Below are 72,089 nucleotides of genomic sequence, written 5' to 3' on the forward strand. Positions count from 1 at the left end.
AGGTTAGACCATTCTGACTCCTGCACAAACAATATAATATAAGACAGATATGGTATAGATACGTTATAGCAAGTGTAGTGGATGGAAACCAATTAGGCCACGCTACAAAATGTAGCGTTTATAGACTGTTTTCTTTATGACGGGTTGTGTGTTTCATGTGTTAATTCATTTAATAAGAAGTGGTAGAGGTGACATTTAAATCTAGGTAGTTTGGTTCAGAGGACGTAAGAGCAAGAATTTAAAAGGCCTTGGAGAAAGAACAATTAGACTAGAGGTTCAGTGAGTTCAGGAAACTTAGCTGTCTGTGATCTTAGCCCTGCTGGGCAAGATGAAAGGAGATACACGTTTAAGCCATGCGTTCATGTCTGGACTTGTTGGCGAGATCTTTGGTATGGGGCTAACTATCCTGCCCTGCCCTGATTGTAGGCTTCGGCCGTGCGCCTGTGTCCTATTCTGTTTTGTTTCTGCTTTCTTTCCCAGCCACACTGGGTTTTCACGGAATTCACAGGCTTGTGTTTCTCTGCTACTCACACTGTGAGGGGGCGGGGGGGGGGGGGGGGGGGGGGGGGAATCCACACGGGGTTCCTGCCTTTCCCCCAGGAACTGTTGCCACTTTCTTCTCTCTCTTTTCCAGGTCTGTGAAGAGGACCATGTAAGTGGCTGACGCCCGTGGGTAGCAGCTCCCAGGTGCCCTGTATGATTTTAAATCCTGTTCTTCGCCCTAACAATCCGCTAGAAGCATTCCTTATAGTTCTTTCTCAGCTGCTGACACTTCTTGCATTAGCTGAGAAGTCTCTCCTCTTCCACTGAAGAACCGCTTCCCTCAGCTGTCTGGTAGGTCTTTTTTTTTTTTTTTTTTTTTGTCCCGAACTTCCACTGGTGGGTCAAGAAAACTTTTGAAACTTTGCAAATTATCCAGCAGTTTGCTGTTATTTCTTCTGAATCGTGCATTTGTCTGTACCCATAGTCTATGAGGACCTTTCTGTTTGTTTGTTTGTTTGTTTGTTTGTTTTTGAGACAATGTCTCTTAAATATCTCTGAGTGTTTTGGAGCATTTCCAGGGCCTGCCTGCCTGTACCTGGGATTAAAGGTTTGCACCACCGCACGTGGCTTATGGTAACTCTTTTAGGAATCAAGTTGTCAGGGTTTCTGTCTCATCAGTAAAGGTGTGCTTATCTTTGGAATGAAACATGGAAGAGTATTAATGTAGGATCTACTTTTAAACTTTGTGCAATAAATAAAACATACTTATGTGGATGTTTAGAAAGAGTCCATGGTGTGTGGGTGTGGCTGCGTGTGTGAGAGCCAAAAGAAATCATGAACAGCATTGTGACGAAACACTTTATTTTGTCTGTGCTTTTGACTAGATGATTATTTTTTGAAGTTGGCAGACTGGAGCAGAGACTAAATTGTACTTTTTCTTTTGTCTCATTATCCTACTTTGAGGTTTTTTTTTTTTTTTTTTTTTGTTTGTTTGTTTGTTTTTTTTTTCATTCTGGCTTTGGAATTTTCTTCTTTCTTAAATTGTTATGGGTTTCTAAAGGCAACGTTTATTTTGTTTTGCGAAGAGACAGTATTATATGATGAAACAAAGCTTGGGAAATGGATGAACTTCATTTTTATCTGTACCTTAAGCAAGGCCTAAGAAAGCAAAGTTATGAACTGTATGTATTTTTAGGTCTTCAGGTTTTTCTCAGCTGACTTAATATTTAAGCATGGTATATTGCCTTCCTAGAAGGATGGCCCAAATGAAATTAAGGAAGATTCTCTAAAAATTCCACAGTAAACTGTGAGTATATTGAAGGAAGGCTGTGGCAGAACAAGTTTTTAAGGCAAATGAGCATTCTTGCTGAAAATGGCCATAATCCCCAGCCAGAGATATTAGCAGCAAGCATCAGTCCAGGCTTGCACAGACAGAAGGTTGAATTTGTGTCTGTGTGTCTGTGTGTGCCTGCTTTGGTCTTTGTGCAGGCTTGAGGCTGTAGCAGAGACCTTTGTGGCAGTAACTTCCAGGTAGTTATATGTGAGAACCCTTCCTCAGAACCTCCAAGTGCCTTTATGTGTTTTGTTAGGGTTTATGCAATTGCAGTAGTATTTGGAGAAGGCTCTCAAAACATAAAGTTTGAAAAAAAAAATATATATATATATACACATATATACATGTATATTCTTTACCATTTTTCTCTCTATTTCAGGGGGAAACTCTCAAGTTATTTCTTTAACATTTGGAAGTAAAACAGCTGTTTTGAAGATTATACCTTAATAAGGAATGAGGTGTATGTTTGCTACATTTCTGCTTAGCCTTTTACTTGTACTCTCGAAATAGGTAAGTGTTCTTATGTATATTTTACAGGGACACACACTTATGAGTGATTTTAATAGATGCTGCATTCATTGTAGTGGAGAAGATGTCTATATAAGGAAAAGTTGCTTTTCCGTCTGCCAAAGCTTTGCTGTAGTATCTCCCTCTGCCTCTCATTTTTTTTTTTAAATAGGTGAAATTCGTTTTGAAAGGACCTCAAAGTTGGCACAGGATACCCCAAGACCCAAGTTCTCAACACAAAGGAGATTTATTTGCACTAGAGGGACAAAGGGCAGGGAATAAAAGACCAAGGCAGGAGAGAGAGGACATAGCATAAGAGAAAAGGAGCAAGGGGTTGCAGGGGCGGGGGAGGGAAATCTGCCTGAAGGGAGGGAGTACTGCCTCTGGGTAAGGAGGAAGCAGACATGGCCTGTAGGCAAGTGGCAGTTTATAAATGTAAAAGGAGAATCCTTGTGTTAGAATGAGTTAGTTTGTTTTGATTGGAAAAGTTAATTAGCATAGCAAAAAAGTGGCTTTTGATCGCTGGTCTTCAGTGCTTTGGTAGCTGTAACTTGGTAGTCATCCTTAGGAGGGGGACGTAGCCAAATACGGGAATAGAGCTTTGTGGTTAGCTTTAGGGTTGTAACCTAACAGTTTGGCAAGGTAGCAGGAATGGGAGAGAAGGGTAGCAAAACCTGTTGGCGACCTGCTTGCCACGCTCTGGTTTGCTGGAGCCTTTCACCTTTCCTCTCACATCCAGGGTGTCACAGTAGCTAACTGACCTTTCTGTTTGGAATTTAATTAACATGACTTAATCATCAGCGTAGTAATGTTGTTAAAAGTTTGCCTTTAACATATAACTTTTCAGTGTTTTTACGTAGGGAGAATCTCTTGCTACACCCAGATTGATCCCAAAAAGAACCAGAAAGACTCAAAAGCACTGTAAATGCAAGAGGAATCTTTAATTCAGCCCCAGGCTGGACCGAGCCCAGTCCCCAAGTTCAAGGGGACACGCTGCCCTGGATGGGCATGATGGGCTTTTTATACATTTTTATACATTCTTCCCTCCGGGTGCCTCCCAGGGGATCCTACTTAACATAAGGGGGCCTAGGGGCTGGAGAGTGGTTAAGAGCCCTGTCTGCTCTCCCAAAGGACCGGGGTTCAATTCCCAGCCACCACATGGCAGCTCACAACTGTCTGTAATACCAGTTCCAATGGCAACACCCTCACACTAAAATAAAATAAATTATTTAAAAAAAAAAAAAAACATAAGGGGGCCTAACCTCCAAATGGTTTAACTTCCTTTGCTCTCTCTTTTCAGCTTTTTGCTCAGGGAAGTGTGTAATCCCATCTCTGGGGGGCAGGTCAGTTGCTATCAGATCACGCTCTTTGTTTGTCGCTGCGAGCTTGACTCTCTTTTAAGTCTGTTTCTTCAAAGAATTTTGTGGACCTCAGATAGGCTCACATCAAGATCATCCAGTGTTAGCTCAAAAGGCTGTGTGCTTCCTTCAGGGTTTAGCCAATTTTAAAAATCTTGTAGGCTTCTCATTCTTTCACTGTCTTTATTATTGCTCAGCTAATCCTGTCAATCTAGGAAGAGTACCTTGGGCATTTAGATGCTGCTGGTCCATCTCAGTTAAAGCTAGTAATTGCTTTAGGTCATCTGGAGCAGGGAATAGGAATCAGACTATGAACTCCAACTATTAAACCCACCAGTGGGATAGGCACTTTTATTAGTGCTAGCGTTGTAGTGGTGAACAGACTTAACGTTTACTCCATGGAGTTTATATACCATAAAGGAGAGAAAAAATAAAATAAATAATTAGAAGAAAATAGTGTAAGATATGAATATAGTCTTGTTTAAAAATTAAGATTGTAGACTATACAGATACTCAAAATAAATTTCCTGAGAAATCTCGTGTACCTGTGATATCCATCAAGTAATAATGATTGATAGAAAATTGAAACTTGTCTCTGTTTGCCTGTTTTGGGATTTCTAGTGGTTAAATTTGGCAAGTGACTGTTAAATAGACTATAAACTTGAGGGAGGTCCAGAGAGCAAATAAAGAAAGTCACAATTGTGGACTTCAAGTGCTAGGCCTCAGAGAAATCATTCATTCATTATGAAAACAAGAAATGCAAATGAGTAGGGTCTAACAGGGTAAACACTAGTGTTTCAGACCATCCAGGCCTATTTCTTAAGCCATTTAATTTTATCAGATAGACAAGCCATGCCTATGGGAAAATGAGCAAGTCATCATAATGACTTTTACAAAGGAAGCACAAGCTTTTAATTAGTATCTTACCCAGAAAGGATATTATAAGATTAAACTTTTCAAGTCATGTACTCCCAAGGATAATGAATGTCCTTGTAAGCCGTAGACAAGTTTGCCTTTTTTTTTTTTTTTTTTTTTTTTTAATTTTATAGCCTCACAGCACAGATGTGTCTTAGAATGCTTGCCCTGAGAGCCTTAACCATTAGCAGACACATCACACATCATTATCACATAGTACAGATGGGCAAGATGCTCCACTGTGAATCAAGAAAATGCTATCCATAGTGAGTAGACAGTTCTGGAAGTTGGCATCACACCCAGTGCACAGAAGACTTCTACGTGGTACAAAATAAAAGAAAGGGACTGAAGCCCCAGGAATTTTTATATATCTTAAGAATTTGATGCTATAAAATTAGATTAACAAGATTAATAACGTATTGCAAGAGATAAATCCTGACCACGCAGTTAATAGAAGACAAGAAGTAAAAGAAAATTAAAAGAGGATGACCGTAGTATAGCTGAAAACAAAGGGGAAAAGTGCCTCTTTTTGTACTAGTGTAAAAGTACAGAGTTCTTATGTCCATGTCCCGCATCAGTACTTAGGTCCGACGTGCTGGATGCTGACATGCATTTTGCCCGACCAGTAAAGTGTGCTATCTCTACTCTAGATGTAGTTTCATTTAAGTTAAATTTTTTTTTACAGCTGTGATGCTTTTTGCTGCCTCATTACATACATTCACACATGCAGCTCATTTATGGCTTTTTGGAAGTCTCGCTAGTTATCTAAGCAGTGTGGTGAGTGCTTTCCCTATCCATGGCAGGGGCGCTCGGGCCAGCTGTGGCTACACTGTATCTGTAGTTGATAGACGCTCTTAAAGACGGCAGCGGTCTGACTCAAGTATTCAAGAAACATTAAGCAAGTTTAGGTCCACCAGGCACTAGTTTATAGATGTGCTTAGGGTGCATTTTTAAAATGCTGTGAATATGTACTCATGATTTTCACACATATGCATATTTAACTGATTGGTGGAAGATAAATTTCCCATGATGGGCACTATTGAAGTGTCTGGATTTGTAGTCTTATTAGTAGTAGTCAGAGGTAATAAGCATCTCAAAGTTTTGATGGCATTGAAAGATTTTTAAACTATGTAATTGTGCACCTTTATTCTCTTGTCCTGTTTTGGCTCTGCTGGGGCAATGTAGTCGGATTGCATACTGTTAGTGTGAGTGTGTGGGTGAGGTGAGTTGAAGTTGCATGTGGAATTTGAAATGTTCTCATTGAATTGAAATTGCCAAAATGACAATAGAGAGATTAGCCACAAATAAAAATGTTAATAGTGTGCATGAACCATAAAAATGACTCACTAAAAGAAGGTCTAGCTTTTGTGGCCCGAATAACTTCTTTCCCTCTTCAGAATCATTTCCCGCTCCATTAAAATTGTCCATAGTAAACAAACCAAACTAACCAAACAACAACAATAAAAGTAGGAACAAAAGTTTCGTCTAAGGAGTAAGTAGAAATCCCACTTTGTGTGGAATTCCACACAGTTCCACTTCGCCTGAATGTAGTGTTGGTTTGTTGGTCTCTTCCTCTGTAGTGTGAGTCTGATCGTGGCCACAGAAGTTACTGTAAGGGGCTAAGTGGAGGTGTCTGCTTTGGCCCTTCTGGTCTCTTAAGTAGGTTTTAGAATCTCAGACAAACTCCTCTTTTTCTGCCGTTGCCTAAATGCTCTTAGTTTGGGCTTCAAAGCAGAATACATTATCACAGCATTTCTGAGCTCCTAACAGCTGAACACTTTCAAATAAAGAAATACATAAGCAAGCAAACTATCTTTGCTTTTAGAGTGACTTCATGAAGAAAACAAGTCTTTAAACCTGCAGTCACGTATCTCTTAAAGACAGAAACACGTTGTTGGCTTGGGCCTGAGTGAGCCTCATAGAGTGTGCTTAACAAACCAAGTGCTGACGGTTCAGCCATGTGACCACCGTCCTGTGTGAGGCTCCTTGTCTGAAATGTCCTTCCAGGGTATTTATTAATGAGGCTGATAAATTCAAAGACATCCAGGCCTCAAGCTACTGTTTGCAATTAACTCTATTTCTAGATATATTTGGTAGGAACTTAAGTTCGTTTTAAATTAAGCAAGTGTCCCTTTTAAGGAAAATGGATTTTTGTCTCACTTTATTCTTTGTGAGTATAATTATCTCCCTTCCTTTCCACGTCCTTCCTTTCCACCCCTGTAAACTGCTTCTTTGCTAAAGGCCTTGATAAGGCATAGTGGAGCCTATAGTTCAGTGGCCTGCGAAGGCTTTTCTTTTTCTTTCTTCCTTCCTTCTTTTTTTTTTTTTTTATATTAAAACATAAAGAATTAGCTTGAAGATGGTCACATTTATAGTTAAAATGATTGCTACTTGGTAAAAGTCTGGGGATGGTTCTGTGTAGGGAAAAAAATGAGTATCAACTCCAATTTTCTACCTTTTTGAACTTTGGAAATTATGTGTATGTGTGTGTCCTAGCTGGCGTAGGGTCTGTGCACCTGCTTCTAGGTGCCTGTGGAAATTGGAGGAGGGTGTTAGCCTCTGCAGCTGGAGTACCAGGCAGTTGTGAGTGCCATCATGGAGAGTTTGAGTATGTTAAGTGTGTAGCTAATCATGTTTGAAAGCCTGTCATTACATTGGAGGACCATGCCCACAGATAAGCCTTCTCTGTTTTGTTTTCAGGGTTTGGATAAATCTGTAAGGGGATTTTCCACAGAAGTGATGTCTTTGGTAAGGTGAAATTTAATTTCATTTAGTATACACAGTGATATGTACACCCACAGTTACTGCGTCTGCTTTATAATTTGATCTTCTTTACAGTTTGATATTAAACTAGCTTTTTACTTGACTTTTTCCTTAGTGTCAATACAATGGAAAACAATATCTTCACTTTTTAATAACAAGATGTTCTACTATAGTTTTATATTTACCTAGGAATATTTGATTTTTTTGTTGTTGTTGTTGCTGTTGTTATCTGCATCTCTGTGTAAGCTCTACAAACATAAGAAAACAGAAAAAAAAGTTTTTACCTTATGAAGTCATAGCAGTTTTTATTAGTTTAAGCCACACGCAAATTCATTTGTTCTGGTTTTTATCGGCTTGTATTGCAGTAGAGTTTTATGCACTGAATTGTGATTTAACAGATTATATCAATAAAAACCTTTATATTTGTGGTATATTTTCCTTATCTAATTTTCATTATTTTATAAAAGTTTGGTGTCTAAAGCAGCAGTAGGAAGGCTCCTGTACTTAGAGCCTAGTGCACCTGGAAAGAAAGCCATGCGTTGATAAAGTTAATATAATCATACCCATGTTTATTACCTACTTATTTGTATTTCTCTGTGTGTGTGTGCGTGCGTGCTTGAGTTTATGTGCACCACTTTTGTGCAGGTGCCCACAGAGGCTAGAAGGTGTTGGATCTCCTGGAACTGGAGTTACAGATGTTTTGTGAGCCAGTGTGGGTGCTAGAAACTAAGCCTGGGTCCTGTGCAAGTGAGAGGTCTTTAACCACTGTGCATGCCCCAGAAGTACATGTGGATGCCAACAACTAGTGCTCAGGTGTCTTTCTGTTTCAGGTTCTACCCTGTATTCTGAGGCATGCTGTCTGATCACACCCAGAGCTTGCCAACTCTAGTCCAGCTAGCCAATTTGTTCCCAAGGTCCCCTCCCTCCCTCCTCCCTCTCTCTCTCTCTCATTCCCTCCCTCCCTCTCCCCCCCCCCCCCCCCCCCCCCCCCCCCCCCCCGCTTCCAGAGCATTGTGAGTACAGGTGGGGTGCAAACGCGCTCAGCATTGACCTGGATGCTCTGTTCCTCACTCATTTATGGCCCATGCTTCAGCTGCTGAGCATCTCGCCAGCCCTGCTGGTCCTGCTAAGTGGATTTTCATGTTTTAGGAATATATTGTCTTGCTTTTTGCCCACTGCTGTAAATTAAATTCCCTTTCATGCATTGTTTGCGGATGGTGTTTGTGTTGGTTTATGAAGTGTGGTAGTGGTTGTTGTGTCATTTGTTTAGTTGGTTCTAGGGGCATCACGCTTTGCTGTCACAAAGAAACAAATTGGCTGCTTGCTTATTTGGAATTATTATGTGACTTTATATGTAATATTTATAGATAATGTTTCATTGAAGAGGACATTAATCCAACATGCAAAAGGATGACTATGCAGAAAAATCAGTTTATTAATCTATATTGAAAATAGTAACATGGGTAGTGACTAGTTTCCATGGAATGCCAAGTTAATAACTTAAAAGTGTTTGTTTGTTAGGCAGACAGCAGTTCCTATCCATGAACGGTGCTGGCTTTCACATTGATCTCAGTATCAGGGACATACTTGTTAAGGTCGAAGAACCCTGGGTTCATTTTGAGAGCTTAGGCCCAGATCTTCCTTTCTGCCTCCATCATAATTGATGAACTACAGGTCCTTGACAGTACAGAGCTCTGGTAGCTGCCCTGAGCTTCCAGAGGTGTGATTACAGTCATCTCATTAGGAACATTCTTCTAGATCTGTAACATTGATGACACACACAGTCAGTCATCTCATTAGGAACATTCTTCTAGATCTGCAACATTGATGACACACACAGTTGAAAGTATATCCTTTCTGCCTTGCTCCACCTTGTATGCCAACTTCTACATTTTAATGGGTTTTTTTGTACTTTCTTGTTAAAGAAGTGTAATTAATACTTAAGCTGTATAGATGGATGTGTTGATTTCTGTTGATGAACAGAAATATTAAAAAAAATTTTAAAAACTAGTTAGTGTCTATGGTATAACTTCTTAAAGCTGTACGTTGTCATCCATAGTCACCCGCCCCACCTCCCTGTGAAGTGCTTTTCTTTAGGATAAATCTTTTAAAAGGAAATCCTACAAACTTGCTAATTTAGAGGTGTTACGTTTTAAAATTTAAATACAGACTGGTAAATTTACTGTTTTTCTTTCCTTAGGCCCCAATAGCACCTTATACGTACACACCCCTGAATCTACTCAAGGAAGGCACTGTTGTCAATGTCTGTGGTGTCGTGAAGTTTTTCAAACCTCCATACCTAAGCAAAGGAACTGGTACGTGTCAAATCACAGGTATTTTATGGACAAGAGCTGCATTGCTCGCCCTAGGACCATCACCTTCCGTGATCCGAGCCTCAGAGCAACCTCAAGCCTGACTTTTCAACTGCCTAGCAATACTTATATGTGTTCTTTCGCTGTTTTAATTCATGACGTGAACGTAGCCTTTAGATTGCAGAGCTTTGTTCCAACACCATACGAGTAAAATTTTTAGAATGATCTTAAGTGTCAGGAAAGCATAAGGAAGTATAAAACAAAGGGAAGTACGGTACCAAAATACATACCATTGCAGTACTGTAACATTCACACATCAGTCACTCTATGTCTGGCACAAACATGGAAAACGAATAGAAAAAAAAAACCAGGTAACTGTAGCATGCATTAATAGATACGCTGTGTAGACTGTGTCAAGATGATAAAGTGTACTGGGAAGGGAAGTGAAAGAGCATTTTTATGTAGTGAAATAGTTCACCTGCTGACCGTTTCCTCAGCTCGCTCCACTTCCTGCCCTGACTTCTGGTGTCAAAATATTTATTTTGTGGGGCTGGAGATGTGGCTCAGAGTTTAAGAGCACTGACTGCTCTTCTAGAGGTCATGAGTTCAATTTCCAGCAACCACATGGTGGCTCACAACCATACATAATGTGATCTGATGCCCTCCGCTGGCCTGCAGGTGAACATGCAGGCAGAGCACTGTATACATAATAATAAATAAATAAATCTTAAAAAAATATTTATTTTGTTTCATTTTATATCTTAAGGTTAATTTTTGTGGACTAGTTTGTGAGTGGTATCATGCCTTTTTCTTTTCTTTTTGTGCAAGTGTTTATTTTTTTTACTTTCTTTTTTTAATATAGTTTATTAATGTATTCATATTACATCTCAATGGTTATTCCATCCCTTGTATCCTCCCATTCCTCCCTCCCTCCCATTTTCCCCTTACTCCCTTCCCCTATGACTGTGACTGAGGAGTCCTCCTCCCCCTGTATATGCTCATAGGGTATCATGTCTCTTCTTGGTAGCCTGCTGTCCTTCCTCTGAGTGCCACCAGGCCTCCCCCCATCCAGGGGACATGGTCAAATATGGGGCACCAGAGTTCGTGTGAAAGTCATACCCCACTCTCCACTCAGCTGTGGATAATGTCCTGTCCATTGGCTAGATCTGGGTAGGGATTTGAAGTTTACTGCATGTATTTTCCTTGGCTGGTGCCATAGTTTGAGCAGGACCCCTGGGCCCAGATCTGCCCGTCATAATGATCTACTTGTACGTTTCCAGGACCCTCTGGATCCTTCTATTTCCCCATTCTCCCTTGCTTCTCTCACCTAGAGTCCCAATAGTATGTCCTCCCCTCTGTCCCACTTTCATGGGACATGCCCCTTGGGCTAGTGTCCAGATATAAGTGAGTATATACCATTTGACTCTTTCTGCTTCTGGGTTAACTTCATACCTTTTTCTTAAAAGAGAAATATTTCCTTGGCATTCTTAAACAAGCATATTTTTATTTTATAAGTGCTTTAAAATAACCTTAATTTGTGTTAAATATTTTTGTTGTTGTTGTTGTTTCCCAGATTATTGTTCAGTTGTAACAATTGTGGACCAGACAAACGTGAAATTAACTTGCACGCTCTTCAGTAGAAGCTACGAGGCTCTTCCCATCATTTATAAAGTTGGAGACATTGTTTGCTTCCGTGGGCTGAAGGTACGAGTTGTACTTTCTACAGTTTGCGTTTACGAGACAAGAGGTCTGTGTTGTTCACTGAAAATAGCTAGAACTAGTCCTGTTTCTGCCTTGTGAGAGAGAGAGAGACTGAGCATTCCAAGAGCTAAGCAATGTAAACGGTATCAGGCGTTAGCCCCTTGAGTGAATTGCCCGCCCTTTTTCCCAGGAAATGCCTTAGAAGCCGTGACGTGGACTGCTTCCGGTTTGTCCTCTCACTTCCAAATATAGCTCATGTTACCAAGTTTTCATGTGAAATTTGTCACATCCTTCTAAATGCTTTTTAATTCTATTTTATTGAAGTTGCGGACTTAACTGTTGTGTTCTGGCTGGTTTCAGGACACCTGAAGTGTGAGCTGTGTAGTCCTAGGAAGCTGAGGAGGGGAAGATTAAAATTGAGTTCAGCTAAATAAACATGTCTGTTCAGGACAAGGCTCTAGAGAGAAGCCGCTGTACAGAATGTACCAGGAGTCTGCTTTTAGCCCACAAGTACTTGCCTAAACGCCGTGCTGTAGGGGCAGGACAAGATCATGCAAGGATCGTGAGAACATGGAATGGGAGCGATGCAGCAGTCGGGACGCTGCCAGGCCAGCGTAGCGAGACATAAATAGCCTTCTACCGCTTTAACAGTTATTGGTTTTCCTTATTATGTGGCAAAGTGTTGCCAGGTGCAACTTATGATAAAGACAGTTCAGCTTGGCTCAGTTTTAGGGTACAGATGTTGGTGGCATTGTTTCTCACATGGCTGCCTGAGCAGGAAGCAAAGAAAGCAAGACTAGAGGAAGGGGTATGGTGGCTCCCTGGTTCTAACACCTGGGCCTGCATTCCGTAGCAGCGGCAAACAGTGCCACCACAGGAGCGCGCGTGGCAGGCCTTGCTTGCACACAAGCATAACAAGTTCCTTATCCAATTTGGGTAAGACAGCACTAAACTCTGCCGTAACTCACAGAGGCCCTTATCCTGTAGGAAGGCCTCTCGTGCGTATCTGTCAAAGCCTACAGGTTCCAGAAAGAAGGCCGTTTGCAAGGGGAGTCGCAGTAAAACGAAAGAGCTTCAGGAAAACCCCGAGCTTCCTACAGGTTGAACCGAAGAAGGAACGTTTTTTTCCTCCTTTCAGGAGCTCATCTGGCGACTTGCCAAAATGAACAAAATTCTGCCCATGAGGGGGAGGTAACATAATTTCAGAACAGCTGCAATGTTTCACTGCAGAGACTAATCAAGAAGAAGGAAAAAAATACTAGACATGAACAGAAGAGCTTAGAAGGAAAGCGTTTTTAAAAGCAACTGGACTTTAGAAACAAATTTCACAGGGGTCCTGGCATGAATCTGTTGAACAATAGATCCCCAGTAGATATTGTAATTTTTTCCAGAAGATTAAGCAAAGTACTTTCAGCAAATTAAAAAAGAGGAGGAAGAGGAGGAGGAGAAAGTTAAATGAATAAAAAGAAACTAGTAGAAATAGAAATAGAATCCGAAAAGAACAAACAGAAATTCAATATGTAAAAGGAGCTGCGAATGAAAAGTCTGTCGGATCTGTTAATAAGGATTAGACAAAAAAATAAATAAATAAATAAATACAACAAAAAAAAGGATTAGACATTGAAGACAGATCCCAACAACTGAGCTGGGAAGAACACGTGTGAGATACAAAGAGAGTACAGTGGACCTTTGGGATAATCTCTGGCAATGTAGCCTGTGATTTTAGATGCAGGAGAAAAGAAATGAATAAGGATAGACGAATGGACACACACACACACACACACACACAATCTTGAGAAAATAAAGAATTGAGAAACCACATTCCATGCGGGAGAATAATAGCAATGATTTTTGATAGAAATTCATTTACCTTTATTTTTATAGCTAACTAAAATGTTCTTTAATAAACTGAAGGCTTTTTACCTTGAAACTTGTTAAGAAATAACAAACTTTCTGAGGGTGCATACATATTAACGTGGTTTTATTCTAGTAGTTTCACTGAGATAACTAACTATTTTAAGGAAGAACAATCATGTAAAATCACATTGGCAAAAAAGTGCTGTTCTGCAGTAGGCTGTGCAAAGGGCAAAGGGATGGAAAACAAGAGAGTTTCTGGTAGAAAAATAGTGCTTCAGCACCGACTGGGACATAAGGAGCCCTTTACACCCACGCAAGGAAATGAAACCATAAGAATTTCAAAGGAAGAACAGAACAGAGAGACAGTAGGAAGCTGTTGTTGAAACGCACAGAGTGAGGGATAGAAGGGAAACAGCTCTGTGTAGCTCCTATCCTTGGAACAATGTTCTTTATAGTGACTATGCCCTGACGACCAGAATGGTATAAATAAGTAAATAATTATGTGCTACTTACAAAGTGTATACTTCGAATATGGGGAGACAAATTGGAACTAAAACTATAGGGAAAAAAATTGTCAAGCAACAAGAAAATGAAATAATTGTGTTTTACTACCAGCCGTGAGCCTGCACACTCACACAGCGGAAGCTGTCCTCACAAGGCCCTGCACATAGGTGACTTAGTCTCCGCTGCATGTGTTTGCTTGACACATTCATGGGTTCTGGATTTCACTATCTCACATCAGTAACTCACATTATACTGTCCTTTAGCAAAAGTTATACTTTAATAAATTAAACACATAAATGTAAGAATGGAAATTTGGTAGAATTAGAGTAACTGTTATTGACTGTTTTAAAAAGTAAATGCTAGTGATTTAAGAGTTGCATCTTTGTGTACCCTGATACAGTGTCAGTTGGTTGTATTGTTTCAGGAGTTAACTTAATAAGGAATAGTAAAGATTCACTCTGCTTCTCAAGCCAGAAAAAACTTCACATCTCAAGTTTCTTTGGTTTCTGAGGGTTTTTTTTTTTAATCAGCTCTTTTGTTTGTTTTCTCCTTTTTTCCATCTTCTTAGATCCAAGCATATAAAAATGAGCTGCAGGCAATCAGCAACTATGGTTTTGCATCCTTGGCGTTTGATGGCGCCGTAGGGTCTCCTTTCACACTGCGTACTGCAAACAAGAACTTCACCTTCAGTGCTCAGGACCACAGTATGATAGAGGCCTTGCGGGTGTGGGCGTCTACACACATCTCAGCTGCTTCCGCTTTACTGCAGTTCTCTGACATTCAACCCATGCAGTATTACGACCTGACTTGTCAGCTCCTGGGCAAAGCAGAAGTGGATGGGGTGTCATTTCTTCTAAAGGTACGCCTTAAGTACTTGAAGCCAGGCGCTAGTGCCATCTGTCTGTCGATAAGGAGCCTAGGGCACTCAGAGTCCTGCCAGACGATCCCGTAGAGTTAAAGTACTTCATACTGTTTTTTGAGAGCTTCTGTTCATGTACCTCGACTCCTGCATTTCTCTGTGCTTTTCCTCCAAAGAACACAGGATTGTCAGATGTGTATTTTATAACTGTGTGACCTGCTGAATGCATTTCTTATTATAATCATTAAAAAAAAAAAAAAAAAAAAACCAGCAGAATTCTCTTTAGTGAAACTCCTGGGTGTTTCTGCTGCTTTATGAAGGTCAGCTATGTTGTCACCGATTTACTTGCAGGACCTCTTGTCACCAAGTTCCGCTCCTAGTCATCACTGCACGGCTCATGGGAAAGGCATGCATAACACTGCGATATTTTTTTGTTATTTTTTAAAATTAGCCAGAAAAAAAAAATGCAGTGACTTAAATGCCTATGAATGACCAACAGAAAGTAGTTACTTAATTGTATTTCTTATGCTGCTGTACTGCAGAGGATTTTTTTAAAGCAGCATCACTTTGACCGAGATCCTTAGTTTTCTCTCATCTCTAATAAACAAACAGTGGAGTGTCATGGTACTTAGACAAGACTTAGGGCTCACCGATACCACTTCCTCATGGCACATTTTAAAGGAACACTGAAAAAATAGAAATCCCTGACTAAAATGCCAAGCTGTTGAAGTTGAACATCGCAGCTTTATGTAAACATTGCCATATGAAAGTAAATGCTTAATCTAAGGTCAGTGAGTCAAGTCCGGCCAAGCTGAACTGAAAGTCACATAAGGTCATTTATGGTGATAAGTCACCCGTGTTCCGCGACCAATGCTGACCTTTTTAACACATGCCCGTTCACCAACCATTGAACATTCACAAGACCAAAGATGCTGTCTCTACACATTATCACTCGGTTAGAAAACTACTGACATTCTGAGATGAAGCCTCCATCCTTCAGCCAGGAAAAGATGAAAGTGCTTATCCTCTTTAAAGCACCCCTTTGAGTTGATAACTTTTGTCAGATAAGTCAGTTAGCTCTCGAGTTACTTCGTTTTTGTTTGTTTGTTTGTTTGTTTTTGTTTGGTTTTTTTACACCTTGGATAAAGGGTTTTTCCATATTCTTTTAAAAATTATTCTTTGAGAATTTTATACTTACGCGCAATCAAATGTGATCCTCTTACTTTCCCACATCCCCCTCCGTATCTCCCCCATTCCCACATCCCCCTCCATCTCTTCCCCATTCCCACATCCCCCTCCGTATCTCCCCCATTCCCACAAAGCACACCACTCCCAACTTCATGTCCTTAATCTTTTTGTATTGAAATAACCCCCTGAGTCCGTTTATCACTGTCCATGTATGCTTGACTATAGGGCCACTCACGGGGCACGGTCACCCCAACAGTGGTCCAGGGGCCACGCTCCCTCCCCCAGCAGCCAGCAGCTGGCAGTCGCTCATCAGTTGGGGGGAAGCCTGGGCAGCTCCCCCTTTCCCCTTTCAGGCTGCAGTGTTGACAGGTATGAACAAGATCAAGGAGCTTACTTTAACACACAGCATTGAAAAGTGAATGTCAGAAAATTAAGCTTTCTTAAGGGAAGTTTTAAAATTTGTCTCGTCTTTGCATGCCATTTAACAATTTTACTTTTTCTAAATTTCTTTTATAGAAATAATTTTAAGGGTGTGAAAAAGTACACTTGAGGCAAACCCTGTTGTATGTATTATTTGTGTGTGACAGAATGTTCTCTGACTATATAGTAAAATTGCTGACATGGACTTGTTGAAGTAAATCCTAATGATAGTCTGCTTATTAATATACCTGCATTTATATGTTCAAAATACCCACCCAATAGCAAAACTGTCCTTGGGATTATATGTGGCAGTATTACGCTTTTCGCTACTTTTGGAGAATAGAAGTATGATTTTTTTTTTCCTGATAATTGAATTTCAAATGTATCAGAAATAATTTTGTTTTTTGAGGCATAATCTCGCTACAGAGCCCTTCTTGTCCTAGAACTCACTGTGTAGACATTTAATAAATAGCATCCTCCATGATTTCTGCTATACTCTGTTAGTTGCACAGGACGCCTCCATTTAGAATTTAGAGGTAGTGCAGTGTAGAATAGCACGCTTGCAGTTTGTGCTTGAGCACCCGCCCTGACTTCCCTCTGCAACCTTGCTACTCCACACTGCCCTACTTATAAATTCTAAATGGAAGAGTCATGTGGAAATCATAGAGGATGCTATTTATTAAATGTTCATTGCCTTATAGACCAGCTAATACTCGGCCAGCTTTCCTACATGGTTGAGGACTAATGCTGGCCACCACCATGGACTTGACCTTCCTTTACCCATCAGCAATCAAAACAGTACTACAGATAGTGTAGTGTCCCCCACAGATAGGATCACGAATCAGACTGAGGCTGTCTTAGATGGATCTGGGCTTTCTCCGGTTGACAGTTAAAGTTAGTCAGGGACCATGTTTTACCAGCGGTTTAAGAATGCATTTTTAAAATTCCACATATATACATGGGAATATGGACACTTATGTAGGTGCCTGGAGAAGCCAGAAGAGTCTAATCCCCTAAGGTTGGAGTTACAGGCAGTTGTAAGATGCTCGATGTGGTAGGAACCAAAGTTATGGCTTCTGCAAGAGCAAATACGCATTGTCAGCTACTAAGCCACCTCTCTAGCCTTCAGGAATATTTATGAAATATAAGTTCAGTGCACTTTTTGTTATTCTATTTATACAGTGTAGGGACTGAAAAGATTTTTTTTCAGTTGTAATTTGTTCAGACATATTCTATTTTCTTGTTACTCAGTTTTAAACAGGCACAATCTTGTGGATTTAATGTTCTTATTCTGTATCATATCTTTGTTTTTTATAGTAGCCAGAAGTCATACATATCCACAGTTGGGTATACGTGTGTGCAGGAAGAAAGTGTGTGGGTTTGAGCACAGAATAGAAAACAAATTGTCAGTCTACAACAGGTTAATGTTCTGCTTGGCATCATATGGTGTGTGTGCATGGTTTTATTTTATTTGTTTTTGTTTTCTCATCTTCACATCTTCTACATTTTTTACATGAGGAGCAGTTTATATTTAGTCATTTCCCAATCACGGAGTGATGGACATCAATGTTTAAACAATTGAAGATACCAGTGTACATCTATTAATTTTAAAACGTGAGTCTCTTTTTGCATAAAGATTCTTAAGCTTTGCTTTACCATCCCGTGGCAGGTCTGGGATGGCACCAGGACGAAGTTTCCCTCTTGGAGAGTCTGCATACAAGACCTGGCTTTCGAAGGTGACTTAAGTCACATTCTGCGGCTACAGAATCTGGTGATAGACATTGTAGTTTACGATAATCATGTCCAAGTGGCAAAATCCCTGAAGGTGATGTTGAGTAGAAAGATGCATACTATTTTGTTTTCATGTTCCTTTTAGTTGTACTTTTTGTTCATATAAATATTTTTATGGACATTATTTAGGTTCTAGAAATTAATTTCAGATTTGCTTGTTTTTAACTCTTAAGTTATAAAACATGCCTGAGTTAAGCAAAGCTCTGAACCCATCTTATGCATACATAAATAATTTAATTGCAGTTTTTATTTGAGAATGTAATTATATTATGTCATTTATCCTCATCCTCCCTCTAAGCCCTCTCATGTGTCATGTCCCTCTGTTGCTGCTTCTCTTTCAAATTCTTGCCTTTGTTGTTGGTGGTGGTGGTTTATTGTTGCTGTTGTTGCTGGTAGTGGTAGTGTTGGTGGTGGTGTGTGTGTGTGTGTGTGTCTGTGTGTGTGTGTCTGTATGTGTGTGTGTCTGTGTGTGTGTGTCTGTGTGTGTGTGTGTGTGTGTGTGTGTGTGTGTGTTTGTGTGTGTGTGTCTGTGTGTGTGTCTATGTGTGTGTGTGTGTCTGTGTGTGTGTGTTTCATAATGTTACTTGTATGTATGTTTTCAGGGTTAACCGTTTGGCATTGGAGATCCAGTTGGTACACTCTTCCCTGGAGACCGTCCCTCTCTCAGTACCCCTCAGTTGCCTGTAGTTCTTTACCTGGGGTTAAAGCATCCTGAGATTTCCTTCTTCCTCTTTAGCACGTCTATTGCTGTCATCCTTGTTCAAGTCATGTTTAAGCAGCCTTATTTATGAGACTTAAGGGATTTAGTTTCTTTTACATTTCTAGGAAACACCGTCGTCTCACCACAAACTTCCTGTTCCTCTGGCTCTTAGAATATTTATTCCATCTTTTGAAACAACCCCTGAGCTCTAGGTGCAGCACTCGTGTTGTAGATGTATTTATCGGGACTAGGCTCTACAGTTCTGCATTTTTGGTGGCTTGTGATTTTCCGTAATGGCCTTTGTCCATTGTAAAGAAAGACATTTTCTCGGTGAGTGGTGAGAACTGCCCTTACCTATGCATGTAAGGACAGTTGTTAACAATACTGTTGGAGATTATGCTGGTTTACTCAAGTAGCAGTTGTAGTTCCTCTTCAAAGATTCACAACTTTCTGGCACTGAGTGATTGGCTGGGTTTCCAGGACCAGGCATGGTTTCCCTCTTGTTGAGCTTGCATTAAGTCCAATTAGAGAGCTGTTGGCTTCCACCAAGGTATGCATGCTGCTGCTGCACCCTCAGGGTGATTGTCCCATGCTGGTCCTTGTTCACAGGCGTCAGAGCTGCACAGGACGGTTGGTTGCTTCTCTCCAAGCTTGTGTTCAGGGAAGGAGTCTTCAGGTCAGTTCCAGCCCAAGTTGTCTTTGAAATTCTTTTAAATTAGGCTGTTCTTCCAATATTTTCTACAGATATAAAATGACATTTTAAACTTTTTGCCTATAAGCTAAAATCATACCTTTTAAATACACACTCTTACCCAGATGTAATTCGTATAACAGTGTAAAACATTTGTAGTCATTATTACACTTTGGCCTTTTATGGACCAATAACTGTACTTTTTTTTTTTTTTTTAGTGGAAATACTCTTATTTTTAATGGTTATGTATTGGTTAGACTTTTGTAACAGAATAAAGCACGCTTTTGTGCTTTTGTTGTCATGTCTCTGCTTATAGGAACTTACTGCATTGCTGACCAAGCAACTTTCTTTTTCAGTAGTACAGCACCGGGGACATTTCATAGTCACATCTACTCAGGCTTTAACTAAACAGTGTTGCCTCCAGCAGGCACTTCTGATAATAGCAACTTGTCATCATTACTCTGTGATCTGTTCAGAAAAATAAGTTGTCTCTGGCCTGTGCATCTTGTTAATATTGCCGCGTGGTGAAGGAAAGATAATAAACACCCACACATTCACATTTCACTTCTTCCTGGAGATTTGAAGATAGTTTTTTCAGATTCCTTTGATATAAAACTAGGTGTGCGACCTTTTGGTGTCCCCTTTGTCTCGTCCTCTTCCTCTTCAGAATGATATTTGTCCTTTCCCTTTCATATGAATTTTTAGAAAACTTTTTCAGATGTCCTGAAAGGCACTGAAGTTTCTGGCTATAATTTCCTTACATTTAAAAGTTAATGTGAAAAGACTATGTTTTCGGTAGCTAAGTCTCTGTTTCTTTCCTCTCTGAGTATCAGCCTTCTTTCTGGTCCTTTGAAGGTTATGAAAGTCTGCTGAACTAATAAAAAAGTAATAAACATTTGAAAAATTATGCAAAAATTAAAATTGCTTTATTTACCAGTCTACTATGTCCCTTGGGAATCCCTCTTAGAAAATACATTTTTTTCTATTTTGTCCTGCTTTGTTTTCCCAAACTTACATTTTTCACTGCATTCATGATACAGGATGCAGGTAAAGGAAGTTGGACAGCTCCTCCTGCACTCCCGTTTTCAGAAAACCCCATGGGGCCTGACGGGAAGGACCCCTTGGGAATGAAGGAGTGGTGTTGGGACAATGGATCTTTCTCCCTCCCTGCTCTCTACTGTTTGGCCCATGGGAGCTAAAGATTAAAATGGAGAGGGAGTTCAGAGTGGAAGCTGGATTGGTCTGCTTGCTCTTCTTCTTCCCCCTAGCCCCTCGCCCCCCTGCCCTCCGCCACCCCCCCAACCCCCCAACCCCCCACCCCCCCCTCACTTGATGCCACTTTTCTGCTGTATTGTGTCACCACAATGACTCAAGACTAAGGAAAAAAAAGAAAGGTGGGTTCTTATGCATTCGCTACAGTCAGGAATGCTATTTCTATGCAAGTGAATGGTGTCATTGTTTGCTTTTTGCTTATAAGTCTACACAAAAATCAGTGCAGTCTACTTTGTTTTGCTTATTTCTTTGGCTAGATGTTAATGTCTTTGTTTTATTATGTTTTGTTAAAATCGGGTTACCCAGGATGGATTTAAAGCCATGAACACAGACAGTCTTCCACGTAGTAGAGGATTATATCACAGCACTGGCTCTAAGTGTCAGTAGCTTTTAATAGCCTACTACAGTTTCTCACTTGAAATCTTTATTGAAAAGGCTTAAGTTCCTTAGTTAAAATTGTATTTTAGAACAAATTTAGCAAAATAACTGAGATTGACTATAGGATTGTTAGCTCAAAATTCTGGACTAATCCTGTATTTGAATTCACAGAATATATTTTTACAAGGCTGTAATAAAAGCACAAGTGCTTTATTAAAAACCTTTGCTTTCCATAGACCTTGTAGGATGGGGAAAGGCACATGGTGGCTCCTTCATGTAATCCCAGCAATCAGAGGCAGTAGCATGAGGACTGCTGTAGTTAACAAGAAACTTAACCTGTGGGGGAAAAAAAAATGTTATTTAGATGTAGTTACATGGTTAATTTTTCCAGAGTCTCATAGTGAAAGGATTTTATTCCTCATGTTTAATCTCTTCAAGAATTTTTTTACAGAAATTATCATCAAATATAAATGTGTTTGCCTTAGATTCCCTTAATATATCTTACTGATGGGCCTCTGGAATGAGCCTGTGTAGAGAGCACATTGGTGTGTGTACAAGCATGGCCCTGCACACAGGATCTGATACAGACAGAATCCATGAAGCTGGTGCTAGAGACAGTGCTGTCTTGCTGCCACTCTCCTCCGTCATTGAACAGTGTCCTTTGTTGTTGAGATTACTACCTCCTAGTGGTTATAAATTTTTTTTGCTGCAATTAATTTTTTTTGCCTTTTTTATTATTAATTTATTCAAATTACATCTCAGTTGTTAGCCCATCCCTTGTATCCTCCCATTCCTCCCTCCCTCCCGCTTCCCCCCTATTCCCCTCCCCTATGTCTGTGAATGAGGGGGACCTCCTCCCCCTGCATATGCTCATAGGGTATCGAGTCTCTTCTTGGTGACCTATTATCCTTCCTCTGACTGCCACCAGGTGTCCCCATCCAAGGGACATGGTCAAATATGGGGCACCAGAGTTTGTGTGAAAGTCAGTTCTCCTTCTCCACTTAATGGTGGAGAATGTCCTGTCCATCGGCTAGTCTGGGTAGGGGTTCGAAGTTTACTGCCTATATTTTCCTTGGCTGGTGCCATAGTTTGAGGAAGACCCCAGGGCCCAGACCCGCCTGTAGTTTTCCAGAACCCTCTGGATCCTTCTATTTCCTCATTCTCCCAGGCTTCTCACACCTAAAGTCTCAATAGGATGTCCTCCCCTCTGACCCACTTTCCTGGTAGGTAAAGTTTTCCATGGGGACGTACCCCTTGGACTAGTGTCTCGATATAAATGAGTATATACCATTTAACTCTTTTTGCTTCTAGGTGAACTCACTCATGATAATTTCTAGTTCAATCCATTTGTCCACAAATTCCAGAAATTCCTTGTTTTTAATAGCTGAGTAGTATTCCATAGTGTAAATGTGCCACAGTTTCTTTATCCATTCTTCTACTGAGGGACACGTAGGCTGTTTCCATGCTCTGGCTATTTTGAATAAGGCTGCTATGAACATGGTTGAGCATATGTCCCTGTTGTGTGGTAGTGCATTTTCTGGGTATAAAATTTTCAGGTATCGGAAATTGTTTTTTTAGACCCCTAGTCTGAAATCATCTTTTAAAATAATTTTTCAGATTGGAAGCTTCCTTAGAATCTACAGCCTCCATGCCAAACTTCAGCCAGTTAATTCAGAGTCCACAACCTCACTGGTAAGACTGGAGTTTCATCTGCATGGAGGAACCAGCTATGGTCGCGGGATCAGGGTCTTACCAGAAAGTAACCCTGAAGTGGATCAGCTGAAAAAGTGAGTATTTCATATCCCTACCTGGAAAATATAAATGTGATAGTCATTAGGTTAATTTACAGGGTAACATTGTTCTTGAAATGTGCGAGGCGTTTGTCTTTTTCCCATTTCTTCTCTTAGCCTTGCTGAGACTTGGACTCTAGCACCTGCTAGGTAGATCGGGTCGTTATTTACTCCCTTCCCGTGAGCAGGTGGGCTGGACCACTGCTCTGAGCCGGGTCTAGGCAGATAGGACCATAGAGTTTCCCAAGCCTTCTCTACATGCTGTTTTCTTTCTTAGGTTCCTCCTCTTCCTCCTCCTCCTCCTCTTCCTCCTCCTCCTCTTCTTCTTGTTCTTCTTCCTCCCCCTCCTCCTCCTCCTCCTCCTCCTCCTCCTCCTCCTCCTCCTCTTCTTCTTCTTCTTCTTCTTCTTCTTCTTCTTCTTCTTCTTCTTCTTCTATGTAAGCCAAATGAGAAGTGATTCTGTGTGTTAAGCAGTGAGGTGTAGTGGAGTCAACACTATGACTGAAGCTTTGTAACAGTTATTCTTCTTTTATGCTCTTTTATCATTCTCTGCACTGCACATAGTAGCAAACGGTGCCAAACAGGTTTCAACCAGTCTACAAAACTTGGATTACATATTAGGAATTGAAGAACTTGTTTAATTGTACTATGAAAAATAGTGAGTCTTCTAAAGTGATTCTGATTAAATGTATCACAAAGCATGGTAGTATGTCACAGTTTTTAAACTTTTAAAGAATATGACTTTTTTTAATAGAAAACAGCTTTAATAGTACTGTTAGAGTTCCGTTCTATTCCCTGTCTGTTTCCAGTGGGTACCGTATACATAGAAAGGTACACTATGTGAATTCTAGACAAAAAAAAAAAAAAAGAACGGACCATGTGTCTTCAAAGAGAAAACATAACATTTTATAAAGTGAAATAAACCATTGTCATATAAGATTCAATTTACTTCAATTGCTTTTAGCATTAAGTTTCTATTTTAGTAGCACCAATAGTATTGTAATTCACAGGGTGTTAGCATATAACTTCACTTTTCCAGTCCTTTTTCTTAATTAAAATTTTTTCTATACAACATATTTTGATTATATCCTTTACTCCCAGAGCCTTCCCACCTCCCCACTCTCCCAACTTCATGTTGTTTCTCTATAAAAAGGCCAAAAAAAAAAACCAGGAAAGCAAATCAAAACAGACCAAAAAAAAAGGCAAAAAAATCAGTGAGACAGAAAATAAGAACAGCAAAAACAGTTCCCCTAAAACAACAGCAAAAATAAATGATAAATGGAGCTTCTTTTGCGTCGGCCAACTGCTCCTCAGCCAGGGTCTTGCCCTAGAGTGCGTTTCACCTATCCAGTGACATTCCATTGCATAAAACTGATATTCCCTTTGTCAGCAGGTGTCAGTCCTAAATTACTTCTTGGTTCAAGGCGGGACTTTGTGTCTACTTGTTCTTCTCAGTGCTGGGATTTTGTCTGGTTCAAATGCGTGCAGGTCTTAAATGTGCTGTCACAATGTCTGTGAGGTCCTGTACGCACCAGTCCCCTGTTTCTAGAATGTGCTGTTTCCTTGGAGTTACTCACCATCTCTGGCTCTTACTGTCTTTCTGCCTCCTACATAGAATTCTGAGCCTTGAGAAGGAGGGGTTTCATTTAGGCCTGACTACTCCAGAGTCTCTCAACTCTCTGCATATTGTCAGGTAGTGGGCTTTTTATGAACTGCCATCTACTGCAAGAAGAAGGTTCCCTGCTGAGGTTGCGTGATACTCTGCTTGATGGGTATAGTGTTATGTCATTAGAAGTCATTTTATTGGTTTGTTCCTTTAGCCGAATAATCATAGTTTTCCCCATGTGGCCCATGACCTATCGAGTCTTTGGCTCTTGGCCACTTTTTCAGTGTCATGAATGAGTTATCACCTCATAGAATATGCTTTATATCTAATTTCTAAAAGTAGTTATGAGCTATATCATTTGTGCCAATAATGCACCAATTTATATTACAGGTAGGTGTCTGTTGTAGGTTGTCTTGATCCAATTTTTTTGTAGTCAGTTGTTTAGTTTTTATGAATTTGTAAGCATTCTGTTGTTTCTGTTGCTGTTGATACTCAACTTTAATCCATACTGGTCAGGCTGGACGCAGGGTATTCTTTCAATTTTTTGTATCTTGGTTTTTTGTTCTAACGTGTGGTCAGGTTTAGAGAAAGTTCTACGGGCTGCTGAAGACAAAGTGTGTTAGTATTGGGATGCAGCGTTCTGTAAATCCATTTGGTTTGTGACATTATTTAACTCCAGCGGTTCTGTTTAGTTTTTATCTAGATTGCCTGTCTATTGTGAAAAATGAGGTATTGATGTCACCCACTATTAGTGTATGAGGGTCAATGTTATTTTTGCTGAAGTGATGTTTCTTTTATGAGCTTGGTAAACTTATATTCGGTGCATAAATATTTAGAATTGCTATGTGTTCTTGGTGGATTTTTTTCCTATGGATATGGAATGTCTTTTTCTCTTCTGCTTAGTTTTACTTTGAAGTCTATCTTGTCAGATACTAAAATAGCTACATTTGCTTACTTTTTGGTCCCATTTGTTTAGAGTATTAACTTGCTGGATTTTTTTGTGCCTGGATTTTTTTTTTTAACTGATCTAGCTATTTCTATAAGAACTAAAATTTATCTCTTCTATGTCTTGAATTTTGCTGTTGAGGCTTACTTGAGAGGTTTTTGTTTGACATCTATAGTTTTTTATTTTCCAGTTTTATTTCAATTAGTGTCTTTGTGTATGTGTGTGTGTGTGTGTGTGTGTGTGTGTTTATTTTTGTTAACTCTCACTTTCATGTCTTAAATTGCTATCATCATTTCATTGCTTTCATATTCTTCATTAAGTCACTTCTTCATATCATCTTAATGGTATTTTAACATATTCATGACTGCTATTTTAAAGTCCTTGTTTGCTTTGACTAAAGAGCAGTAGTAGGTTTGCTGCCTTCTGGAGGAGACATAGCCTATTGGCTGCTTGTGTTTGTGTTTTTGCACAAGGCCTCTGGAGTTAGGATGTTTGAGGTGTTTCTTGGTGTAGATAGGTGGTCTTGTCTCAGTTGGGTAGGTATTCCATTCTTTGATGTCTTTTGCCCAGTCTAAGTCCAAGCCAAGTGTGCCAGCTGTGGGGTCCATGCATTCCAGCTAAATGTGATGGCTTTGACATCCCTCATAGATTAGAGGTGTTCTGCTGGTTGTCTGGGAGTAACAGTGGAATGGAGCTAGCCTAGAAGGCTGAAAGGGGTAATGATCTTGAAAAGATAGTCGAGTCCTGGATCTGCAAGAAGACCCTGAGTCCCAAAGGGATGTGAACTGGGAGGAAGGGCTCCCGTTGTGGTCAGGCTGCAGCAGGACTAAAGGTAAGTGTAGAGAGATCAAAAATGGAGGATAGGAAGGAAAATGTTGGTCCCATACCTGGTTCTCAACCTAGTGTGGTAGCTGGGGTTCCAGGTCAGTGGAGTCACAAAGGAATGGAGATAGGTGGACTAGAAGAGGAGGCTGAAAGGGGTTACCAGGTAGAACTACGGTGGGGGGTGGCGGCTGTGTCCAGACTGGAAGGCAGTGTCCCTAGGAGATGGACTTACTTTTACAATCTTGAGTGACATTCTAACTGAATGTTAGGCATTAAATTCTAAGGCTTTGCTTGATTGTTTTTGTAGTATTCCATTGACTGACTCTTCGACTTAGGTATTTCCGACCTCTGTTCTTAATTTTGATAGCATTGAAGTTGTCCAACAATGTGCTAAAACCTATACGCCACTGACTGGAATCTACCAAATCTTACAATGTCATGAACCCATGGGTTTAGTGGGTAGAGCTGAACTACTGTATTGACTTTGTTATGCAATTTAACTTCATGTCTTTGAATTTCAGAGCTTTAAAATCTGTAGATTTGACAGCCATTCAGCCCTCAGATGATACATATCAATCAGAAAACGAGGACAACTGTTTAACACCCTCAAGTAAGAACAATTTATAACACTGACATTTTACTTGCTCAGAATTTGCTTCTAGTTAGAGTACCGTGTTTCCCTTTCATGTTTAGATGGCATCAGTGTCTACCAAAGCTTTAAGTGGGTTTAAATACGAGTTTAATTTTGGTCTTTCCATGTGCTACTTATCAGTGTATTGTCAAGTATGTACTTTACCCTAATTTTTAGTAATGGCAAAGCCATTTCTTGAAAGCAAAAACAAAACAACATTCTCTATTCTTTATGAATTGCCTTCCTGGTTTTTGTCAACAGAGTGTGGGTTATTTCAGCTCTCTTTGCTCTGCTGGTTTGTCAGTCTTTAGTCAGTACCACAGCTTCTTAACTAGGCCTTGAAGTCATCTGGTAATAAATACACTAACATTCTCATCCTTCGCGCTCTTAACCATTATTCTAAATTCCTTTCATTCCGCTTCAAAGAAAAAAAAGACATTTCTATCACAGTTTTCTGTATAATTTCTGTTAGTCTCCTGTTGAATCTGCAAATAAGTTGGGGGGGGGAGGAGCTTTCAACATTTAGGCTTTCTTCAGTTTCTCTTAGTGGTGCTCTATGGTTTTTAATTTTGCATTGTTTCTGAATTATATTTTATAGAACTACATATTATGTGATTCCTTTACTCTTTCTGTAGGCTCCAGTTCAGACTTAGTTTCCCTATACGAGGTAGAAAGTTGCCAACAACTCTGTGCTACAGGTAAGACCTTTTCCAGTATAGTAACACCTGTCATTGCATTTCCCAGCCAATCCCTTCAGGCCAATAAGTGACAGTAGAGTCTCATGTGGACAATCAGTGTTTGTATTTAGCTTTTGTTCTTTGCCTGTTCCTACAGTGGTATAAGAAAGAACCCGTACATGTGCATTTCTCTATATAGAATATGAATATGTATTTTAAATTATGTACTATTAAAGTTTGTAACACTTATAGCAGTAGGTTTGTTTTTAACTGAATGGTATAAATTCTACTCTGACATTAATTTCAATAAAATTACATACTATGTTTAACACTGTACACATAAACTCTTTAGCCTGGCCTCCCAAAGTTTAATATTGACAATGGTAGTAGTCTCCATGGCAAAATTGCGTGATCAGAATCTCAGAGTGAGAAAAATCCATTCGTACCTAAATGAATGCTTATTCAGCAAAATAAGTAGCTGCCCTTCTCAAGTCGGTGTCATAGGGTAAACTTAAATAGACTAGAGATCATTTGATGATGAAGTCTGGACACATGAAAGGTAAATGTGAAATGCCTAGGATTAGAGCAGAAAGCCAAAAGACAGCTGTGATAAGAAAATATCAGATAATCCCATAATAGGGTCAAGTCTGCGTTAATTATTTTAAACAGGCACAGTAGCAATGTGAACAAAAGAAATTCTTCTCCTGAAACACTGATATGTTTGGGGGAATCAGGGCATGATATGTGGAAACAGTTCTCTGCGATTCAGTAACAACGTAGACACTGGGGGAGAGAGAGAAAGGTAGACCCAGAGGCTAGAGTAAACGTGCCAGTGTATAATTATTGGTGAGTCTTTTTAAAGAATATTCAGGGGCTCTTTACATTCTCATGGTTTCTTTTTTTTTTTTCTTGAAGTTTAAAAGTAGGACAAAATCTAAAACTTGTAACATTATCTCAGCATGTGAAGTATGTCCTTTTACTTGACGTTGGTCAGGCCTGCTCAGCAGGGAAGTGTTTCTCTGAGTGCTGAGCCATTTACCACATGAAGGGGATGGCTGTGAGGGGTTTGGTTCATTAAAGCTGTGAACAGAAATGATTCACCTGGATACCTGAGGCTTGTAAGGCTATGCTAAGAGGGAAGTGTCAAGGCTGAGTCATTCCTGCTACACAGCTCATTCTGGCCATCTGAAACCTTCTGTTGTTTTATTTCCCGGTCATCTGTTCTCGGTCTTTCTCTTCTGTCGTGGTTCTAAGCGCTTCCCCTCTTCTCCATCCTCCTCCTCCTCCTCCACCATCTCCGCTTTCTGCCTACACAGTGAATCCCTTCACCTTCAAACACCACATCATGAGTAACCCTTTCCACTCCCACATTCTGGCTCTTTAATAAATGAGAGTTAATGTAGGCTCTGTTTTTTAACAATTAAACTTTATTATACAACCCAACTAGCTTACACAAGAGGGAAAAAAAAAGGTTAAAGGGAAAAAAGAGTGAACCTTCCGGTATCCGTTCCACAGGACGGGTCCTTAAGTGTCTCTGGCCTGTGTGCTGGTCCAGCCTGTTTGCTGATCCACGTGCGCTCAAGCCCGGTCTAAACCTGCTGCTAAATAAAATCTTAATTTGGGAACATGTTGCTCAAGAGCCCATCTAACAATGAATGTTTAATGAGCGTGTTTGTTATGTCTCTTGATCAAATACCAGTTAGAAAGTTAGATGTTGCCTGGCAAATATAGTTTAAGACACTGGCAGTGAGCAGTTCTACACTTTACACAGGTTCCAGACATTTTTCTCAGTGAAGGAAACCTCACTGATGCCCATAACTTAGAATTTCCTGGGAATTTCTATTAGTCCTATATGGAAGTACTTACACATCTGCTATATAAGTAAATATGACTTGCCTCAGTAACACTGCACCAGGGTACCCATTGAGTGTCTGCTTCCATGGCCCTAGGTGCACATCTGGAAACCGTGGGACCACAGCTGAGGTTAATTTGATTTTATAGTATGTATTTCCCTTAGGGAAACGCATGCTGAACATACCTAAGACCCCATACTTGCTCTGATTTAATGTTAAAATCTGTTACAGTGCTTACAGATCACCATTATTTAGAGACAATACCGTTGTGCGCCATTTTGAAGCAAAGAGCTCCTCAACAATATCGAATCAGAGCAAAATTAAGATCATATAAGCCCAGACAGCTTTTCCAGTCTGTTAAACTGCTTTGTCCTAAGTGTCACTCATTGTAAGTATTTTCTAAAATTAAAATAGTTTTTATGTCATATTGTTTGTATATATGCCTACCCATATGCTTGTGTGTATATATGGTTTTAAGTCTTAAGAAATGAGTAAATAACAGTTTAATTTGTAGTATTTTAAAGAATGCTAATAACTTAAAGGGAAAGTGCTAAATTACTATGAATATAGTCCTTTGAGTCATTAGTGATAATAAAAAGAATAGATGTTTTCATGTGTGAAATCCAATGTTTAGTAGCTTTGATAGACACAAGTCAAAATGTCCTGTCCTGCTTATTGACTGTAATGCCTTCATTCCAAACACCAATTATCATGTGAATGTATAAATATATAGGAATTTCTTATTCTTATTAATATATATTCATTTCAAAACTTGTTTAGATAGTTTTAAGTCCTCTGTATCGTCCTAAGGCAATGTACCACAGTCCCTCAAAATACAGCATGGTAGTGCACAAACATGCACATTGGAATAGTGTGCATCAGGCTTTCACATATTTTTATGTTTTGTTTATTATTTGTTAATATCTTTCTAGAGTAATGTACACATGCTGTTTTGCCTCACAAAATTTCAGGCTGTATTGTTTGAGGACAAAGTTAATCATTAAAGGCATTTAATAAAAACTGAGGGAATCCCAGTTGTGATTAAACTGTATTATGAAGAATTTAGGCAGTTTGTGCAACACGACCAGATTATATTTCAAGATTAAAGCTATGCTGGAATGTCCTTCTAGACAAATAAAGCATCTTAGGAAGTGTAAGAGATTGCCTAAAGTTACATACCCAGCTGGTAACAGGGTCAGGATAAGCACTTTAGCCTCTTACTGCCAAAGCCATGCCATTTTCTGCGTGGTAAAATGTGACTAGTACAAAATACAAATTGAAGATAAATGAGCTAATAACACTTTAAAGTAGGTGCCCTGTGACAGTGAGAGTAACTGGGGCAAAGACATGGCTTCTTGTAAAGGATAATAGGTTGACACTAGGAGTAAACGTAAGGCACTCTGGACTCCACACTGGCCAGAGAGGTGGGTTGACAGGTGAAGCTGCCTCCTGCCGAGACTGATGACCTGTGTTAAGTCCTTGTGACCAACATGGTAGGAGACTGTCTTCTGACCTCTACACGTGCACCATGGCATATATGTGTACCCACGCAGGCACAAATCTCTCTGTGATTATGGCATGCCATGCATATTTACTCTCACAATGTTAAACACCTGTCGAATGAAATCTCTTACATCTGAAAAGTGAATTATCTCCTAAATTAAGAAAAGAGCTGGTTTAATCTGCATGTAAAATAGTGTTTAAATTTAGCCTTAGACTATTTTATGTGTGTAAGTGTTTTGCCTACATATGTGCATAGGCACCATGTATTTATCTGGCACCCACAAAGTTCAGTACTGGAGTTACAGATGTTTGTAAGTCACCACGTGGAGGTTGGGAAATGAGTGTAGGTTCTCTGCAAGTGCTTTTAACCACTAAGTTGTCTCTTCATCCACTAAAATAGTTTTTTTCCAGTAATTTATTGAATTGGAAATTTTGAGAACGCACCTACAGTGTTTGCTGGTACTTTGTTATCAATCATTTTAGACAAGAAGTTCCAAATGATGAAAATGTGGATAAAATTTTACAAGATGCTTCAACTAAAGCCCCAGATAGCAAGCTGCAACATACATTATTGTATGACTCAGAAGTCTGGGCCACGGAAGGCCAAGGCGGGCGGCAGGTGGCTGTCCATTTTGTGAAAAATGATGGCATTCTTCCCCTCTCAAGTGAATGTCTAATTTTGATAGAAGGTAAGACACTTGCTGTTGGGGATTTCAAATGTTGTTTTGTGCATGTTTTTCTTGTTAGTGTTAACTATATCTGATATGCACCCTATGAAGTACAAATACTGTTGATGCAAACATCTCAAAACAGTGTGTTAAGATTCAAATATGTATGTGCACACATATCTACTGGAATTGGACTTTCAAATTATGGATTAAACTCACATTTATCAAACTTGCTGGATTCTTGACTGCAAGCTCATCAGCTCTGAGTATACCTGTTAACATTAAATTGGCTTATTGCTTAGGTGAAGCTGGCCGTGTCTTAGCCGCTGATGTGTCATGGTTGGATCATAACACCAGGATGCAAATCCTCAACTACATATACCTAAGTTGGCAACTCTTAAGAGAGTGGAATTGTGCTATTTATTCCTGTGCTTATTAAATCTAATTCTTATATGAAGGTTCATTTTTTTTCCTTGTCATGCAAAATTTAAATTTTCTTCTAAGTTTGTAACTCCTTTTTCTGTGCATTTCTTACGTAGCACATGCCATGTCACACGTGTTGCTGACATCCTGCATCTGGCTCTGGTTCTCTGTGGGCTCTTGAAGAATTTCTTTCTTTTTTCCAACAGGAGGACGGCTCTGTGAGATCTCTAAACTGTCGAGCACGTTTCACAGTGTGATCCCTGTGAGGTCCGGCCCTGAGGACCTGGAGGTCCTGGATCTTGCAGCACCATTCCTCGTAAGAGGAAAGGTGTGTCACTATGGGTGTGTGCTCCTCTGGGGGGATCTGGGAATTATAACTGCCTCTATTCCTTCTCCAGCTACTCTGTGCTCAGTTGATTCTTGTTTGTACCAGTTCCTGCTTATAGACAGCTATGAATATGACTGTGGTACGTAGCTATACCAAGCTGTAATGATTGTAGTACAGATTGGTACATGTTCAGCAAACTGTTCTGTGGATTTTGAGAACTTTGGGGTTTGATCTTTTTGAGTCTGGCGGTGCGTGGTGCAACATTCATGTGCTAGCGAGTGACGACAAGCTAAAGCTCTCCGTGGATGACTGGACTGTCAGAGTGATCAGCTGTGGCCTGAGTCCTGTATTCAATCAGTTAAATGTATTCATGCCACTCTGGGATAAGTTTTAGAGCTTCCGTACTCACATTTCTAGAGCTCTAAATACTCTGTGTGCAACATATAAGGCTTAAAACATTTTGTTTCTTCCACAAGAATTGAGGTGCTGGCTAAGAGGACATTTTAGAGTTAGAAAGAATGAGTTCAAGAACTGCTGAGCCAGCACCTTGTTGGGTTTCTGCCACTGGATACTGCTAGAGAGTTTGAAATCTATGGATTCTGACCTGGAAACATAATAAAAAGCACCCTACAGTTCTGATGAAACATTCGCCTTGGAAACTCTGTCATCCTGTTCCTCTCTCACTCTCCCATGACTTCTAAATGTGTAACACTTGTTTGTTTTCATGGACCTTAAGTTTGATTTTCACTAAAGAACTATTTCCTGTCCCCCTGCCACCAAATGACAGGGAATACTTTTTATTCCGTTATTTTTTATTACTGTTTTATTGCTGTTAGTGAAGAAACACCTATATATTTGATGATTCCATAATAAACTTGAAAGCAGTTACCCAATTTTCCCAGTTCGTAAATTACAGGGACTCTTGAGTTCCAACTTTTATTCAGATATATTTTCTTACTGCATCTCATGTACATTTGGTTATGTGTAATGAAATTAAATTACTCATTTAAATATAGTGACATCACGAGGGCATGTTATACTAAATGACTTCAAGTTTGAGTAATTGTCTTGGTTCAGATGTTCTTATATTTCCGACTGTAACTGACTCGCAGGCATTATACACAATGCCTCTGAATGTGTACTCTCCGAAAACATTAATTTAACTGAAATCTTCCTTGTCTTCAGCGTTCATTCAGAATAACTTGTTCTTATTGACTGTATTTTTGTAAGACTGTTAGATATTGCTCATAGAACCATAAATTCAAAGATTTCCTCCAACATCTCTCCTGTGTCTTTTTGTTTTAACAGGTAAGAAAATTGCCAACTGAATGAATTAATGATTTAGACCAATTCCTGGTTCTCAACTTTTAAGTTATTTATTCTGAAGCTCCTTTTTTTTTTTTTTTTTTTTTTTTTTTTATTTTTTTTAGTCTCTGTTCTATCACTATGAAGAGACATTATGACCAATGTAGCTTCTAAAAGAAAGCATTTAATTGGGGACCTGGTTATAGTTTTAGAGTGTTAGTCCATGACCACCATGGCAGGGATCATGGCACCACATAGGCAGTAGCTGAGAACACTAACTGAGAGCTCACATCTTTAACCACAAGTAGGGAGTAGATAAAGTTAACTGGGTCTTTTGAAACCTTAAATCCCACCCCCAGTGACACACTTCCACTAACAAGACCACACCACCTAATCCTTCCCAAACAGTTTCACCAGTCAGAGAACAAATATTAAAACATATAAGCCTCCGAGGACCCTCCTTATTGAAACCGCAACACTCATAATATCTTTTACTGCTTTTCTGTACTAAGTTAAGCATAATGCTCTTGAAATTAGCACTACACAATATAGACAGTGACGTGCTCTCTGTTTAATAGTACTTTCTAAAACTGTCTGTACTTGAACAAGATGTAAATTAATTTGAACATATTTAAACATTTAACATTTTTTCTTACTTCTTTCAGATGTAAACAGTGCTCAAACTTGAAGCCCATACAAAACCTAAGTACCGTTACTAATAGAAGACTATGGATTCCTTCCTCTGTAGCAGAAGGTGAGCTAGACTTTTGTATTCTAAAATTTTAATTCTGTTATCTCACTGCTTTTTATTTCGATATTTGTGAATGCTTATGATAAAACTAGCTTAACTTTTCTTAAGGGAAGCGGATTTGCTACCGCTGCAATTTAAAAAAGAGGAATATTTAAAGTACTTGCTTCATTTCCAAGCATTATAATCATAATCATAACCATATTTCAACACTTGACTCCCTCTTTTCCGTTTAATGATTGGTCACAAATGCAAATCCTGAGAGAACCTTTATGATTCGTGCTTGTATTGGAGCAGGTGCTGAGATGGCTGTTACTGCCTTTCAAGTTCTTAACCAGCACAGCTGAGACGCTGTCTGTTGCACACATGACTGGTTTTAGCCTTTGTTTTTAGCTTCCAGGAGCAGACTGTTTGTAAGGCATGCACTTAAAGCTTGTCGTCTTAACTTTTAGACAGTCCGTAATAGTGAAGCCATGTTCTGTCTACTAGAATTAACATTTTGCATTTTTATGTCCGTTTCCTCTGTAAGGACAATGCTCTTTGTGTGTCTCACGATGTCTTTTGTTCCTACAGTGAGTCTGTATTTTCAAGCCAAATACTCTTCTGTCTTTTGTTATTTTCTTGCACTCCTGACTTCTCTGTCTCAAGACATGTCCACTTTGCCAATGTTTTCTCACAGCGTGCCCTTCATAACCATTGACAGCTGTAGGCTGTAGGTTTAGTTTGGGCAACTAAAAATTTAGTGAGAATTCTTATTTTCATGAAACTGTATACCCAGTTTCTTTCCCCTAGACTGAAATTTTGTTTCTTAAACATGTATATGTGTGCTGCTTGTGAGTGAGTGAGAGTGTGTGTGTGTGTGTGTGTGTGTGTCTGTGTGTGTCTGTGTCTATGTTATGTACTTTGGGCCAGTGAGAGCCCATATTACTTTGTATGAGCTTCTGTTGAGCTGTGCAGTGCTGTTTCATGTCCACCATAGTTTTATAATTCATCCTTCTTAGGATTGCTTCAGTATAACTATTGAGACCTCCTGAAACTCCATTCCCATCCTACTGCTTCTGCATACTAAAATTGTGTCTGTACCCAACTTATTTAGCTGACTTGCCTCCTTAATTAACCTTCCTAATGGAATGTGGACTGCGTGAATAGAAGGTACTAAAACATTCCATGTATCTATGCAGTGTCTTCAACTCCTGAAAGGGAAGAGTTTTGCTTTAATTGCAAATTCTCATGTGTTTTGATATCTCCAATTTATCATTCTTCCTCATCCTGGCTACTTATGGAACCCCAGACACTGGCATGTTTGTTCTTTCAATCAGATTATATCTCTAATAAAAATAATAATAATGAGAGGATACTATGATCATAATACTGAAGGGGGATAAACTTAAACAGTAAACTGTGTGTTGCTTTCTTTCATATTCTGTCATTTTATGTTTTTTTCATATAATTAACATGTAATGAGTTACATTCTATTATCACTTGGTATGATTTTTATCAAGTATTAGGAGACAATTCCTTAATATCATGAGGCCACCCCTTCCTAAATATGATGGAATGTTCCAAAGCGATTCTGTTGTGTGTGTTCCATAGACTGATTCTCGGGGAGAAAGTGTTCTTTCTGTTGTAAATATTCTCAGTAAACATGACCTGCTACTAGAGTAAAACACTCTTGATTTTAACTTATAGAAAGTCTAGTACCCTGGAATAATTTGCTTTTTCCCCCTCACTAGTTCTGGGCATTGTACCTCTACAGTATGTGTTTGTTATGACGTTCACGTTTGATGATGGAACAGGAGTATTGGAAGTTTACCTCAAGGATTCTGTAAGTAACAGACCTGGGAAAGATACTTAACTAAAGTTGATGTTTAAAGTCTATAATATTCATTTTACTTAGTTCTACTTCACTGGACATTATGGGGTCCCTTTTACCTGAAAACTCAGTTTCTTTTTGTTTTGTTCTTAAAACAACTTAAAATAACTTAGAATATAAAAATACAGCCACACGAATCTAAAACTGTGTGTATTTCTGTAGCTTTTGATTATCTATTTATAAACCAAAAAATTTAAAAACATGAAGTTGAGGAATCAAAATCTGAAGACGCGTTATCCCCGCCATTCAGGGCAAAAGGGCAGCTGTAGAGCCACAGTGTTGTCACCTCGCTGTGCTGTGTAAGCTTCTATAGGGTCGTCTAAAAGGAAAGGGAGTTACTCGATAAATAGATGTGTGTCATTGTGTGTACTATGGAGAAGCCCCAAAGGCCCCTGTTGTTTCTGACACTAGTGGCTGTAAGCTGAGAGGTCCTTCAGGCTGGCCTTAGCCTTGATACTCACAAGCTTCCCCTCCCCGCAGAAAGCCGACAGCATTGCTTTTCGTGCACCATGTATAACAGTGTGTGTGGAGTGCCGCCAGCTGGGGAAGTTGGACCAAGGCCAGGGAGTCTCAACCTGCCCAAGGTTGATGTTGTGGTAGTGACTCCAACCCTAAAATTACGGTGTTGCTACTTCACAGCTGTAACTGTGTACCCGATACACAAGATGTCTGAAATGCAACCTGTGTGAAATGGTCATTTGACCCCCAAAGGGGTTGTTGTGAGCCATAAGTTGGGAACCACTGACCTAGGCCAGGATGCACTTTCATCACATAAGTTGTCATAAGGTATTCCATGTAGCCGATTGCTCTCCTCCTGAGGTCAAGCTCATGCTAACTACCCTAAATTTCCCAAGCTCAGAGGACATCGTTACACTTTCCAGAGTGACCCATAGCTCCAGCAAACAGTCAAGTCACTGGCCCTCACAAGGAATGGCATCCTAAAAAAAGGCTAAAGAGGAAGACCGCCATTCTGCTAGGGTGAGACAGGTTTTAGGGTTTGGTCTTTATTTATTTATTTATTTAACTTAAATAAATTGGAAAACAGCCCAAGTTAAGGTTAAATGATTTTTTTTCCCTGGTCTGGACAGTTTATCTAGTCACTTATTAAATGATCATTTACTGGGCAGGTGCTATGTGCAGTGTATATGTTGATAATAGAGAGCTAGCAGGCCAATAAAAATCTCTTCTCTAAAATTATAAAATACAAGGGGAGAGAAATGAAATAAATTTTCTTTACTTTCGTGTTATATTCTTTCATACTTAACACTAGACTTATTTTCCTGGGTATACAAGTTTCATCAGCCTTGCTACGTGCTCTTGCTATGTGTGTGTAAATCTCCAAGCTCTTTTAGAATTAAAGTGAGGGACAGGGTTTTAGCTTAGACCAGTATTCCAGCTTATAAATTCTACAACTTCAATAAACTGATGTAGGGTAGGTCATGTTAGCAATTTTTTAATTTTTTTTACTGAGATTCTGTACATTAAAGATTTTCACATAATGAGTATTTCCTTCGTTGGTCAACATTTTTAGGAGAAATTTTTCCAGATCCCAGCATCAGATATCCTCACTGATGATGACCTTCAGAGGAATCTGGAAAGGATCATGAATGCGATTTGTCCTCCAGGAACAAAAATTGGTAGGGAGTATTTCAAAGGTGCTTCTTTCTCTTTCCGGACAAAGCCCCCAGAGTGTATGTACTCCATGGACTGGATGGACGGAAGCCAACTGAGTCCATGGGAGTTACTAAGTCTGACCAGTACCTATCCGTGTCTTGATGAAGTAGTAGCAGCAGAGGTAAAATAAATATAAATGAAGGAGCTGTAAAATATTATGAAATAAACTTAAAGCATGGTAGTTTTGGTCACAGCACTTTTGACTGAGTTTGCACATAGAGCCTAGAGACATTGAGGCTGCAATTCTACCAGACAAATGCGCTTTGCACAAAACGCATGTCCTCAAATAAGCTGTGTTCACTGAATCTGACTCAGTGGATTTCTTCTTGTGTTAATGAGCTTCAGAATTTTTTTGTATATATTTTGAAATAGTGATGAACTTTAGCCATTTTTGCACAAACATTGGCTCATCCACTGATTTATGCCCGTTATAGCCACTGCCTCCAGGTCTTTCTCTGGCCAGCAGTTCTTTTCCACTGGAAGCTGCAGACCTAAATTATGTTAAGAAGTTTGATTCTTCTAGCAATGATTCTCGGTGACTCATCTCACCTGCGCCTGCTTCTCTGTCGCTGATGGGACTGTTAGCGGCTGCTCGTGATCAGGGTCTCTTCCTCAACAGTGGGGCTCCTCTGCACTGCAACATCAGTTCTTCAGAGATGAGAAATTTTTCTCATCTGGAGCAAAGATTAATTCAGATACATTCATTTGTTTTCAGTTTTAATTTGTTTTGGCTATTGCACTTACCATGCATAGATTTCCAGAAATAAAAGTCTCTAGGCTTGGTAACTTTTGAAATATACACATAAATTAATATGTGGATATAATTTATATTGTTAAAAATATATAATATATACTACGGTGATATTTCTTTACATAATATGTAATATGTTATATTATACATGTAACATTATATATCAAAAATAATATTATTTTATAAATATAATATATAGTTGGATATACACATGCACACATACACATATATAGTACAATGTATAGTTACACCAGCCATGCACAGGAGCTTCTTTGCCCTCAATGAGCTTGAGTGACATACCAGGTGTCTTGCAGACCTACTGGGATCTTCTGTTGGTGTTAGAAATGAGCCTGCCCTAGTTCTTGACAAATACCATGGTTGGCATTATTGCTGTCACCTGGATAGGTCACATAAAGGCTCCTGCTGATGTGATCTCAAGTTCAGGTTCCTGCTCTTTCTAGTCAATTAAGGAAAACACAGGGGAGGGCCCTAAGCAGTCAGTCAGCCCAAGAAGAAGAGCAAAAATTCTGTCAAGTGTTTTATAAATTTGTAATCTCTCTTATGTGAGGTTGGGAAAAAAATCTAATTGGTCAGCATTACTAGTTCTATGCTTGGTATAATGGCTGAATGCGATGCCTTCTTGGTCTGTAGATGCATACCCATGGCTGGAATGCCTCATCAAGTCCTACAACGTTGTAAATGGAACGGAGCATCGGATATGTTACCAGATATTTGACACCAAGGTTGCAGAAGACATCATCTAGTGCTGCTTGGTACAGTGTGTGTGTGTGTGTGTGTGTGTGTGTGTTTTGAGGGGTTCATAGTCTTGCAAAAGGCTATGACTGATTCACAGAAAGCATGTCTCTGTTTTTGAAGTACCGTTCCCAGTTTTACTATACCTTTAAATTTTTTATACAAAAAGGCATTGTATTGTTACTTATACCTTCTTGTGACTAAGTTAAAATGCCTTGTTGCTCAACGTGCACAAAGTGACAACTGGAGTTACAAAATAAAGCCATATTTTGTGTGGGAAAACTGTTTTAATGTCTTCCTTCAATTCCTTCTTGGGATCTGTGTTCTTACCGGACACTGGAAGTCCGTTTTCTACACATGAGATGCTTGCTTCTGTACTGTCTATCCACCATCCCTAGTTGGGCTTATTTTCATGTCCTGACTTTTTATACCAACAGTTGATGTTAATGTGGGTGTAAATAAATACACTATCTATTCTTGGCTGTCACTTATAAAAATCAGTGGTGGCACTTTTATTTTAATCTGTCTCATTTTACTTGAATTTTTAACAGAAGAATTGCTTAGTCAGTACTGAGGAAAGAAATCTTCCTGGGTGTTTACACAATGGGAATCTGGTTAACTGAGTTCTCATTGAACAAATGTTTGTCTGAGTGAGTCACAGTGTAGTAAAATGAGTACTTAAAGAGGTGTGGCAGAACCATTTTGTTTGCTGCTTATGCTGCCCACCTTAGGATGGTTCTATGGCTTTGAACCAGGTGGTGTATTTGATGTCCACTTCTCTCTATAAATGCTAGAAGTTATTCCTTCACAACCCAGCTAATGAAGTAGTGAGGTTTATGATTTTTCTGCTCCAGCTTTTTCAACAGCCTTATGTAAAAATATTCCTTTATGACAAGTATTGAATGTCAGCTTAGTAGAATAGTACGCTTTTTTACTCAACAGTATTTAGCAGGTTTAAAATCACTTTTCCACCAACATATCACATATGTACATATATACATTTGTTCACTTTCTAATAACTGAGAGAGAGCAGATATGTGCAACTTAAAATAAGTATATAAATAAATGCACACATTTCTACAATTTCATTGGTGGTCAAATAACATGATGAAGTTGGGCACTACAGTTTGAATCTTGAATATCCCTAAATAACGGTGAATTGAAGGCATGGTGACCCGCCCATGGCATGATTACAGGTTGTGAGAACCTTAAGGTTTGGGGGCCAAGGAAGGCAGTTAGTTTCTGGGTACCTGGGAAAGGAGTTTTGGGAGCCTTACTGCCTCATGTCTCACTCTGCTTCCTGCTGCCATGAGGCAAATGGGTCTCCTCTGCTTTCTGTTACCATAATGCACTATGGAGACACAGGCCCAAAACAAGGCCATGTGACCCTGGACTGGAAATTCTGAGACCATGGGCCAAAATTAAATGTTTCTTCTTTATAAATATTTTATTGCAGTAACTTGTCAAGAATGCTTATAGACCAGATGGTTGAATCTCTCTGCATACCAGGGTGCTGTGCTCAACTCTTCACACACATTTAAACCTGAGAACAACCAATTAATGAGAAATTTGAAGCCTTTTGCAAAAATGACTGTAGTACATTTATGTGTTTCTATGGGCTAGAGTCTTGTGTTGACTACTTGTAGGCTCCAACTTTTGCAGCCTACTTTATTTGGGGTTCTTTAAATGCTTATACCTCCCTTCCAACCCACCTAGCCTAGATAGAGAAAGGAGATTTAGGGCAACAGGACATGTAGACCTTGTTGAATTCAGTTCCTGGGAGCAATTCTCCTGGTGTAGTCAGCAGAATTTCAGCCGACCAGTAATTCCACCAAAGTTGCTGCTGGAACCTGGAACAACAGCCAGAGCTGGAGCCTCGAAGCCTTCACTTGGAGCAGTTCTCTCTTGAAGCATCTTGAAGCACAGTGATGGAACAGCCAAACAATACCAAAACGTTATTTCCAATTGTTTGTCTGCCTTTTCTCACATTGGTGTGCCTAAGGCTATTAAGACAGATAATGGTTCAGGGTATGTTAGCAAAGCTTTTCAAAAGTTTTGTGAGTCTTCCCCTATAAAGCATATTACAGGTATTCCTTATAATCCTCAAGGACAAGGAATGGTGAAGCGAGCTCACTCTACCATAAAAACCTATTTACAAAAAGTAAAGAAGAGGGAGCTGTGTCCTCAGTCATCTAAACATGCTTTGAGTCAATATTCTCTTTATTTTAAATATTTTATGGCTTGATGCCAAGGGGAATTCTGCAGCTGATTGGTTCTGGCCTACTAATACTCAGTCATCTTTTGCTAGAGTGACATGGAAGGATCCTTTAAGTGGAGAGTGGAATGGCCCCAATGTGGGGTTGAGGCTATGTCTTGTGTTTTCTCCCAGAACATGATGCTGCACGCTGGCTACCCGAAAGGCTTGTGTGTCAAGGGGTTGCTGGCATGGATGAGCCTGCTGAAGATCACAGAGTCGGAGATGAAGGTTTATCGGACATGGATTCCCAATCCTCATTTTCTTCAACCTGTTTCCTGGGATAATGTAGAGGTCTTGGTGTACCCATGAGGCAACCCCCTTGTGTACCTTGGGAATGTACTGGCCTGACTATACCTTGGAAACGGTGCTTCGCAGAGACTCCTCTGGAATACTTCCCTCCTGAAGCCTCATATAGGAGTGCTGCAAGCACCAGTGGTTATTCCAGTACAAGTCCTTTTCCACCCTCATGGTTGGAGTCAGCTTTATCTGCAGGACTGTGGAGAACTGAAAAAGGAAATTACCAGTCTTATGTTTGGAAGCTTGGAGCAGCCATGGGGGACGTGGCTGGACAGCCAGAAAAAAAGATTCTCTGCTCTGGAAAAATGGGTCTGTGATGGCTTGTGTTTATGCTCCTTATGTTCTGTTGAGTGGTAAAATCTCTGTTCTTACTTATTCCAATAATGGAAGTTATGGTGTCACCTGCCCAAAATATAATTTGAGCAATTGCATATCGAAAGGCGTGGGACCCGTAGTAATGGTTCTTAAGCAACTACCCTTTGTTATGTTTCCACTAGCTGGTATTCCAGATAAGGGGTTACAAGTATCTGAGGAACCTATAGGGTTAGTGGGAACCGAGAGAGTGGCTGGTATCGCTGTCTTGATTACACTTCTTGCATCTACTACTGTTTCTGCTATTGCTTTGACTCAAACTGTACAGACTGCTAATTATGTTAATGCCTTAAATAAAATGTCTCAAGCACTTTAGAAAAAGGTTAATGGTTTGAGACAATTGAGCAGGTTACGATGTCATGCTGGATTTCCTTGGGTTTGCATTACTCCTTATGAGTATAAGGCGACTAGATTTAATTGGAGTCACATTAAACGTCTTCTTTTTGGAATTAGCAGTATTCTGTGATTATCCTTGGCGGGAATGGCAGGGCTTGAAATTACCACCTGTGCGTGCCTTCCTTGCCTGACACAGTTCATGCCTCACCTGATACAAGCACTCCCCTAACCCTGGGTGACATGAAGGCAGTCAAAGACAGCCAAGAGTGACTCTAAATCCCTATCAACCTAAGGCAGAGGCCTGTGAGAAATGTATCCAGGACCTTGATGACAGTTAAGAAGAGTTTTTACTTCACAAACCTAAGAGAGGCACTTCTTAAAAAAACAGAGGGTGACATGTGGAGAGCCATGCCAGAAGAAATCATTGTGCTTAAGACGCATGCTGTGACCTTTGAGGTTGGCCTTTACTAGAAGAAATCCCTGTGCTTAAGCTGCATTTTCCATGCCGTGACCTTTGAGTTGTTTACACAGGTTCAAGGAACAAGGGCGTTTGGACAGAGAGCTACTCAGAGGAATGTATTCATTTCAGCCTTACCCTGGGTCTAGAAGGGAAGTGTGACTGTGCAAGAGCTTGTGGTGTTTTCCTATATAAGCTGTGCTGGCTTAAATAAAATTGAGCCTTGATCAAGACTTGTCTTGGCTCCATTCTTCATGCCTCTGTCCCCTCAATCCCCACTCCCTCTTGCAAGTACCCTGGTCAACTTGCCTAGAAAGGCTGGAAGGACGTCTTCCTGGAATAAGTAGTCAGAGTCAGCCAATGCCTGTCACTGGAACAGATGGAGTGGGGCTGGGTAAAGTACTATTTAGCAACTCTCTTAGATCCATAAAATCTGAAGATCAGAATAGTTCCACATGGGAGAGGCTCCTAGAGTCTATAGGTGAGTGGTTATTGGTTTCTACTTGCATACTTCTGGGTGTGGAGAGCTCACTGCCTTTAAATTTACTTCAGTGATTCCTTCTTTTGAGCTCAACCCTGTGTCTAATAAATTTACAATTCAGACCTCCATCTCTTTCCCCACACTCTGCTTGGAGAGTTCTTGGTAGACTCTGTTTCCTCCACTACAAAGTAAACACTGCCACCCTTACTTTGGATGATCTAAGAACCAAACCTCAGTCATTGTACATATAACTCAAGCTCGGCTGTCTGGTTTGGTTAGTCTAGCCGTCTACCAGCTGGCATAGTTTTTACTCACTTAACATCCAAATGTTAACTCTTGTTGTTGTCCTTGCTGTGTAGAAAGGTCTTACATTTCCTAAATCTCTGTTTTGGAGACATGCCCTCTCATTTCAAAATGACTCCCCTACCCATGTCTTTCCTTTTCATTTTTTTTTTCTTTTTAACAATGCTGTTTATATATGGTGTATCTAGAACTGAATAGAAACCACTCATTCATTCTCTTTTTGTGCTCCTTCTATGGTGCCGAGAAAAGCGCTGCAAGTTGGCCAACTAGACTAAGAGTTTGCGGAAAGAAGAATCTCGTATCTGTGTCCAGAACCTTTTCAAGATATGTGGATGATCACTTTAAGGTACCCATGTAACTCTTGGTACAGTGTTAGTTTCATGATCCCTTTAGGGAATAATTTTAGGACATCGTGTGGCTGTGTGTTACTTTATCTCTTCCATCCATCCTTCCATGTCACAAGAGTTTTTCAGATACTTATGCCTAAAATTCCCTTTTTGCTGCCAATGTATCCAGTTTATATATGTTCAATCAAGACAGCATAGAAATGTCTACCTGCTTCTGCTGGTAGCTTGCAGGGCTAGCTGTGGAGCTTGTGGAAGACGCAGATGTGACCACATCCCTCCATTTTGTCTATAAGGTTTCTCAGACATACCGTGGCTGAACACAACTGAATTTGGGCGTGTGTATCTGTTTTCATGTGTCTGAATGTGTGTGTGTGTGCGTGTGTGTTTGTGTAAAGACTAGAGATTGAAGTCTGATGTATTCCTTGATCAGTCTCCACGTTATATTCTGGAACTAGCTCTCTCACTTAAATGTACAGTTCTCTGATTCAGTCAGTCTAGCTATTCAGCTTGCTCTGGAATTCCTTGTCTCCACTTGCCAGGAGTCAGGATTACAGGCAGGCTGCCACACCTATCCGGTATTTACCTGCTGCTGGGGATCAGAACTCAGGTCTTCATGCTTGTGCAGTAAGCCCTTTGCCCCCTGAGTCATCTCCTCAACCCTCATCTGGCTTCTCCTCTCTCACATTGGAATCCTCAGGCTGCCAAATCACCATCACTCAGGAAACCCTTCCATGGTTGTTTAATCAGAATTTGCTTTCTAATCTGTGGAGAGGTCAGGAAAAGAGCTTGTCTCATAAATGTGAAGACTTGAAGTTGGATCCTCACAGCTCATGCAAAGAGCCAATGTGCTGGTGCATGCTGTGATGGGGAGATGGGAAGTGGAGACAGACAAATACATGGAGCTCACTAGCCAGACAACTTAACCTAATGGCCCAGTTCCAAACCTGTCTCAAATAAAAGGTGAGAGGTGCCAAAGGAAAGGCAATTTAGGTTATCTTCTGACCTTCAGCATGTATATGCATATACATGCATGCTCCAGCTTGCTGTGTAGCCAAGCATGACTTTGAATTTCATATCCTCCTTCCTCAATCCACTGAGTACTGAAAATACAGGCCTGTGCCACCATAGTTGGCCCAGAATTTGCTTTTGAATAAAGATCTAGGTGATCTGTATACTTATTACAGTGAGCAAAGCAAGGATCTGGGGTAGACATTAGTCAAAATTTGACTTTGCAGTACAGACAGGGCTGCAGATGTGTATACTTATGCATGCTCATGGTGGCCAAAGGGGGTCTTTTACAGTATTCTCTATTACTTTCCACCTTATTGATACAGGGCTTCTGACCAAAGCTAGAGCTCGTCTCATAGCCAGAAAAAGCGCCAGCCATCCTTCTGTTTCAGCCCACCGCAGTGCTGGGATTACAGGCATATGTGGGCAGCAAGCACTCTAACTAAGCTCTCTCTCTTCACCTTACCCTGGCATTTTTTGGACGAAGCCTTCCTTATTGAGATTCTCTTGAACAATTGGGGGAAACAGAGGCTCATTTATAACACTCATATCACATGACTGCAGTGGGTCCTAATCACTGTTTGGCTTCCTGTTCCCTAAAGTCCTTTTCTGCTTCTTGTCTTCCCACTTGCTTTTTCCTGCTGCCTGCAATGCTTTCCCCTAGTCTTTGACTGTTTCCAATATTCAGAATTTGTCTCTGATGCCTTGTTGTCAGAAAGATTCCTTATGGTGCCGGGCATGGTGGTGCATGTCTTTAATCCTAGCAGGTGGGAGGCAGAGGCAGATGGATCTTTGTGTGTTCAAAGCCAGCATGGTCTACAAAATGAGTCTAAGACAGCCAGGTCTATCACACAGAGAAACTCTGTCTTGAAAAATCAAAAATAAATAAATAAATAAATGAAAACAGAAAGGGCTCTTTTGCAAATAGTGTCATTCATTCATTTATTCATTTGTACTCTTTTTGTTCCCCTCTGTTATCCCACTCCCATGGCCACTGAACCTTTTCTTCTCAACAAATTCATGTCCTACTTTCTTGCCTTTGTTTGTCTGTGGCATACTGAGTGCAATTAGAGTTGCTTTCACTAGCATGGGTGAAAGGTCATTTACAGGCACAAGGGTAACTAGCCAGTGGCTATGCCACTGAAGAAAAGGACTCTCCACCACCACCCCCCCAGCAGCAGTTAGCTGTCAGCAGATTCTCAGGAGAGGTGGGGGTCTGTGAGCCTCCTCTCCTCATTCATGGGTGGAATGTTGATGGGCCCAGTCTCCTGCAGGTCACCACAGCTGCTGAGAGTTCCTGAGTGCAACATTCATGTCATGTGCTGAAGACATCTCACAACACTCTTCCCCTCCCTCCAGCTTTTAGATGGATCATGTTCTCTTTGCACAATTTCCTGGGATTTAGAGGGGGATGATATTGATGTCCCATCTTAAGACTTAGCACTCAACAGTCACTGTTTCTCAGTGCTTTGATCAGTCATTGCACTGACCACTTCCCATGGCAAAGAGAAGCTTCTCTCAGGCAGACCGAGAGCAGCACTAATCTATGGATATAAATGACCTTCAGAAGGCCATTTGACACCATGACCACTCAGAAGAACAATAGTAGTAGATTCACTTCGGGTTTTGTCACTTCGTTAGTCATGGGCTTCTAACCAGGTTTACTATGCATGAATTGTCCCTGTGGGGCTTGCTTCCATTCTAGTTTTTGTTTTGTTGTGTTTGTTTGTTTTTTGAGACAGGGTTTCTCTCTATAGATCTGGCTCTTCTGAAACCAACTTTCTGGACCAGGCAGACTTCAAACTCAGAGATTCGCTTGTCTCTGCCTCCTGAGTGCTGGGGTTAAAAGTGTGCATCACTATATCTGGAAACTTATTTTCTATTATTAAAATAATTGTATGTGTATGCTTGTGTCATGTGGATGTGGAGGCTAGTGGACAATCTCTGCTGTTTATAATCCTCTGTTTATAATACACTTTCATTTTATTATTTTATTGTGGGGGCTGCAGGCATGCTGTGGCACACATGTAGAGGTGAGGAGAGGACACTGTGGGGTCAAACCTCTCCTTCCACCTTTATGTGAGACCTGGGGATTGAACTCAGGTCACAGACTTGTGAAGCAAGAAAACACCTTCACTTTCTGAGCCTTGTCTCTGGTGCCACCTTATTTGTGAGTCAGGGTTTCCTTGCATTGGACCTCACCAGTTAAACTCGTGAGTCCCAGAGCACAGTGCGGATGGGTAGGCAGGATATATGGGTGTTTGAGGCCTCCATGGACTATGAAAGAGAGGGGGAATTGAGAAGACACTGGCTTGCTCCTAAAGTCTTCATGACGTGGTATGTGACTCTTTGAAAGGAAGGAGATAGCCTTTGTCTCCCCTTGCCCCACAGCATTGCAGCTTCTTGGAACTCCTTTTCAGTGGTTTGTCCTACCCTCTCCCTACCAGGCTTCCAGACCATCATCTTTTTTCATGGATCTGAGGAGGAGAGAGGAAGGCAATGAACTCTGATTAAGGCCTAGGTCCCCCACATAAAGGAGGGTGGCTCAGGCTTGCTTTGTTTCAACTGCTGGCCTTTCATATCTCTCTCTCTGTAACTCTGGTATGACAATTTTACTACTACCTCTCCCAGGGTTGTAGGGGAAGCCACGGACTTAGGAACACTCCCACCAGGGTATACAGGTCAATGCTGCTGTCAGCTTTGCTCAGAGAAACTTTTTTCATCAGTAACTGTAGAGACTCACAAATAGTAAAGAATTGAGAATAAGTGACCATTGATTCCCTAAATAGGACAATTTCTTGCTCTGTCCTCTTCAAGGTTGTGGAAACATTATGGGGGTAAGGAAACAATGTAAAAGCAGGAGGAAGGAATGGACACTATCTTCCAGGTATGATGTGGTAGTGTACTCAACTCAGCATCCACGATTACTTGTATGTAAGACCTACAAAAATTTAGGCTTGACATGGTGTCACAGAGGTGGGAGGAATTCATAAGGAACCCAAGCTTTCATGAAGATTTATAAATAGTTGATGGCTACAAGACAAAGAGGAGCGAAAGGAGGAAGAAAGGAGGAAAAAACGAGGAAGAGGAGTATTAGGAGGAGGATGAGGATAAAGAGGAGGGAGATATTTGTCTTCAGGTGTAGGACAGATCCTTTGCTATCTCTCCTTCACTCCTCTTCCCCCTTACTTTACCCTTTCTCCTTTGCCTCTACTTTCTCCATCTCCTTTTTTCTCCTTCTCTTTCCTGAATACTTTATTAAGGACTTTGTAAAGAAGCAGTGAACACTGCCTGCACCTGAGACTCTTGCTGGTAAAGCACTCACCTGATTAGGTGAGGATCACTGTGTTATGGGTGATCATCTTGTATCACCCAGTCAAATTGATCTTAAGCTTACTCATTCCTAAAAATATCTCCACAGAAACATCTAGTATTTGACCTAACATCTAGGTAACACGAACCAGCCAACATACTAACTGAAGTTCAACAGCACATACCCACACCTTCTCAAATTGGCCTCTTGAAGGAATATTTCTACCTCAAGACCCAGCTCTACCACTCCTGGGCATATACCCAAAAGACTCTCCACCCTACCACAAGGACACTTGCTCAACTATGTTCATGGCAGCTTTATTTGTAATCATCAGAAACTGGAAACAACCTAGATGTCCCTCAACCAAAGACTGGATAAAGAAAATATGGTATATTTATACAGTGGAATATTACTCGGCAACTAAAACAAAGACATTTTAAAATTTGCAGGCAAATAACAGATGTATCTTTTGAAGCCAGGTTTCATCTGCAAACCGAGGGCCTCATATAGTCTCACATCCACCTAACAAGCTACAACCATCCTGCAACAGGTAGTGCTAACCCTCAACTTGACAGAACCTAGAGTCAGGTGGAGAGGGGCCTCTGTGCACCGCTGTAGGGGAGGATCCTGATGACATTACTGACATAGGCGGAGCCATTCCCTGCAGGGGATGCTGAACTGTAGACAATGGAGAAAGTAAGCTAAGCAGCAGCTGGCCTGTATCCCAGTCTCCTGATTGCGATGGCATGACCAGCTGCTTCAAGCACTTTGAGATTTCAGCCAAAATAAATCTTTTTTCTCCTTAAGTTACTTTTGTGAGAGCATTTTATCGCAGACACAGGAAAAGAAACCAAGTTACTATGTCCACCGGAAACCCATGATCCCCTTTCCAGGAAAGGGATGCAATGTCCTTCTGTGAAGTCTACGCTTCTGCCTTTATTTCATAGCACCAGTAGTATCATGAGAACTTAAAATACTTAAGTATGATTGGTACAGGAGACAACTTCCTGAACAGAACACCAACAGCTTAGGCAGTAAGATCAATGTTTAATAAATGGGACCTCATGAAACTAAAAAGCTTCTGTAAAAGCAACAGACATCTTTAACAACAAAATGGCAGCTTACAGAATGGGAAAAGATCTTCACCAATCCTACATCCAACAGAGGGCTAATATCTAAAATATATAAGGAACAGAAGAAATTAAACACCAACAAAACAAAACAAAAACAATTAAAAAGGGGGGTTACAGAGCTAAGCAAATAACTCTCAGCAGAGGAATCTCTAATGGCTGAGAAGCACATAAAGAAATGTTCAGCATTCATGATCATCAGGGAAATGCATATGAAAATGACTCTGAGATTGCATCTTACACTTACTTGTCAGAATGGCTAAGACCAAAAACTTCAAGTGACGCTGCTTGCTGGTGAGGATGTGGAGCAAAGGGAACACTCCTCCATTACTGGTGAGATTGCAAACTTGTACAACAACTTTGGAGATCAACCTGGTGGTTTCTAAGAAAACTGGGAATTGTTCTACCTCAAGACACAGCTATGCCACTCCTGGGCATATACCTAAAAGATGCTCCACCCTACAACAAGGACACCTGCTCATCTATGTTCGCAGTAGCTTCATTCCTGACAACCAGAAACTAGAAATAACCTAGATGTCTCTATGCCAAGTAATGGAAAAAAAGAAACTGAGGTACATTTACACAATGGAATACTACTCAGCTATTAAGAATAAGGAAATCTTGAAATTTGAAGGCAAATAGAAAGAACTAGAAAAGATCATTCTGAGTGAGGTAACCCAGGTGCAGAAAGACATGCATGCTATGTACTCACTGATAAATGGATGGATATTAGCTGTAAAGTACAGGCTAGCCACCTTACAATGCACAGACCCAAAGAAGCTAAGTGACAAGGAGAGCCCAAGGAATGGTGCTTATATCTCACTCAGGAAGGGAAATAAAATAGACATCTGAAGGAGATGGAGGGAGGGAGCTTGGTGGGAGTGCAGAACCAGTGTGGGGAGAGGGGGGAGGGATGGGAGAAGTGAAATCTGCGTGTGTGTGTGTGTGTGTGTGTGTGTGTGCTGTGTGTGAGTGTGTGTGCTGTGTGTGAGTGTGTGTGCTGTGTGTGTGTGTGTGATGGGTGTATGACATGTGTGAGTGTGAGTGTGTGAATGTGACATGTGTGAGTATATGTGTTGTATGTGGTGTGTGGGATATGAGTGTGATCCAGTGTGATGTGTGTATGTGCGATGTGTGTGAATATAAGTGTGAGTATGTGATGTGTGTGAATGTGATTTGTATAAATGTGTGTTTTGTGTGTGTGGTGTGTGATATGTGTGATGTTAGTGTGTGATGTATATGTGTGATATGTGTGTGTATGATGTGACTGTGTGATGCGTGAGAATGTGTGATATATGTGTGATTGTGTTTGAGTATGTTGTTGCGGTTGTGTCTGATGTGTGAGAGTATGTGTGAGTGTGATGTGTGTCTGAGAGTATCTGTGTGTGTATTTTTGCATCTGGTGTGTGTGTGTGTTTGATATGTATAAATGTAAAGTGTGCGCTGTGTGTGTGTGTGCTGTGTGTGTGTGCTGTGTGTGAGTGTGTGTGCTGTGTGTGAGTGTGTGCTGTGTGTGAGTGTGCTGTGTGTGAGTGTGTGCTGTGTGTGAGTGTGCTGTGTGTGAGTGTGTGCTGTGTGTGAGTGTGTGCTGTGTGTGAGTGTGTGTGCTGTGTGTGAGTTTGTGATATCTGTATGTGTGTGTGCTGTGTGTGAGTTTGTGATATCTGTATGTGTGTGTGCTGTGTGTGTGTGCTGTGTGTGAGTGTGTGTGCTGTGTGTGTGTGTGCTGTGTGTGAGTGTGTGCTGTGTGTGTGTGTGTGCTGTGTGTGAGTGTGTGTGCTGTGTGTGAGTGTGTGTGCTGTGTTTGAGTGTGTGCTGTGTGTGAGTGTGTGCTGTGTGTGAGTGTATGCTGTGTGTGAGTGTGTGTGCTGTGTGTGAGTGTGTGCTGTGTGTGAGTGTGTGTGCTGTGTGTGAGTGTGTGCTGTGTGTGAGTGTGTGTGCTGTGTGTGAGTGTGTGCTGTGTGTGAGTGTGTGCTGTGTGTGAGTGTGTGCTGTGTGTGAGTGTGTGTGCTGTGTGTGAGTGTGCGCTGTGTGTGAGTGTGTGTGCTGTGTGTGAGTGTGTGCTGTGTGTGAGTGTGTGCTGTGTGTGAGTGTGTGTGCTGTGTGTGAGTGTGTGCTGTGTGTGAGTGTGTGTGCTGTGTGTGAGTGTGTGATATCTGTATGTGTGTGTGATGTATGTGTAATTGTATGTCTGTATCTATGAATATGTGTGATCTCTCTATGATTTATGTTAGGTAGAGAATGATTCAGGGAAACACAGTGATAAATCTTTAGGAAGGAGCTTTTTGTGCACTTTTTGTTTCATTTTGGAGGGGTTTTTTTTGTCATGCTGATATTTTGTTGTTGTTGGTTTTTTGTTTTTTTTTTTTTGTTGTTGTTTTTTGAAAGAGAAAGAGAATATACTGGTAGGAAGGTGGGAATGATCTGGGAGGAGTGGGGAGGGGAAATAGTGATCAAACTATATCTATGAAAAACCTTTTGTAAGTTAGAAAAGAAAAAAAAGAGCTGGAGAGATGGCTCAGCTTTAAGAACACTGTCTGGTCTGCTGTTCCAGAGGTTCTGAGTTCTATTGCCAGCAACCACATGGTGGCTCTCAACCATCTATACTGGGATCTGATGCCCTCTTCTGGCATGCAGGTGTACATGTAGATAGAGCATTCATACATAAAACAAATAAATCTTTAAAAAAAGGGGGGGGGACAAAATCAAGAGCATCTGGACGTGGTGCACACTATGTACACATGTATGTGAAAAGCTGACACACAATGATCCCTTGAGGCCGGGAGTTCCAGAGTGTCCCGGACAATACGAGACCCCCCACTTTAAAAAAGGCACAGCACTTAGGGAGGTGGGTCAGTGAGTAAGAGTGCTTGCTCAGTAGATGTAGCGGTCTAAGTTAAATGCTCCGTGTAGCTGGTCATGGTGGCACACACCTTTAATCCTAGCACTCAGGGCCCAGTAGGAGGCAGATCTCTAAGTTTGAGGCTAGCCTAGGCTAAAGAGTGAGTTCTAGGACAACCAGGGCTACAGAGAGCAATCCTGTCTAGGAAAGAAAAGCAAAAATAAAAAACAAAACAAAAATACCAGGATTCAATAAAAAGTTTGGTCTACAACCTCAGTGCTGTGGGTGTGTATGGGGGGACAGGAAGAGTCACTACGACTTGCTAGCTGCCAATCGTGCTCCAGGTTCAGTGAGACCCTGACTCAAAGGAACAAAAGACAGAATAATGGAGAAGGATATCCTCCTGTAATCCATGTATACATATGTGCATGTACCCCACACATACACATGCACACACAATCACAGCACAATACAAAAGCTGTCAGGGATGTAGGCAGAGACACAAGATATATATGCGAGCATCTAGAGAGTGGCCCATGACAGAATGTCACTTTAAGCTGAGAAGTAAGAAGGCCTGGAATAGGCTTGAATAAACTCCAGGGAAATCTGTTTATTGTAACAACCAATGACACACATGTTCCCCATTTCTGGCTGGGGTCCTGATGTCCCACAGTATGTACTGTAGACTTGGCACAGAAGGTCCTATAGGCCTCCAGGTGCTTCATGGGAAGTGCTAGGTTTCCACTCCAGGCTAATCAAGGACATACATGTGCTGGAGATACCGCATGGTCCTAGGGCAGAGAAAGTCCCTGGGGCTATGTTGAAGTCATAGGCTGGGTGTCAACCTACAGAGATGACTAGCAATTCTCAATGAATGAAAGGAAATGGGGTTGGGACTGGCTAGGACAACTGTCCATTAGAGGCAGGTGGAGGGAACTAGTGTCCAGATGCGTCTCTCTAGGAACATCTGCCTAAGGGTCATAATTTAATGTATTGTTCTTGGGAACCTGGATACCATTATTATCCTAGTCTAGGATGATAAGAGGGTACCTGGGAATTGGTCCCAGGGTGAGTTCCAGGAAACATGTAGACATTCCAGAGAAGAGGGTCTTGGGGGCTCAACATGGGGAAGACCTGGAAGAGTGTCTTTGGAGTGGGATCAGGGGGAGGGAGTTGGGAGATTACAACCACAGTAAAGGGCTTGTTATTAATGGAATCAGCAAAGGAAACCCCCTGAATCCCAGAATATGACCCAAATCTGAGAGTCTAGAGGCATGTGAGAGTAGGGGAGGAACAGAGTCAGAAAGCATACTTCTAAGGTGACCATTGTGGGACTTTTTCTAGTGGAAACAATGGTGTCAGATTTGAGCAGTAGGGAGCATCCTAAGGTTTGGGGTCCTGATATTCTTTTGGGGGGGGTCTATGGAGATGAATTATAAGAGAATCTGATTACAAAAATGTGAGGGGGAGGTCTGGTGAGGTATACTATGATGGGAAGCAGATAGTTTCAGGGATGAGTTTTGGATGAGAGGGGATCTGTTAGAAGGCCATTTAAGGAAGACTTTTGAGGGTGGTGGAGATTTAGTATTCATGTGTGGGGTCTGGAGAAAACCAAGGGGGAGGGTCTGTATTTGGTTAGCCAAGAGTGTGTGGCCCACACTACTGTCACCCCTCCTGTCTTCTAGTGCTGGTAGATTAGGCAGCTTTTGCCCCTCATCAGAGAAGATTTGCTGTGCCATGAATGACAATCAATAGAGAGACCCTGCAGATGGGCAGAGTGCAGAGACCGAGTAAACGTGGCGTTCTCAGCCTTAGGTGAGACATCTACATTATACTGTTCCTCACATGACTCAGGGAACTTTGCAGAAGAGGGGCCAGAAAGATCTTAAAAACCAGCAATTGGGGAGGACTGCCAGAAAATAGTCTTCAGGACATACCAGGACCACCGCATTTGTGAATGCACAGCAGCTGTGGTTGTGTGCAAGACCAAGCCATTCAGTATTTCAGCATAGATGGAAGAGGGGCCTCATGTAGCTTTGGACAGGGAGAGTGATTTTTCTCCAGGGAAATATCCCCTGTTGGAATGCCTGTGTGACAGTGGATGGCTCTACACTCATGCACACATGGCCAGTACTGACTGTGTGGACTCTGAAGGCTACAAAAAGAAGTCATGAGGTTGGAAGAAAGGTGTGGTACAGGGGCACTGAAGAGGAAATGGGGTGGTGTCGGTGTGTGTGTGTGCACTGTGTGTGTGTGTCTGTGTGTAAGCATGAGTGCACTTGCACACACAGGTGAAACAAAGACATTTTGTATACATGTATGAAATTTTCAAAGAAAAAAAGACTAAAGGACTATTAGGGGTGTGTTCAAAAGGACAAAAAGTGAGGTTTCAGTTATGGAAGGTGAGTAGAGTTGGAGTATTCCTTCAAAAGTTCTAGGGTGTGGGATGTAGAACATCTTATGAAGATTTGGGGGGGAAATGGTTTGGAGGGGCTGAGGAATTATATCAAGGGGGATGACTTAAGGCCACTTATGAGTCCATAAACTCTTTCTCTGTATGTCAGATTCTGAGGTTATCTTGGAAATGTGTGTTTTACCGAACCTGAGGAGGAGGCCATGGATGGTGGATAGGCTAAAGATACCTAGAAGGTGGATTCACAGAACTAAAAATTCAACATGGTTTTAGGGTTTTTATTTTATTTTATTTTTTTTTTTTAATGAGAGAAGTATATTAAAGGGATTCGAATTAGGGTATCTGAAGGAAAAGTCGTGTATACTTTAGAGTAGTTTCAAGTCAGTGATGTTTGGACGAGAAAATATTAGAGGCATGATGGGTTAAAGATAAGGGGTTGGTGTTGGAAGAGTAAGTTGGTGGTGGACCCTAAAGCATGAGACAGAGCTGAAAGATAACAGAATTGAATTTTCTTGGCATGAAAGCTTTACTTCCCTTAGCCTTTCCCACCTTTCCCCATATTAGTAGAATTTTTGGTACACGACCTGGGGTCCGCTTTCTTCATACTGTTCCCGCAGGACCCAGCAAGACTGGAAAGCCTGTAAGGAAGCCAGAATGGAGCCCCCGATCCACACGGAGAAATTCCTGTTGGGCTGTGCCATCACCACCACGTGGTCCTCAGGGGGCAGAGAACGCAGTAACTCTGCCCTGAAGCGACCCTCCAGCCCGGTGAAGAGTGAAGAGCCTCCGCACAGGAGGACGTTCTGGGCCACGTGGGTCCGCAGCTCCGGAGGCACCTTGAGGAGGCTCTGTTCAGCCATAGCCGGGAGGCCTATGGGCGACAGTCCCGGAATCTCTGGGGGATGGAATAGGAGCTCTGGGCACTGGAATAACTCCTTCCCCAGAGTGACAGTCCGTCCATCGGGCAGCTTCAGGGTCTGCTTGCACTCCTCATCCAGACGGGCCTGTTCCTTTTCAAAATCCGAGGCCAAATAGCAGTGACAATGTTTGATGTTCTCCACCATGTCCAGGTCCTCCTGTCGCAATAAGAAGCCAGAGCCCAGGATCATCTCTGCTAGGAAGGCAGTAAGATGGTTGCCGGCCAGGTCCAAGCGTTGGATGGCATGGGGTAGGTTGTAGCCCTGTACAACTGGCACCGTGTAGCTGACTCCATGGCCAGTGTCCACAACAAGTGCATTAACACGTCCGTGGGCATAGGCTGACAGTACGGATTGAGATGCCACATATGTGGCTGGGGAGTGCAGAGACTCAAAGGCCACTTCCACTAGCTTCTCTCGGTTGGTGGCAGGGCTGAAGGGGGGATCTGAAAACAGTAGAGGGTGGTCCTGGGTGGATACTCGGAGACCATGTTCTAGGATGTGCTGCCATATTAGTTCGGCAGCTTCCCAGTCCACCACAATACCGTTGCGAATAGGCTTCACCAACCTTAGCTCTGGCCGGGAGCGCGCTGCCTCCCCAATAAAAGTTTCCAGCTCTGACCGGCCCTTGGTGGTCTGTTTCTTGGGCTGGCAACCCAAGATGGTGGCCACCGTGTAGGTGGGGTGGGACTGTCCTGCAAAACCCACCTTACAGGTGCCAGTGCCCATGTCAATAACCACAGCACCCGTTTTTGGCAGGAGCCCGTCACCCACCATACTGAGGGAATCTTGCTCTAGACTCTCGTTCTCCAGGTGTGTGCTAGAGTTCAGGGCAAGAGGCCCAGGAGTCTCTGGGGAGGGCTGAGGTTTTGGATGCCCATTGACATCCATGGCTTCAGGTGGCTTGGTGAGGCTGCTTGACCAGGTGGACCTCTTTTCTCTGGGGTGCCAGTAGAAAAGGTTGATTCGTGCCCAGGGTGGCCAGAAACAGAGAGGGTGCAACAGTGGTCTGTGACATCACTATGCCTGCCTTTGCTTCACAATGTAGGCATGTAGTGGGTTGAGATGAGTTAAAGTAAGGCAGGGGAAACTTCTTGAATGAGTTTTATCTGGGAGAAATGTCTATTTACCATAGATATAGAGATAAGAGAGTCTACTCAAGTCTAGCTTGGTCAAATAGTGAGTTTAACTGGAGTTACTTAAAGGAGTGTTGGTGAGGGGTTATTTCCAGGCACAAGACAATACTATACATTAAGTATAAAAATATCTCCAGTTGGCAAATGCTGATGCAGAAGCTTCCCATGCTTAAGGATACCTACATAGGAAGATGGTTTCTATCTGAAACCCAGACTGCAGTGCTCAAGAATACCCATCAGTATGAATGATCCTTATCTGAAATTGCAGAGGAAGAAACAAAACCAGTACACTTTCCAACAGACCCCAGCCTGATAGGCACTTAACACTTCAAACCCTAAAAAAAGAGTCTCAAGGCCTCCTGTCACAGAGCATAGCTTCTGTTCCCATGGAGAGGCTGTTGCCCTTCAGTGTTGTAATTAAAGGGCTGTCTGCTCCTGTGGAGGTGGGAGGTTTTGCCACTTCATCTCAGTCTGATCTATCAATAGCAGCATGTGTGTGTGTGTGTGTGTGTGTGTGTGTGTGTGTGTGTGTGTGTGTGTGAATGTGTCCTCCATCAGCTCTTAGCTATCCACACAGCCTTAGAAAGGGGTATATCCTCCTGAGCTCCTACCCTTAGTAACTGCTAACTGCCTAGGAGGATGGGGTGAAACTGCCTGAGACCCTGTCCCTTAGTAACCGTTAACTGTCTATAAATCCTTGGGGAGGAAGGTCATGTCTTGCCAGAGGGCAGTGTTCCACTGCCCGGCCCCAGAGCCCTTATTTCTTCATGACTATCCTCAAAGTGCCCACTTTTCAGAGGAAGGCAGAGTCTCTGACCCAGTGTCTTTATTAAAGAACCCTTCTTTCACCCAACACACACAGTCTCATATGACCAACCCACGGTCCTTTTATGGGTACCTTGTCCAGCCTCCCAAGAACATAAATCAGAAGATTAACAGCATAAACTGACTGGCTGACTTCCTTCCTTTTGTCTTTTCTTCCCTTCTTTAAGGTTTTTCCTTTGCATTTGTTTATTGGTGTGTGTATGTGTGTACACGCACACCTATTCTGCTAGTGGCTCCACAATATGTGAAAAAAAAAATGACACCATTTCCTCCAGCATCAACTCATTACTAAAAATTTATTACTTCCTCAGGAGGAGATGTGACCTCATGGGTACTTCCTCTATCTATTGTGGAAAGCTGGAGGGCCCAAGCTTCTTCATGTTTGCATAGTTATTGTGTATTCATGGTTACAGTGATGATAATCTGGATGACAGTGTTTCACAACAGTCTTCTTTTATTCCCCAGATGTTTGATTTTTGTCCTCTCTTTTTCAGTGTTCCCTGAATGTTGCATGGGGATAAGAGGGCGTTGCTGTCCTGTTTAGGACTGAGCACTCACCAATCACTTATTTTCTCTGCACTTTGACCAGGTAAGAGACACTGCATTCACCTTTGCTCTACACACAAAGGAGGTTCTTTGTCTCAGGCTGAGAGCTGCAGTGCTCTGTGGCTGTAGATGTAAATATTAATAAGGAAATCTCGCAACACATCCACGTAGGGAAAGAATGGTAGTGTGCTGGCTTGTTTGGACATGTGCCCTTCCCAGCTGTAGGCTTTGTACTACGCTCACAGTATTGTGTGTTTATTCGGTGCCTTAGAGAGGAATTCTGGTGGGTTTTGTTTGTTTTACGAATGCCACTAAGAACAAAGAACACAGTAAGTTAAAAAACACTTTTTCTTTTTCGAACACAGATTTCTGCTGCAATTTTAAGTATTGTAGTAGTGACTGAGGTGGCTCAGCCCTTGAGAGCTCTAGTTCTTGCAGAGCACTTGAGTTCCTGTTCCTGTCAAATGATAGTTTGTAACTATCCTTAAAACTCTAGTTTGGGGCGGGGGGATCTGACACCCTCTTCTGATCACTGTCTCATGGACATACATGTAGAGAAAATATTTGTATGCGGAAAAGGAAGTGTAAATTCTGTAATAGCTGAAAGGCGTAAGGATGGACTCCCACAGGCCAGGACTCATAGCTTAGGTGAATCAATTCTCTTCTTCTGCCATGCAATCCCGGATCCAACTCAGGGAGCCAGCCGCCACTAAAAGGTGATTTGATCCACTGAGCCATATCATTTACCCAAGAAGACGCAGTCAAATTCTCCCTGTTAGCATCACATCATCTACAGGTTTGTCACGGTGTTTATTTGTTGATCTGTGCACCTTCTATTCCCACTTTACAGCCTTCTGTTGCCAACAACAGGAAGGGATGTCGAATTTTGTCAAAGGCCTTTTCTGCAGCAAGTGAGATGGTCATGTGATTTCTCTCCTTAACTCTGTGTGCTACTTTGCATTTTGATTTGCGTTTGTTGAACCACGAATGTATTGCTGGGTTTAAATTAACTTTATCATTAAAAAAAAAAAACAATGATTACATCTTTTTTTTTTTTTTTTTTTTTTTTTTGTACGAGAGCCTACATGGCAAGTGCAGAGGAGAAGACAACTGGTTGGAGTTGATTTCTTTCATTCCACCATCTGGGGCCCAGGGATCTAATCCAGATCATTCATCAAATTTAGTGTAAAACACTACTCACTAAGCCATCTTGCCAGCTTTACTAAACATGACCTTCATAGGTTTCAAAAATATTTATTTAGGAAAACAGCTAATAGTATGACTCCTTATGACTTTCAGACCCCTTCATTATTATTTCACCATTCTCCCTGTTTCATCTGTATTTATCTCCCTCAACCTTCCTAAGTAAGACCCCTTGCCATTTCTTTAGATAGATCACTTTTACCCTGCTATTGCGTTCTCCCATGTTTCCCCAGGTCCCTATCCTGGCTATTGATCCCTTTTTTAACTTATCTGCCTTCTTTAGTTACTTCTTTGGTTACTCACACCTGAAAATTTGGAGATATGAATCTCAGACGAGAGAACACGGGACTTATTTATCTTTCCAGGTCTGGGTTACTTAACTCAATATGTACTTTCCTTATTCCATCTGTTTACCTGAAATGTTCATGATTTCATTTTTCTTCATAGCTGAATGGTATTCCATGTAGCATATTTGTACCACATATGGACCTGGGCCTGGAGCAGAGTATTTTCAAAAGAAGAAAAATGGCTTTAAAAAAATCTAAAAATATAATGGCCTCCCCAGTAATTTGAGGAATGCAAATTAAAACAACTTTGAAATTTTTATCTTACCTCAGAGTAACAAAAATAACCAACTGTTTGACAACAGAGTGGGTTGGTACCTCAGGGGGGTTATGGGGGAAATGGGTGGGAAGGTGGGACTTGAAGGAGAGGAGTGATTGGTGTTTCAATTCAGAAGTAAAATGAACAAATAAATAAATTAATGAAAAAAAGAAAACTTCACCAGGAGTCTTCTACAGTGATACACACACATTGTAGGAGGATCTAAAATTAACACATACAAAAAAAAAACAGCAGACTTCCTATAAACAAATGAACATTGAACTAAGAAAGAAATTGAGGAATGGACACTTTTCACAACACCCTTCTCCATGAAAGTTCCAAACAATTCTTTACAGACCTTGAAAGGAAAATATTCAACTTCCTATTAAATGATTAAAAAAAAAAAAAACCAGAATATCTAAAACAATCTAGTACAATGAAAGAACTTCCAGAGGTATCACATCCTTGATTTCAAGTCTAGTATTATTGAGTCTTGTTATGTCATGTTCAGTGGATATCAGTAAGAGTCCTGCTTCTTTCTGAAGGAAAACAGAAAAAGAGTCTATCTGGGGGAAAGGAGAGGCATGAGTAGGGGGGACTGTGGTTGGGATGTATTGAAAACAAAACAAATAAGAAATAGTGTGGTATCTCTAGTAAAAGATTCGTATAATAAAAATTTCAGACATTGAAAAAGAAATTGAAGAAGGTATCAGAAGATGGAAAACCCTCCCATTATTATGGATCAGTAGGATTAATATAGTGATAGTGTCTCTTATCAAGAGCAATTGACTGATTCCACTCAATATCCATCAAAACTCCGACACAATTGTACACAGAACTTGAAAGTCTAATATTCAGCTTCCTATAGAAACATAAAACAATGCATTAAACAATCCTGATCAATAAAAGAACGGATGGAGGTATTAAGACCCCCCACTCTCAAGTTGTAATACAAAGACACAACACTAAAACAGAGTGGGTTTGGAATAAAATCATAGTGATTGATCAATGCAATCAGATTCAGCAGTATCCACACAGCTGATCTTTTACAAAGAAGCCATAAACACACACCAAAAAAAGCAACAGAATCTTCAACAAATTGTACAGATCAAGCTGGGTGGCTACATGTTAATGAAGGCAAATATCCATATTTGCCATTGTGTACATCTCAACTTCAAATTGGTCAATTACCTCAACATAAGGCCAAGAATTCTGAATCTAATAAAGTGAGAAAGTGGGGAATATTTTTGAACTCATTGGCATGAGAAAAAACTCTCTGAACATGACCCTTATAGCACAGACACTAAGCCAAACAAGGAATAAATAGGAATTCATGAAATTGAAAGGCTTCTGTATGGAAATAAAGACTATCATTCAGATAGTCTTTATTACCCGAAGATTGGTTAAAGATTATTTCTAATTACACATCTATTAGGGGCATAATATCTATATAAAGAACTAGAAACATTTGGACACCAATAAAGCAAATAATCTGATTAAAATAAATGGTGTACACAACTAAACAGAAAGCAAATTTTACAGCCCATTTCTTTGCCTGTAATCCCACATCACTGTCTGATGCCACCAGAGACAACCAGGTAAGAGCCTTATATCCAAATCCTCTGCCTCCCTCCCTTCTCCAGCCCACAAGCCCAGCAGCAGTGAGTTCCAGCATATCTCTGTGTAAATCATTTCCAGGCCCACAGTTCTACTTGCATTCCTAGAGGCTGCTGGGACTACCATCAGGGACTACCAGATGAGGCCCCCTCCTTCCCAATGCCCTGACCATCAGTCCATCTAAAGCACTCCTAACAATGGTAAACTTCCCCCTGCTCCTCTGCACTCAACTAGAAGCCTGAGAACACCAGGGAGAGCAATATGGCGAAAGGCCAGCCTAGAAACACAATGAAGAATCGCTGTGGGAACCCATGACAAATTCTGCCATGTCAGAAATTCTGTGGTTAGGCTGTATGCTGTGACCTTTGAGTTGCTGACCTTCACATCGCCATGAGGTCTTGTGTTCTAGGCCATCCTTGGACTATTTACCTTTGAAAGAAGTAGAGAAGTCTCAACTTGGAACCACCTAGAGGATCTAGGAAGTTCTTACAAGGAACTACTCAGAGAACTAGGAAGTTCTACAGGGAGCAATTTAGGCTTTTGCATTCTTGCCTGGGGGCTAGGGTGAGTGAGATAATAGATCCTATTGACCTTGCTCTATATATGTTCCTGCTAGTGGGCAATAAAGTGAATCTTGATCAGAAATTTCCTGACTTGATTTGTTATTTCTCGTGTCCCTGTACCCTACTTTCAATCCCCACTCCCTCTTTCAGGTGAACCCTGATTCCATTTTTCCCCGTGGGCTGGGACCCGACAAATAGCTAGAAGCTACCAGAAGCCAGCTATCTTACTATAGTAAGCCCTGGATAGCCTAACACAGCTGAAGCACAAGAAAATGATGTCCAATCTAATCTTATGAAGATTATCGGGGCCTTTAAAGAGGAAATAAATACTTGAGAGGTGGAGGCAGGTGGATCACTGTGAGTTTGAGGCCAGCCTGGTCTACAAAGTGTGTCCAGGACAGTCAACGCTACACAGAGAAACCCTCTCTTGAAAAAAACAACAAAAAAGAAGAAGAAATAAATAAGTCTCTAAAGAAATACAGGAAAATACAAACAGATGAAGAAATGAACATAACTGAATATGGTGGAAATAGCAGCAATAAAGAAAGTACAAGTTGAAGGAATCCAAGAGGGGGAAAACCTAGGTGAAAGAACTAAAACTACAGATGCAAGCATCACCAACAGAACACAGGTGATGGAAGAAAGCAAGTTTAGATGTAGAAGATGTGATTGAATACATTGATACATTGGTCAAAGAAAATGTTAAATATAAAACATACAGGAGAGTTGGGACACTACGAAAAGGCCGAACCTAAGAATAGTAGGAATAGAAGATTCACAGTTCAATTGCACAGGAAATATTTTCAACATGATCAAAGAAGAAAATTTCTCTAACCTAAAAAATGAGATGCCTATAAACATACAAGAAGCTGAAAAAAAAAACAACTAAACAGATTTGACCAAAAAGAAAAATCTCTCTGCCACATAATAATCAAAACATTAACATACAGAACAAAGAAAAAAAATTAAGCCACAAGGGAAAAAGGACAAGTATCATATAAAGGTAGACCTATTAGTATTAGAGCAGACTTCTCAACAGAGATTTAAAAAGGCACCTGGGTAGATGGCTTTTAGTCTTTAAAAGGCCATAGATGTCAGAGGACTATACCTAGAAATACTTTCAATCATCCTGGATGGAAAAAGCAAGGTATTGACAACAACACCAAATTTAAGCATTACCTTTCCACAAATTCAGCCCTACAGAGGGTATTAGAAGGAAAACTCAAACAAAAGAAGGTAACTAAACCCAAACAAACTGAGAAAATATGTAATTTTACTCAAGCAAAATCAAAAGCAGGGACACACACACACACACACACCACGCATACACATGGACACATATTACCATCATCAACGTCAAAATAACAGGAATTAATAATCATTGTTCATTAATATTTCTCCACACCAGTGGACTTAATTCCCCAATAAAACGGCACAGGCTAACAGAATGAATGCATAAACATGAGCCAAAATTATGTTATATACAAGAAACCATCACAACAATGAAGATAGGCATTACCTCAGAGTAAAGGGTTATAAAAATATTTTTCAAGCAAATGGACAAAATAAGCAAACAGAAGTAACGATTTCTGGTATCTAATAAAATAAACTTTTAACTAAAATTAATCAAATTAGATGAGGAAGGACTTGATAGTCATCAAAGGAAAAAATTCCATCAAGATGATACCTCAATTCTGAATATCGATGTCCCAAATGCAAGAAACATTACTAAAACTTAAACCACACATTGAACTCTAAACATTTAATAGGTGAAGACTTCAACACACTACTCTCACCAATGGACAGGTCATTCAGACACAAAATAAGCAGAGTAACAATGATATAAATGGCATTCTTAATCAAATGGTCCTAACTGATATTTACAGAACATTTCAAAGCAGACACAAAAGAATGTATTTTCTTCTCATTGCCTCAAGGAATTTTCTGCAAAATTGACCATATAGTAGTTAGAAAGAAAGTCTCAAGAGATTAAAAAAATGAATTAACACATTTAATTCTATCAAAAAGCCTACAGACTCATGGAAATAGAACAACTCCCTAGATAATGACAACTGGGACAGGGGAAAAAAATAGAGAAATTAGGGACTTCCTAAAATTCAATGAAAATGAAGGCATAACATATGCAACCTCATGGGACACAATGAAAGTAGTGCTACAAAATATTTTAAAGACATTGAAAGATCAATTCTCAACTTCATATGGAAAAACAAAAAACCCAGAATAGCAAAAACAATCCTATACAATAAAAGATCCTCCAGAAGAATTTCCATACCTGATCTCAAGCTGTACTATAGAACAACAGTAATTAAAACAGCATGCTACTGGCACAGCAATAGGCTGGTTGATCAATGGATTCAAATCAAAGACTTAGAAATGAATCCGCACACAGATGGTCACTTGATTTTTGACAAAAAAGCCAAATCTATTGAATGGAAAAATGATACCATATTCAACAAATGGGGCTTGGTCTAACTGGATGTCCACATGTAGAAAAATGCAATTGAACACATATTTGTCACCATGCACAAAACTCGAGTCCAAGTGGATTAAAGACCTCAACATAAAACCAGAGACACTAAATTAGAAGAAAAATTGGTGGAGAACCTGGAAAACATTAGCACAGAAGACAACTTCCTGAACGGAATACCAACAGCCCAGGCCTTAAGGTCAACAATTAATAAATGAGACATGAGGCTGAGAAGCTTCTGTAAGGCAAGAGACACTGTCAAGAGAACAAAGCGACAGCCTACAGACTGGGAAAAGATCTTCACCAACCCTACATCTGACAAAGGTCTAATATTCAAAATATATAAAGATCTCAAGAAATTAAACACCGCCAAACCAAATAACCCAATTGAGAAATGGGTCTCAAAAATAAATAGAATTCTCCACAGAAGACTATTGAATGGCTGAGAAACACTTAAAGAAATGCTCAATGTCTTTAGTCATCAGAGAAATGCAAATCAAAATGACTCTGAGATTCTATCTTACACCCATCAGAATGGCTAAGATAAGAAATTCAAGCAACACCACATGTTGGTGAGGATGTGGAGAAAGAGGAACACTCCTTCATTGCTGGTGGGAATGCAAACTTGTACAGCCATTTTAGAAATCTATCTGGCACTTTCTCAGAAAACTGGGAATAGGGTTTACTCAAGACCCAGCTATTCCACTCCTTAGAATATACCCAGAAAATGCTCCACCACACATGAAGGACATATGCTCAACCATGTTCATAGCAATTTTATTCATAATAGACAGACCTCGAAACGTCTTAAATGTCCCTCAGTTGAAGAATGAATAAAGAAACTGTGGTATAATTACACTATGGAATACTACTCAGCTATTAAAAACAAGGAAATCCTGAAATATGTGGACAAATAATGGGACTAGAAATGATCATAATGAGTGAGTTAACCCAGAAGCAGAAAGACTCACATAGTATATACTCACTTATAATTGGGCACTAGCCCAAAAGGCACGTCCCATGAAAGTCTTCTCTTACCAGGAGATTGGGATAGATGTGAGGACACCCTACTGAGACTCTAGGTAAGAGAAATACAGATGATATGGAAATAGAAGGACCCAGAGGGTCCTAGAAACCTACAAGAACATCGCAATGTGTGGATTGGGACTTAGGGGGGCTCTGCTCAAACTATTACACTAACCAAGGACAATACAATAGTAAACATCCAATCCCTACTCTGATCTACCAATCAACAGGACATTCTCCACAGTTATGTGGAGAACAGGGACTGACTTTGACATGCGCTCTGGTGCTCCATATTTGACCACTTCCCCTTGGTAGGGAGGCCTGGTGGCCCTCAAAGAAAGAATAAGCAAGCTACCAAGATGAGACTTGATAGCCTATGACCATATAGTGGGGGAGGAGGTCCCCCTCGGTCATACACCTAGGGGAGGGGAATAGGGTGAAAGTGGGAGGGAGGGAGGAATGGGAGGATACAAGTGATGGAATAATAATTGAGTTGTGATCTGAATAAATTAATAAAATTAAAATTAAAAAAAGAAAGTAGTGCTAAGAGGAATGTTTATAGCACCAAATGCCTTCATAAAGAAATTAGGGAGATTCCATTCTAGCAGCTTAATAGTTCACCTGAAAGCTTTACAAAAGAAGCAAATACACCTGAAAAGGGTAGAGGGCAGGAAATAATCTACTGAGGGCTGAAATCAATAAATTAGAAACAAATACAACAATACAAAAAAAAAAAAAAAAAAAAAAAAAACCTAAACGAAGAGCTGGTTCATTGAGAAAATCAACAAGAAAGACAAACACATAGCCAAACCAACTAAAAGGCAGAGAGACATCAAAGAAGCAAGCAAACAACCAAACCAAACCAAAACAACAAAAAGCCAGAAATATAAAGGGAGACATTTTATTGAGGTAGGGTGTGTATGCCAGGAGTTAATCTGTCTTGTTGTCAAAGAATCTTTAAAATATTAAAATGTATCTTTAAATGCCATATTCTGTAGGAATTTGAGGCTTTTGAAGACCTTATCTAACTATTTTACCTTATCTATCTATGGGATCACACCTATCTGTTAAACCTAGTATGTATTCTTGTGATAAAAAATAGACTAGTGATTGACATATCCATGATTTGGTCAATTAACAACTAGCTTGTATTAATTAATTATCCTAAACATCCTGCAAAAGCACTTTCAAAGTATTAGAAATAAACTTTGTATTATAATTGAGTAGTGTGAGTTCAATATTTCATATTAGAGTAGAAATATATATATATATATATTGTGTGTGTGTGTGTGTGTGTGTAGAATAGTCTGAAATTTGAATTCTGTACCAATGTATCAAAATTAAACTTATTTTGTATCAATATACAAAATTGTATACCAATGAATTAAAAATAACCTTATTTGTTAGTAACAAATAATGCCTTAGGTTGAGGAGTAGTACCTCAAGAAGATGATGAGCATTAATTAAATAACTTCTTATGGCGATGTCCTCCAATTCAGCAAGCTAGTCATGGAGCAAAATGCCCTTGCTCATGCAACAGACAGAATTCTGCCTAAAAATGGGCAAACTTGGGTGCAGGCAGAGTTGATGGCCAAACTCTGCCAAGACAGGGTAAGCAAGTCCTCAATTGTCCTGCCTCATAAATATGTTCATCAGATATATTGGGCCAGAAGGCTGAAGATGAGTTTTGGGTGACTGTTCAGGCAGCGAACTCTCTCTGTCTTTTTTTCGTTTTGGAGGCTCCTAAACTGCTCTTCTGGTTCATTCTGATAATTAAGTTTTATTTCTTCTCAAGACTCTGATAGGGTTGAAAAACAGATAGTTTAGTCTTACAATTAAGCTTAGTTATTTATGGGTTAAGATGTTTTTAAGTGTATATAGATGTTTTAAGTTGATAGAGATGAGATATAGTAAGTATTGATTTTCATTTAGAATTTTAGACTCACCAAGATAGGAATGTTGTTTTCTGCAAGGTTTCAAAATACAATTAACAAAAACACCTTTGATGAAACATTTATATAATTCCTGATTGTTTCTTAGTTCTTCTTCTTGTATGTAGTTTTTCATTTATGTGTAATTAAATAAATGTATATGCCAAGGATAAAAAAAAAAAAAAAAAAAAAGAAAAGGGAGACATGGAGGAAATCCAAAGAATCATTAGGTCTTACTTAAACATCCTGTACTCCACAAAATTAGAAAATCTAAATGAAATGGAAAATCTTCTACATACATTCACTTACCAAGGTTAAATAAAGATCAGGTAAACAAGTTAAATGGCCTATAAACCTGAGGAAATAGAAGCAGCCATTAAAAGTATCCCACCACCAAAAAAACATGGCCAGATGGCTTCAGCACAGAATTCTACCAGACTTTCAAAGAAGAGCTAATAGCAATACTCCTCAAACTATTCCACAAATTAGAAAAAGCTTGAACATTGACAAACTCATTCTACAAGGCCACAGGCACCATGACACCTAAGTCACACAAAGACAATGAAGAAAGAGTATTTCAGACCAATTTCCTTTATGAACTTTGATGAAAAAATAATCAGTAAAATACTCACAAACTGAATTCAAGACACATCAAAAATATCACCACCATGATCAATTAGAATTCATTCCAGGCATGCAGGGGTGGTTCAATATATGGAAATTCATAAGTGTAATATACCATGTAAACAAACTGAAAGAAAACCCCACATGATCATCTAATTGGAGCTGAAAAATTATTTGGCAAAATCCAACAGCCCTTCATGTTAAAAGTCTTGGAGTGATTGGGGATACAAAGCACAACCTTAAAAACAATAAAGACAATATACAGCAAGTCTATAGCCAACATCAAAATAAATGGAGTGAAACTTAAAGCAATCCCACTGAAATCAGGGACAAGACAAGGCTGCCCACTCTCAGCATATCTCTTCAATATAGTAGTTGAAGTCCTAACCAGAGTAATAAGACAACTAAAGGAGATCAAAGGGATACAAATTGGAAAGCAAGAAGTCAAAGTATGACTATTCACAGCTTATATGATAGAATACATAAGTGACCCCCATATAATTTCCAGGGAACTCCTACAGACGGTAAACACCATGAGCAAAGTGGACGGATAAAAAAATAATTTAAAAATTCAGTATCCCTCCTATATACAGATAAAAAAAAATTGTCTTAGGAACAAATTAGGGAATCTATAACATTCGCAATAGCTACAAATAATATAAATTACCTTGGAGGTCCTCTAACCTATCAAATCAAAGGCCTGTTTGACAAGATCTTCAAGTCTCTGAAGAAAGAAACTGAAGAAGATATCAGAAAATGGAAAGATGTCCCATGCTTATGGATTGGTAGGATTAACACAGTTAAAAAAAAAAATGGCCATTTTACAAAACGCAATCTACAGCTATGTGTTGGCTCTGTTTCTTAAGAATTAGACTTAATTATATAACCCAACTAACCTATACAAGAGGAGGAAAAGGGTTAAAGGGAAACAAGAATAAACCTTCTGGTATCTGATCCACAGGATGGATCCCCAGGTGTCTCTGGCCTGCATGCTGATCTGGCCTGTAAGCTGGTCTCCCCAAATCCACTTGCGATCCTGTTCCAAAAACTGCAGCCTTCTTTTCTCCTCTCTGCCTGTGTCTCTCTTGGATGTGCAATGGCCAGACTGGGTCAGGATCCCTGGCCGCATGGATGTTCAATTAGAAACACAATAGCCCGGCCAGAGTCCCCTGGGTCTGCTTCCTGAATTTCAGACCTAGGATGGCTTCATCCAGTCTATCACAATGTATCTGTGGTGTTTCCAAGGGGCAAAGCCTGCCAAGACTGCTTTCACCTTGTACAAAGCTTACAATCCTTCCTACACATCTCCCTTTTCTTTTAAAAACACAAATATACATATATACAGAATTATCAAGTATCAAATACATAACCCAGTCCTTTTACATTTGTTAATCTTGGGGAAAGTATTCCACTATCCTATCAAAGAGAGCCCTTTCCTATCGTCTAAAGTTTTCTAAAGTCTCTTCATTAGAAATTGCAACTATCAATCTATAAATGTGCTTTTAATTCTTAAACTAAAGCTTCTAGTAACACTGTGGCTATCTAGTCTTCAATCCCATCAGAGACCTAAGAAGGAAATTCTATCTAATGAAAAGGAAGTGCTGGTAGGCAACTTCCATGTGAGGATAGGACAGAGAGAGCTGACTGCTTGGGCAGTCACCAGATTCCCTCCATCGTTGGGGCGATCAGTCTTCAGACTTATTGGCCCAAAACATTCAACAAACTGCTCTGTGAAGCATGAATTCTGACAGTCTGGTTGACCTAGTCTCTGCAAAGCTGGACAGCCAACTTTCCAGCATCACTGTTGATCATAGCGGACAGTCAGGCTGTCATCAGCAGTAGAGATAAGAGCAGTTCCTCAGTCCAGTGACCAATATGTCACCCTCATCTCTTGATACCCTCATCTTCAATGATGTATATGGAGATGCAGCCAGGAGCAGATGTCTCTCTGTCAGGAAAGCCCTCCATTATTTAATGCCATATTCTGTGGATCTCTGAAGAGTTTAAAGACCAATTCTCTATCTATATATTTGAAGCCAGATCCAAGACTGCACTGCCTTCAGTAGCATGCATTAAATCACTAATACTCAGTTCCTGTTTTCCTGTGGGTTTATCACTTCTGGACTGGCTAAGGGAAGTCAGCTGGCGTTGTTTACTGGGACCTTAGCTGATGGACCCCTCCTGCAATTTCCCGTCAGCAAGATATTGCTTTGCACATGTTTTTGATTGACAATCCCAAGACTAATGTTTACCTTTCGTAGAGCGACCACAGTACCCTGGAAGTCTTGGTACCTTGTTATCATTATGGCCAGAACCTCCTTGTTCTCTCCTATGAGTTATGTTTTCTTCTGGGTAATTGTACTTTCTATCACTACAGTTTCTTTGCCCATGACTAATTTTACCACAATTAAAGCACCGAGTATTATGATACCTGGGCTCTCTGGCTAAAGCTTGTCCCACAATATTGATTTGATACTCCTGAGAATTAATATTAACTGTCTCCTTTACCCAGTCATCTAATGGAGCACCTCTTTCCTTTAATGGTCTAAGTACCCTCTTACATTCAGTATTTGCATTCTCATAAACTATGACAAGTTTTAATGCCTGTTTGGTGTCAGAATCTGGCAACACCCTATCCATAGCAGATCCTAATCTCTGCAAAGATTCTTTGAAGGTTTCCCTAGGTCCTTGGAACACTTTAGTAAATGGAATAGTTGTTTTCCCAGGTTCCTCTACCAGCTCCCAAGCTCTCAAGGCTGCCTTACAACATTGTTCAATCACTCTATCTTGAGATTGAATTTGTTCTCTTAAGTTACTATATTGTCCTTCACAAAGCAATTGATATCTATTAATATTTATTTCCCATGTCATATTTTGTTGCTCTATTCTTACAGCCACTGTTTGCCACCATGATAACCACTGTAACTGTTTTGCTGCTTCTAATACCATTGAAAGTAACTTTTTCCAATCTTGGAGAACAAGTCTATTCTGCATGGCCCAGCTATTTAACATTTGTTTAACGAAGGCAGAGTTCATGTCACATTTGATGACAGATTCCTTAAAATGTTTTAAATCCATCACGTCTACAGGACACCAGCCCATTTCATCATAACCCTCAGCATCATTTTGCGTGGGCATGTGTCTTATAGTGACTGGAAAAGCTGAAGGTGTCTGGGCGACTCTAGAGGTGTCCTCCACTGGGACATTTTCCTCCAAAGACCCTTTGGTCTGTCTGCCTTCCTTTTCCCTTGGTGTCTGACATTCTCCACCCTTTTTAACCAAAGGTGCCTTTTGCTTTTCCAGTCCTTCCAATTTTTTCTGCATATTTCCCATTTGTTCAGTCAGGTCAGTAACTCTTTCCAAAAGGATAGAGGTTATTGACACTTCTGATTTTTTTCTGGCTTTCCAGTCTCTCTATTTTCTGTCCTTCATCACTCTAATTTACTAAAAATGCTATTTGCTTTCCCATCCCTTCATTTTCTTTCCTCATTCTTTCCATCTGTCCACTCAAATCTGCAATCTTTTCCAAAAAGATAGAAATTATTGACCCTTCCTGCTTTTCTATTTTATTAGCCTTTCTTCTAGTCCTTCTAAGAATGAAATACAATAAAAGAACAAAGAAAAAACAGAGAACTCCCTGTAAGTTTAAAGCAGGAAAGAGTTTTGCA

At 40.4% G+C, this 72,089-nt stretch overlaps 2 protein-coding genes across 2 annotated transcripts; one reads left to right on the top strand and one right to left on the bottom strand.

Annotated features, from left to right (window-relative positions):
* The first annotated feature begins 11,244 nt into the window (after positions 1-11,244).
* LOC127183684 (protection of telomeres protein 1-like) lies at positions 11,245-39,435 on the top strand. The gene is made up of 13 exons (XM_051139771.1): positions 11,245-11,375; positions 14,302-14,592; positions 17,870-18,025; positions 22,650-22,819; positions 26,721-26,809; positions 27,466-27,528; positions 29,592-29,748; positions 31,347-31,552; positions 32,161-32,296; positions 34,253-34,341; positions 36,069-36,160; positions 37,740-37,845; positions 39,285-39,435. Exons 2-13 carry the CDS (start codon positions 14,440-14,442, stop codon positions 39,395-39,397), a joined length of 1,530 nt encoding a protein of 509 aa, XP_050995728.1. The 5' UTR covers positions 11,245-11,375; positions 14,302-14,439; the 3' UTR covers positions 39,398-39,435.
* A 16,067-nt stretch (positions 39,436-55,502) lies between these two features.
* On the bottom strand, positions 55,503-56,750 carry LOC127212833 (actin-like protein 9). The gene has a single exon (XM_051173022.1). The coding sequence runs from the start codon at positions 56,748-56,750 to the stop codon at positions 55,503-55,505; it is 1,248 nt and encodes a 415-aa protein (XP_051028979.1).
* Positions 56,751-72,089: the final 15,339 nt, after the last annotated feature.

Source organism: Acomys russatus, chromosome 31, assembly GCF_903995435.1.
Source record: "Acomys russatus chromosome 31, mAcoRus1.1, whole genome shotgun sequence".
NCBI classification, from domain to species: domain Eukaryota; kingdom Metazoa; phylum Chordata; class Mammalia; order Rodentia; family Muridae; genus Acomys; species Acomys russatus.

What these genes read in the sequence shown, in the direction of transcription:
- LOC127183684 (XM_051139771.1), top strand. Translation starts at nt 14,440, where the DNA reads ATGATAGAGGCCTTGCGGGTGTGGGCGTCTACACACATCTCAGCTGCT. An exon ending in AAGTGGCAAAATCCCTGAAG is followed by an intron (nt 18,026 to 22,649) that starts GTGATGTTGAGT and finishes ATAATTTTTCAG; the next exon opens with ATTGGAAGCTTCCTTAGAAT. An exon ending in ATGTCTAATTTTGATAGAAG is followed by an intron (nt 31,553 to 32,160) that starts GTAAGACACTTG and finishes TTTTTCCAACAG; the next exon opens with GAGGACGGCTCTGTGAGATC.
- LOC127212833 (XM_051173022.1), bottom strand. Translation starts at nt 56,750, where the DNA reads ATGGATGTCAATGGGCATCCAAAACCTCAGCCCTCCCCAGAGACTCCT.